Source organism: Triticum urartu, chromosome 3A (assembly GCF_056163025.1).
Source record: "Triticum urartu cultivar PI428250 chromosome 3A, HENAU_Tu73, whole genome shotgun sequence".
NCBI lineage: Eukaryota > Viridiplantae > Streptophyta > Magnoliopsida > Poales > Poaceae > Triticum > Triticum urartu.
The window spans coordinates 683,560,479-683,632,567 of NC_141875.1; the positions used below are offsets into that span (position 1 = coordinate 683,560,479).

Genomic DNA, 72,089 nt, shown 5'->3' on the forward strand with positions numbered 1-72,089 from the left:
CGGTCGGATCGGGAAGACGTACGACTACTTCCTCTACGTTGCGTCAACGCTTCCGCAGTCGGTCTGCGTGGGTACGTAGACAACACTCTCCCCTCCCTGAGTATGCACCGTTGCCAAAGTTCGTCGTGCCCAGACACCACGTGATGATAGGGTGTGATAAGCTCTACGTCCATCAACAACGGGTGCAAGCCAGTTTTTGCACACGCAGAATACTCAGGTTAAACTTGACGAGCCTAGCATATGCAGATATGGCCTCGGAACACGGAGACCGAAAGGTCGAGCGTGAATCATATAGTAGATATGATCAACATAGTGATGTTCACCAATGAAACTACTCCATCTCACGTGATGATCGGACATGGTTTAGTTGATTTGGATCACGTAATCACTTAGAGGATTAGGGGGATGTCTATCTAAGTGGGATTTCTTAAGTAATATGATTAATTGAACTTAAATTTATCATGAACTTAGTCCTTGTAGTATTAGCATATCTATGTTGTAGATCAATAGCTCGCGTTTAGGTCCCCTGTTTTATTTTTTATATGTTTCTAGAGAAAACTAAGTTGAAAAATGTTAGTAGCAATGATGCGGATTGGATCCGTGATCTGAGGATTATCCTCATTATTGCACAGAAGAATTATGTCCTTGATGCACCGCGAGGTGACAGACCTACTGCAGGAGCAGATGCAGACGTTCTGAACGTTTGGCTAGCTCAATATGATGACTACTTGATAGTTTAGTGCACCATGCTTAACGGCTTAGAATCGGGACTTCAAAGACATTTTCAATGTCATGGAACATATGAGATGTTCCAGGAGTTGAAGTTAATATTTCAAGCAAATACCCAAGTTGAGAGATATGAAGTCTCCAACAAGTTCTATAGCTAAAAGATGGAGAAGAATAGCTCAAGCAGTGAGCATGTGCTCAGATTGTCTGGGTACTACAATCGCTTGAATCAAGTGGGAGTTAATCTTCCAGATAAAATAGTGATTGAAAGAATTCTCTAGTCACCATCACCAAGTTAGTAGAACTTCGTGATGAACTATAATATGCAAGGGATAACGGAACCGATTCCCAAGCTCTTCTTGATGCTGAAATCGACGAAGGTAGAAATCAAAAAAAGCATCAAGTGTTGATGGTAAACAAAACCACTAGTTTCAAGTAAAGGGACAAAGGGAAGAAAGGGGAACTTCAAGAAGAACAGCAAGCAAGTTGCTGCTCAAGTGAAAAACCCAAGTCTGGACCTAAGCCTGAAACTGAGTGCTTGTACTGCAAAGGGACTGGTCACTGGAAGCTGAACTACCCCAAGTAATTGGTGGATAAGAAGGATGGCAAAGTGAACAAAGCTATATTTGATATACATGTTATTGATGTGTACATTAGTAGTGTTTATAGCAACCCCTCGGTATTTGATACTGGTTCAGTTGCTAAGAGTAGTAACTCGAAATGGGAGTTGCAAAATAAACAGAGACTAGTTAAGGGTGAAGTGACGATGTGTGTTGGAAGTGGTTCCAAGATTGATATGATCATCATCGCACACTCCCTATACTTTCGGGATTAGTGTTGAACCTAAATAAATGTCATTTGGTGTTTGTGTTGAGCATAAATATGATTGAATCATGTTTATTGCAATACGGCTATTCATGTATATTAAAGAATAATTGTTGTTCTGTTTACATGAATAAAACCTTCTATGGTCATACACCCAATAAAAATGGTTTGTTGGATCTCGATCATGGTGATACACATTTTCATAATATTGAAGCCAAAAGATGCGAAGTTAATAATGATAGTGCAACTTATTTATGGCATTGCCGTTTAGGTCATATTGGTGTAAAGCGCATGAAGAAAATCCATGCTGATGGGCTTTTGGAATCACTTGATTATGAATCAATTGACGCTTACGAACCATGCCTCATGGGCAAGATGACTAAGACTCCGTTCTCTGGAACAATGGAGCGAGCAGCAAACTTGATTGTAAATAATACATACTGATGTATGCAGTCCAATGAGTGTTGAGGCTCACGGCGGGTATCGTTATTTTCTGACCTTCACAGATGATTTGAGCAGATATGGGTATATCTACTTGATGAAACACAAAGTCTGAAACATTTGAAAAGTTCAAAGAATTTCAGATTGAAGTGGAGAATCATCGTAACAAAAATAAAAGTTTCTACGATATGATTGCAGAAATAAAATATTTGAGTTACGAGTTTGGCCTTCAATTAAAACAATGTGAAATAGTTTCACTACTCACGCCACCTGGAACACCACAGTGTAATGGTGTGTCCGAACATCGTAACCGTGCTTTATTAGATATGGTGCGATCTATGATGTATCTTACCAATTACCACTATAGTTTTGAGGTTATGCATTAGAGACAGCTATATTCACGTTAAATAGGGCACCATCTAAATCCGTTGAGACGACACCATATGAACTATGGTTTGGCAAGAAACCTAAGCTGTCATTTCTTAAAGTTTGAGGTTGCAATGCTTATGTGAAAAAGTTTCAACCTAATAAGCTCTAACCCAAATTGGAGAAGTGCGTCTTCATAGGATACCCAAAAGGAATGGGTACACCTTCTATCACAGATCCGAAGGCAATATATTCGTTGCTTTGAATGGATCCTTTCTAGAGAAAGGAGTTTTTCTCGAAAGAAGTGAGTGGGAGGAAAGTAGAACTTGATGAGGTAACTGTACCTGCTCCCTTATTGGAAAGTAGTTCATCACAGAAATCTGTTCCTGTGACTACTACACCGATTAGTGAGGAAGCTAATGATGATGATCATGTAACTTCAGATCAAGTTACTACCGAACCTCATAGGTAAACCAGAGTGAGATCCGCACCAGAGTGGTACGATAATCCTGTTCTGGAGGTCATGTTACTTGACCATGACGAGCCTACGAACTATGAGGAAGCGATGATGAGCCCAGATTCCGCGAAATGGCTTGAGACCATGAAATCTGAGATGAGATCCATGTATGAGAACAAAGTATGGACTTTGATTGACTTGTCCAATGATCGGCAAGCCATTGAGATTAAATGGATCTTCAAGAGGAAGACGGACGCTGATAGTAGTGTTACTATCTACAAAGCTAGAATTGTCGCAAAAAGGTTTTCGACAAGTTCAAGGTGTTGACTACGATGAGAGTTTCTCACTCGTATCTATGCTTAAGTCTGTCCGAATCATGTTAGCAATTGCCGCATTTTATGAAATCTGGCAAATGGATAAACAAAACTGCATTCCTTAATGGATTTATTAAAGAAGAGTTGTATATGATGCAACCAGAAGGTTTTGTCAATCCTAAAGGTACTAACAAAATATGCAAGCTCCAGCGATTCATCTATGGACTGGTGCAAGCATCTTGGAGTTGGAATATACGCTTTGATAAGTTGATCAAAGCATATAGTTTTATACAGACTTGTGGTGAAGCCTGTATTTACAAGAAAGTGAGTGGGAGCACTACAACATTTCTGATAAGTATATGTGAAAGACATATTGTTGATCGGAGATAATGTAGAATTATTCTGCAAAGCATAATGGAATGTTTGAAAGGAGTTTTTCAAAGAAAGACCTCAGTGAAGTTGCTTACATATTGAGCATCAAGATCTATAGAGGTAGATCAAGACGCTTGATAAGTTTTTCAATGAGTACATAACTTGACAAGATTTTGAAGTAGTTCAAAATGGAACAGTCAAAGAACGAGTTCTTGCCTGTGTTACAAAGGTGTGAAGTTGAGTAAGACTCAAAACCCGACCACGGCAGAAGATAGAGAGAGAATGAAAGTCATTCCCTATGCCTCAGCCATAGGTTCTATAAAGTATGCCATGTTGTGTACCAGACCTATTGTATACCCTGCCCTGAGTTTGGCAAGGGAGCACAATAGTGATCTAGGAGTAGATCACTGGACATTGGTCAAAATTATCCTTAGTGGAATAAGGATATGTTTCTCGATTATGGAGGTGACAAAAGGTTCGTCGTAAAGGGTTACGTCGATGCAAGTTTTGACACTGATCCAGATGACTCTAAGTCTCAATCTGGATACATATTGAAAGTGGGAGCAATTAGTTAGAGTAGCTCCATGCAGAGCATTGTTGACATAGAAATTTGCAAAATACTTACAGATCTGAATGTGGCAAACCCGTTGACTAAACTTCTCTCACAAGCAAAACATGATCACACCTCAGTACTCTTTGGGTGTTAATCACATAGCGATGTGAACTAGATTATTGACTCTAGTAAACCCTTTGAGTGTTGGTCACATGTCGATGTGAACTATGGTTGTTAATCACAAGGTGATGTGAACTATTGATGTTAAATCACATGGCGATGTGAACTAGATTATTGACTCTAGTGCAAGTGGGAGACTGAAGGAAATATGCCCTAGAGGCAATAATAAAGTTATTATTTATTTCCTTATATCATGATTAATGTTTATTATTCATGCTAGAATTGTATTAACCGGAAACGTAATACATGTGTGAATACATAGACAAACAGAGTGTCACTAGTATGCCTCTACTTGACTAGCTCGTTGATCAAAGATGGTTATGTTTCCTAACCATAGACATGAGTTGTCATTTGATTAACGGGATCACATCATTAGGAGAATGATGTGATTGACTTGACCCATTCCGTTAGCTTAGCACTTGATCGTTTAGTTTGTTGCTATTGCTTTCTTCATGACTTATACATGTTCCTATGACTAGGAGATTATGCAACTCCCGTTTATCGGAGGAACACTTTGTGTGCCACCAAACGTCACAACGTAACTGGGTGATTATAAAGGTGCTCTATAGGTGTCTCCAAACGTACTTGTTGGGTTGGCGTATTTCGAGATTAGGATTTGTCACTCCGATTGTCGGAGAGGTATCTCTAGGCCCACTCGGTAATGCACATCACTATAAGCCTTGCAAGCATTGCAACTAATGAGTTAGTTGCGGAATGATGTATTACGGAACGAGTAAAGAGACTTGCTGGTAACGAGATTGAACTAGGTATTGAGATACCGACGATCGAATCTCGGGCAAGTAACATACCAATGACAAAGGTGAAGGAAATATGCCCTAGAGGCAATAATAATGTTATCATTTTATTTCCTTATATCATGATAGATGTTTACTATTCATGCTAGAATTGTATTATCCGGAAACATAATACTTGTGTGAATACATAGACAAACTTAGTGTCACTAGTATGCCTCTACTTGACTAGCTCGTTGATCAAAGATGGTTATGTTTCCTAACCATGAACAAAGTGTTTTTATTTGATTAACGAGGTCACATCATTAGTTTAATGATCTGATTGACATGACCCATTCCATTAGCTTAGCACCCAATCGTTTAGTATGTTGCTATTGCTTTCTTCATGACTTATACATGTTCCTATGACTATGAGATTATGCAACTCCCGTTTGCCGGAGGAACACTTTGTGTGCTACCAAACGTCACAACGTAACTGGGTGATTATAAAGGAGCTCTACAGGTGTCTCCAAAGGTACATGTTGGGTTGGCGTATTTCGAGATTAGGATTTGTCACTTCGATTGTCGGAGAGGTATCACTGGGCCCTCTTGGTAATGCACATCACATAAGCCTTGCAAGCATTTCAACTAATGAGTTAGTTGCGAGATAATGTATTACGAAACGAGTAAAGAGACTTGTCGGTGACGAGATTGAACTAGGTATTGAGATACCGATGATCGAATCTCGGGCAAGTAGAATACCGATGACAAAGGAAACAATGTATGTTGTTATGCAGTCTGACCGATAAAGATCTTCGTAGAATATGTAGGAGCCAATATGAGCATCCAGGTTCCGCTATTGGTTATTGACCGGAGACGTGTCTCGGTCATGTCTACATTGTTCTCGAACCAGTAGGGTCCGCATGCTTAAGGTTTCGATGATAGTTATATTATGAGTTTATGAGTTTTGATGTACCGAAGTTAGTTCGGAGTCCCGGATGTGATCACGGACATAATGAGGAGTCTCGAAATGGTCGAGACATAAAGATTGATATATTAGACGGCTATATTCGGACACCGAAAGTGTTCCGGGTGATTTCGGAGAAAACCGGAGAGCCGGAGGGTTACCGGAACCCTACCGGGAGAAGTAATGGGCCATATGGGCCTTAGTGGAGAGAGAGAGGGGCAGCCAGGGTGGGCCGCGCGCCTCCTCCCCCCTGGTCCGAATTGGACTAGGAGAGGGGGGCGGCGCCCCCTTTCCTTCTCCCTCCCCACTTCCTTCCCCCTCCTAGTAGGAGTCCTACTCCTACTAGGAGGAGGACTCCTCCTGGCGCGCCAATAGGGGCTGGCCGGCCTCCTCCCCTTGCTCCTTTATATACGGGGGCAGGGGGCACCCCTAGACACACAAGTTGATCCATGTGATCATATTCTTAGCCGTGTGCGGTGCCCCCTTCCACCATAATCCTCGATAATATTGTAGCGGTGCTTAGGCGAAGCCCTGTGACGGTAGTACATCAAGATCGTCACCACGCCGTCGTGCTGACGGAACTCTACCCCGACACTTTGCTGGATCGGAGTCCAGGGATCGTCATCGAGCTGAACGTGTGCTAAAACTCGGAGGTGCCGTAGTTTCTGTGCTTGATCAGTCGGGCCGTGAAGACGTACGACTACATCAACCGCGTTGTGCTAACGCTTCCGCTGTCGGTCTACAAGGGTACGTAGATCACACTCTCCCCTCTCGTTACTATGCATCACCATGATCTTGCGTGTGCGTAGGAAAATTTTGAAATTACTACGTTCCCCAATAGTGGCATTCGAGCCTAGGTTTTATGTGTTGATGTTATATGCACGAGTAGAACACAAGTGAGTTGTGGGCGATATAAGTCATACTGCTTACCAGCATCTCATACTTTGGTTCAGCGGTATTGTTGGACGAAGCGGCCCGAACCGACAATACGCGTACGCTTACGCGAGACCGGTTCTCCCGACGTGCTTTGCACAAAGGTGGCTAGCGGGTGACAGTTTCTCCAACTTTAGTTGAACCGAGTGTGGCTACGCCCGGTCCTTGCGAAGGTTAAAACAGCACCAACTTGACAAACTATCGTTGTGGTTTTGATGCGTAGGTAAGATTGGTTCTTGCTTAAGCCCGTAGCAGCCACGTAAAACTTGCAACAACAAAGTAGAGGACGTCTAACTTGTTTTTGCAGGGCATGTTGTGATGTGATATGGTCAATACATGATGCTAAATTTTATTGTATGAGATGATCATGTTATGTAACCAAGTTATCGGCAACTGGCAGGAGCCATATGGTTGTCACTTTATTGTATGCAATGCAACTGCACTGTAATGCTTTACTTTATCACTAAACGGTAGCGATAGTCGTGGAAGCATAAGATTGGCGAGACGACAACGATGCTACGATGGTGATCAAGGTGTCGCGCCGGTGACGATGGTGATCACGACGGTGCTTCGAAGATGGAGATTACAAGCACAAGATGATGATGTCCATATCATATCACTTATATTGATTGCATGTGATGTTTATCTTTTATGGATCTTATCTTGCTTTGATTGATGGTAGCATTTTAAGATGATCTCTCACTAATTATCAAGAAGTGTTCTCCCTGAGTATGCACCGTTGCGAAAGTTCTTCGTGGTGAGACACCACGTGATGATCGGGTGTGATAGGCTCTACGTTCAAATACAATGGGTGCAAAACAGTTGCACACGCAGAATACTCAGGTTATACTTGACGAGCCAAGCATATACAGATATGGCCTCGGAACACGGAGACTGAAAGGTCGAGCGTGAATCATATAGTAGATATGATCAACATAGCGATGTTCACCAATGAAACTACTCCATCTCACATGATGATCGGACATGGTTTAGTTGATTTGGATCACGTAATCACTTAGAGGATTAGAGGGATGTCTATCTAAGTGGGAGTTCTTTAGTAATATGATTAATTGAACCTAAATTTATCACGAACTTAGTACCTGATAGTATCTTGCTTGTTTATGTTTGATTGTTGATAGATGGCCCGTGCTGTTGTTCCGTTGAATTTTAATGCGTTCCTTGAGAAAGCAAAGTTGAAAGATGATGGTAGCAATTACACGGACTAGGTCCGTAACTTGAGGATTATCCTCATTGCTGCACAGAAGAATTACGTCCTGGAAGCACCGCTGGGTGCCAGGCCTGCTGCTGGAGCAACACCAGATGTTATGAATGTCTGGCAGAGCAAAGCTGATGACTACTCGATAGTTCAGTGTGCCATGCTTTATGGCTTAGAATCAGGAGTTCAACGACGTTATGAACGTCATGGAGCATATGAGATGTTCCAGGAGTTGAAGTTAATATTTCAAGCAAATGCCCGGATTGAGAGATATGAAGTCTCCAATAAGTTCTATAGCTGCAAGATGTAGGAGAACAGTTCTGTCAGTGAGCATATACTCAAAATGTCTGGGTATAATGGTCACTTGATTCAATTGGGAGTTAATCTTCCAGATGATTGCGTCATTGATAGAATTCTCCAATCACTGCCACCAAGCTACAAGAGCTTCGTGATGAACTATAATATGCAAGGGATGAATAAGACTATTCCCGAGCTCTTCGCAATGCTGAAAGCTGCGGAGGTAGAAATCAAGAAGGAGCATCAAGTGTTGATGGTCAATAAGACCACTAGTTTCAAGAAAAAGGGCAAAGGGAAGAAGAAGGGGAACTTCAAAAAGAACAGCAAGCAAGTTGCTACTCAAGAGAAGAAACCCAAACCTGGACCTAAGCCTGAAACTGAGTGCTTCTACTACAAGCAGACTGGTCACTGAAAGCGGAACTGCCCCAAGTATTTGGCGGATAAGAAGGATGGCAAGGTGAACAAAGGTATATGTGATATACATGTTATTGATGTGTACCTTACTAATGCTCGCAGTATCACCTGGGTATTTGATACTGGTTCTGTTGCTAACATTTGCAACTCGAAACAGGGACTACAGATTAAGCGAAAATTGGCTAAGGACGAGGTGACGATGCGCGTGGGAAATGGTTCCAAAGTCGATGTGATCGCGGTCGGCACGCTACCTCTACATCTACCTTCGGGATTAGTATTAGACCTAAATAATTATTATTTGGTGCCAGCGTTAAGCATGAACATTATATCTGGATCTTGTTTGATGCGAGACGGTTATTCATTTAAATCAGAGAATAATGGTTGTTCTATATATATGAGTAATATCTTTTATAGTCATACACCCTTAAAGAGTGGTCTATTCTTATTAAATCTCAATAGTAGTGACACACATATTCATAATGTTGAAACCAAAAGATGCAGAGTTGATAATGATAGTGCAACTTATTTGTGGCACTGTCGTTTGGGTCATATCGGTGTAAAGCGCATGAAGAAACTCCATACTGATGGGCTTTTGGAACCACTTGATTATGAATCACTAGGTACTTGCGAACCGTGCCTTATGGGTAAGATGACAAAAACACCGTTCTCCGGTACTATGGAGAGAGCAACAGATTTGTTGGAAATCATACATACAGATGTATGTGGTCCGATGAATGTTGAGGCTCGTGGCGGATATCGTTATTTTCTCACCTTCACAGATGACTTAAGCAGATATGGGTATATCTACTTAATGAAACATAAGTTTGAAACATTTGAAAAGTTCAAAGAATTTCAGAGTGAAGTTCAAAATCATCGTAACAAGAAAATAAAATTCCTGCGATCTGATCGTGGAGGAGAATATTTGAGTTACGAGTTTGGTGTACATTTGAAACAATGCGGAATAGTTTCGCAACTCACGCCACCCGGAACACCACAGCGTAATGGTGTGTCCGAACATCGTAATCGTACTTTACTAGATATGGTGCGATCTATGATGTCTCTTACTGATTTACCGCTATCATTTTGGGGTTATGCTCTAGAGACGGCCGCATTCACGTTAAATAGGGCACCATCAAAATCCGTTGAGACGACGCCTTATGAACTATGGTTTGGCGACAAACCAAAGTTGTCGTTTCTGAAAGTTTGGGGTTGCGATGCTTATGTGAAAAAGCTTCAACCTGATAAGCTCGAACCCAAATCGGAGAAATGTGTCTTCATAGGATATCCAAAGGAAACTATTGGATACACCTTCTATCACAGATCCGAACGAAAAACTTTTGTTGCTAAATTCGGGAACTTTCTAGAGAAGGAGTTTCTCTCGAAAGAAGTGAGTGGGAGGAAAGTAGAACTTGATGAGGTAACTGTACCTGCTCCATTATTGGAAAGTAGTACATCACAGAAACCAGTTTCTGTGACACCTACACCAATTAGTGAGGAAGCTAATGATGATGATCATGAAGCTTCAGAACAAGATAGTACTGAACCTCGTAGATCAACCAGAGTAAGATCCGCACCAGAGTGGTACCTGAAGGAAATATGCCCTAGAGGCAATAATAAAGTTATTATTTATTTCCTTATATCATGATAAATGTTTATTATTCATGCTGGAACTGTATTAACCGGAAACATAATACATGTGTGAATACATAGACAAACTTAGTGTCACTAGTATGCCTCTACTTGACTAGCTCGTTGATCAAAGATGGTTATGTTTCCTAACCATGAACAAAGTGTTGTCATTTGATTAATGAGGTCACATCATTAGTTGAATGATCTGATTGACATGACCCATTCCATTAGCTTAGCACCCGATCGTTTAGTATGTTGCTATTGCTTTCTTCATGACTTATACATGTTCCTATGACTATGAGATTATGCAACTCCCGTTTGCCGGAGGAACACTTTGTGTGTTACCAAACGTCACAACGTAACTAGGTGATTATAAAGGAGCTCTACAGGTGTCTCCAATGGTAGATGTTGGGTTGGCGTATTTCGAGAATAGGATTTGTCACTCCGATTGTCGGAGAGGTATCTCTGGGCCCTCTCGGTAATGCACATCACATAAGCCTTGCAAGCATTGCAACTAATGAGTTAGTTGCGGGATGATGTATTACGGAACGAGTAAAGAGACTTGCCGGTAACGAGATTGAACTAGGTATTGGATACCGACGATCGAATCTCGGGTAAGTAACATACCGATGACAAAGGGAACAACGTATGTTGTTATGTGGTCTGACCGATAAAGATCTTCGTAGAATATGTAGGAGCCAATATGGGCATCCAGGTCCCGCTATTGGTTATTGACCGGAGACGTGTCTCGGTCATGTCTACATTGTTCTCGAACCGTAGGGTCCGCACGCCTAACGTTACGATGACAGTTATTATGAGTTTATGCATTTTGATGTACCGAAGATTGTTCGGAGTCCCGGATGTGATCATGGACATGACGAGGAGTCTCGAAATGGTCGAGACATAAAGATTGATATATTGGAAGCCTATGTTTGGATATCGGAAGTGTTCCGGGTGAAATCGGGATTTTACCGGAGTACCGGGAGGTTACCGGAACCCCCCGGGAGCTATATGGGCCTTAGTGGGCTTTAGTGGAAAGGAGAAAGGGGCAGCCCAAGGTGGGCCGCGCGCCTCCACCCTCCCCTAGTCCTATTAGGACAAGGAGAGGTGGCCGGCCCCCTCTCTCTCTTTCCCCCCTCGAGAAATCCTATTCCAACTAGGATTGGGGGGGGGGGGGAATCCTACTCCCAGAGGGAGTAGGACTCCCTTGGCGTGCCCTCCTTGGCCGGCCGCCCCCTCCCCCTTGGCTCCTTTATATATGGAGGCAGGGGGGCACCCTAGGACACACAAGTTGATCCTTGAGATCGTTCCTTAGTCGTGTGCGGTACCCCCTGCCACCATATTCCACCTCGATCATATTGTAGCGGTGCTTAGGCAAAGCCCTGCGACGGTAGAACATCAAGATCGTCACCACGCTGTCGTGCTGACGGAACTCCTCCCCGACGCTTTGCTGGATCGGAGCCCGGGGATTGTCATCGAGCTGTACGTGTGCTAAGAACTAGGAGGTGCCGGAGTAACGGTGCTTGGATCGGTCGGATTGGGAAGACGTACGACTACTTCCTCTATGTTGCGTCAACGCTTCCGCAGTCGGTCTGCGTGGGTACGTAGACAACACTCTCCCCTCTCGTTGCTATGCATCACCATGATCTTGCGTGTGCGTAGGAAATTTTTTGAAATTACTGCGTTCCCCAACAGTGGCATCCGAGCCTAGGTTTTATGTTTTGATGTTATATGCACGAGTAGAACACAAGTGAGTTGTGGGCAATATAAGTCATACTGCCTACCAGCATGTCATACTTTGGTTCGGCGGTATTGTTGGACGAGACGACTCGGACCAACATTACGCGTACGCTTACGCGAGACCGGTTCTCCCGACGTGCTTTGCACATAGGTGGCTTGCGGGCGACTGTCTCTCCAACTTTAGTTGAACCGAGTATGGCTACGCCCGGTCCTTGCGAAGGTTAAAATGGAGTCAAATTGACAAACTATTGTTGTGGTTTTGATGCGTAGGTGAGATTGGTTCTTGCTTAAGCCCGTAGCAGCCACGTAAAACATGCAACAACAAAGTAGAGGACGTCTAACTTGTTTTTGCAGGGCATGTTGTGATGTGATATGGTCAAGGCATGATGATGAATTTTATTGTATGAGATGATCATGTTTTGTAATCGAGTTATCGGCAACTGGCAGGAGCCATATGGTTGTCGCTTTATTGTATGCAATGCAATCGCGATGTAATGCTTTACTTTATCACTAAGCGGTAGCGATAGTCGTGGAAGCATAAGATTGGCGAGATGACAATGATGCTACGATGGAGATCAAGGTGTCGCACCGGTGAGGATGGTGATCATGACGGTGCTTCGGAGATGGAGATCACAAGCACAAGATGATGATGGCCATATCATATCACTTATATTGATTGCATGTGATGTTTATCTTTTTATGCATCTTATCTTGCTTTGATTGATGGTAGCATTATAAGATGATCTCTCACTAAATTATCAAGAAGTGTTCTCCCTGAGTATGCACCGTTGCCAAAGTTCGTCGTGCCCAGACACCACGTGATGATCGGGTGTGATAAGCTCTACGTCCATCTACAACGGGTGCAAGCCAGTTTTTGCACACGCAGAATACTCAGGTTAAACTTGACGAGCCTAGCATATGCAGATATGGCCTCAGAACACGGAGACCTAAAGGTCGAGCGTGAATCATATAGTAGATATGATCAACATAGTGATGTTCACCAATGAAACTACTCCATCTCACGTGATGATCGGACATGGTTTAGTTGATTTGGATCATGTAATCACTTAGAGGATTAGAGGGATGTCTATCTAAGTGGGAGTTCTTAAGTAATATGATTAATTGAACTTAAATTTATCATGAACTTAGTCCTGGTAGTATTTTGCAAACTATGTTGTAGATCAATAGCTCGCGTTGTTGTTTCCCTGTGTTTATTTTGATATGTTCCTAGAGAAAATTGTGTTGAAAGATGTTAGTAGCAATGATGCGGATTGGATCCATGATATGAGGTTTATCCTCATTGCTGCACAGAAGAATTATGTCCTTGATGCACCGCTAGGTGACGGACCTATTGCAGGAGCAGATGCAGACGTTATGAATGTTTGGCTAGCTCAATATGATGACTACTTGATAGTTTAGTGCACCATGCTTAATGGCTTAGAATCGGGACTTCAAAGACGTTTTGAACGTCATGGAGCATATGAGATGTTCCAGGAGTTGAAGTTAATATTTCAAGCAAATACCCGAGTTGGGAGATATGAAGTCTCCAACAAGTTCTATAGCTAAAAGATGGAGGAGAATCGCTCAACTAGTGAGCATATGCTCAGATTGTCTGAGTACTACAATCGCTTGAATCAAGTGGGAGTTAATCTTCCAGATAAGATAGTGATTGACAGAATTCTCTAGTCACCATCACCAAGTTAGTAGAACTTCGTGATGAACTATGATATGCAAGGGATAACGGAAACGAGTCCCAAGCTCTTCGTAATGCGGAAATTGACGAAGGTAGAAATCAATAAAAACATCAAGTGTTGATGGTAGACAAGACCACTAGTTTCAAGAAAAGGGCAGAGGGAAGAAGGGGAACTTCAAGAAGAACAACAAGCAAGTTGCTGCTCAAGTGAAGAAGCCCAAGTCTGGTCCTAAGCCTGATACTAAGTGTTTCTACTGCAAAGGGACTGGTCACTGGAAGCGGAACTACCCCAAGTGATTGGCAGATAAGAAGGATGGCAAAGTGAACATAAGTATATTTGATATACATGTTATTGATGTGTACTTTACTAGTGTTTATAGCAAACCCTCAGTATTTGATACTAGTTCAGTTGCTAAGATTAGTAACTCGAAACGGGAGTTGCAGAATAAACAGAGACTAGTTAAGGGTGAAGTGACGATGTGTGTTGGAAGTGGTTCCAAGATTGATATGATCATCATCACACACTCCCTTTACTTTCGGGATTAGTGTTGAACCTGAATAAGTGTTATTTGGTGTTTGCGTTAAGCATGAATATGATTTGATCATGTTTATTGTAATATGGTTATTCATTTAAGTAAGAGAATAAATTGTTGTTCTGTTTACATGAATAAAACCTTATATTGTTAGACACCCAATGAAAATAGTTCGTTGGATCTCGATCGTAGTGATACACATAATCATAATATTGAAACCAAAAGATGCAAAGTTAATAATGATAGTGCAACTTATTTGTGGCACTACCGTTTAGGTCATATTGGTGTAAAGCGCATGAAGAAACTCCATGCTGATGGGCTTTTGGAATCACTTGATTATGAATCAGTTGATGCTTGCGAACCATGCCTCGTGGGCAAGATGACTAAGACTCTGTTCTTCGGAACAATGGTGCGAGCAACAGATTTGTTGGAAATCATACATACTGATGTATGTGGTCCGATAAATATTGAGGCTCGCGACAAGTATCATTATTTTCTGATCTTCACAGATGATTTGAGCAGATATGAGTATATCTACTTGATGAAACATAAGTCTGGAACATTTGAAAAGTTCAAAGAATTTCAGAGTGAAGTGAAAAATCATCGTAACAAGAAAATAAAGTTTCTACGATCTGATCGTAGAGAAGAGTATTTGAGTTACGAGTTTGGCCTTCAGTTTAAAACAATGTGAAATAGTTTCACTACTCACGCCACCTGGAACACCACAATGTAATGGTGTTTCCGAACGTCATAACCATACTTTATTAGATATGGTGCGATCTATGATGTCTCTTACCGATCTACCACTATCATTTTGGGGTTATGCATTAGAGACAGCTGCATTCACGTTAAAATGGCACCATCTAAATCTGTTGAGACGACACCGTATGAACTATGGTATGGCAAGAAACCAAAGTTGTCGTTTCTTAAAGTTCGGGGTTGCGATGCTTATATGAAAAAGTTTCATCCTGATAAGCTCAAACTCAAATCAGAGAAGTGCGTCTTCATAGGATACCCAAAAGAAAATGTTGGGTACACCTTCTATCATACATCCGAAGGCAAGATATTCGTTGCTTAGAATGGATCCTTTCCAGAGAAGGAGTTTCTCTTGAAAGAAGTGAGTGGGAGGAAAGTAGAACTTGATGAGGTAACTGTACCTGCTCCCTTATTGGAAAGTAGTTCATCACAGAAATCTATTCCTGTGACTACTACACCAATTAGTGAGGAAGCTAATGATGATGATCATGTAACTTCAGATCAAGTTACTACCAAATCTCGTAGGTAAACCAGAGTGAGATCCACACTAGAGTGGTACGGTAATCCTATTCTGGAAGTCATGTTACTAGACCATGACGAACTTGCGAACTATGAGGAAGCGATGATGAGCCCAGATTCCGCGAAATGGTTTGAGGCCATGAAATCTGAGATATGATCCATGTATGAGAACAAAGTTTGGACTTTGATGGATTTGCCCGATGATCGGCAAGCCATAGAAAATAAATGGATCTTCAAGAGGAAGACGGACGCTGATAGTAGTGTTACTATCTACAAAGCTAGAATTGTCGCAAAAGGTTTTCGACAAGTTCAAGGTGTTGACTACGATGAGATTTTCTCACTCGTATCTATGCTTAAGTCTGTCCGAATCATGTTAGCAATTGCCGCATTTTATGAAATCTGGCAAATGGATAAACAAAACTGCATTCCTTAATGGATTTACTAAAGAAGAGTTGTATATGATGCAACTAGAAGGTTTTGTCGATCCTAAAGGTGTTAACTAAATATGCAAGCTCCAGCGATCCATCTATGGACTGGTGCAAGAATCTCGGACTTGGAATATACGCTTTAATAAGTTGATCAAAGCATATAGTTTTATACAGACTTGCGGTGAAGCCTGTATTTACAAGAAAGTGAGTGGGAGCACTACATCATTTCTGATAAGTATATGTGTATGACATATTGTTGATCGGAAATAATGTAGAATTATTCTGCAAAGCATAAAGGAGTGTTTGAAAGGAGTTTTTCAAAGAAAGACCTCGGTAAAGCTGCTTACATATTGAGCATCAAGATCTATAAAGATAGATCAAGACACTTGATAAGTTTTTTCAATGAGTACACACCTTGACAAGATTTTGAAGTAGTTCAAAATGGAACAGTCAAAGAAAGAGTTCTTGCATGTGTTGCAAGGTGTGAAATTGAGTAAGACTCAAAGCCCGACCACGGCAGAAGATAGAAATAGAATAAAAGTCATTACCTATGCCTCAGCCATAGGTTCTATAAAGTATGCCATGTTGTGTACCAGATCTATTGTATACCCTACACTGTGTTAAGCAAGGGAGTACAATAGTGATCTAAGAGTAGATCACTGGACAGCGGTCAAAATTATCCTTAGTGGAATAAGGAAATATTTCTCAATTATGGAGGTGACAAAAAGGTTCGTCGTAAAAAGTTACGTCGATGCAAGCTTTGACACTGATCCAGATGACTCTAAGTCTCAATCTGGATACATATTGAAAGTGGGAGCAATTAGCTAGAAGTAGCTCCATGCAGAGCATTGTTGACATAGAAATTTGCAAAATACATGCGGATCTGAATGTGGCAGACCCATTGACTAAACTTCTCTCACAAGCAAAACATGATCACTTTTTGGGTCTTAATCACATAGCGATGTGAACTAGATTATTGAATCTAGTAAACCCTTTGGGTGTTAGTCACATGGAGATGTGAACCAATCACATAAAGATGTGAACTATTGATGTTAAATAACATGGCGATGTGATCTAGATTATTGACTCTAGTGCAAGTGGGAGACTGAAGGAAATATGCCCTAGAGGCAATAATAAAGTTATTATTTATTTCCTTATATCATGATAAATGTTTATTATTCATGCTAGAATTGTATTAACCGGAAACATAATACATGTGTGAATACATAGACAAACTTAGTGTCACTAGTATGCCTCTACTTGACTAGCTCGTTGATCAAAGATGGTTATGTTTCCTAACCATGAACAAAGTGTTCTTATTTGATTAACGAGGTCACATCATTAGTTGAATGATCTGATTGACATGACCCATTCCATTAGCTTAGCACCCGATCATTTAGTATGTTGCTATTGCTTTCTTCATGACTTATACATGTTCCTATGACTATGAGATTATGCAACTCCCGTTTGCCGGAGGAACACTTTGTGTGCTACCAAACGTCACAACATAACTAGGTGATTATAAAGGAGCTCTACAGGTGTCTCCAATGGTAGATGTTGGGTTGGCTTATTTCGAGAATAGGATTTGTCACTCCGATTGTTGGAGAGGTATCTCTGGGCCCTCTCGGTAATGCACATCACATAAGCCTTGCAAGCATTGCAACTAATGAGTTAGTTGCGGGATGATGTATTACGGAACGAGTAAAGAGACTTGCCGGTAACGAGATTGAACTAGGTATTGGATACCGACGATCGAATCTCGGGTAAGTAACATACCGATGACAAAGGGAACAACGTATGTTGTTATGCGGTCTGACCGATAAAGATCTTCGTAGAATATGTAGGAGCCAATATGGGCATCCAGGTCCCGCTATTGGTCTTGACCGGAGACGTGTCTCGGTCATGTCTACATTGTTCTCGAACCGTAGGGTCCGAACGCTATACGTTACGATGACAGTTATTATGAGTTTATGCATTTTGATGTACCGAAGATTGTTCGGAGTCCCGGATGTGATTATGGACATGACGAGGAGTCTCGAAATGGTCGAGACATAAAGATTGATATATTGGAAGCCTATGTTTGGATATCGGAAGTGTTCCGGGTGAAATCGAGATTTTATCGGAGTACTGGGAGGTTACCGGAACCCCCCGGGAGCTATATGGGCCTTAGTGGGCTTTAGTGGAAAGGAGAAAGGGGCAGCCCAAGGTGGGCCGCGTGCCTCCCCCCTCCCCTAGTCCTATTAGGACAAGGAGAGGTGGCCGGCCCCCTCTCTCTCTTTCCCCCCTCGAGAAATCCTATTCCAACTAGGATTGGGGGGGGGGATCCTACTCCCAGAGGGAGTAGGACTCCCTTGGCGTGCCCTCCTTGGTCGGCCGCCCCCTCCCCCTTGGCTCCTTTATATACGGATGCAGGGGGCACCCTAGGACACACAAGTTGATCCTTGAGATCGTTCCTTAGCCGTGTGCGGTGCCCCCTGCCACCATATTCCACCTCGATCATATTGTAGCGGTGCTTAGGCAAAGCCCTACGACGGTAGAACATCAAGATCGTCACCACGCCATCGTGCTGACGGAACTCCTCCCCGACGCTTTGCTGGATCGGAGCCCGGGGATTGTCATCGAGCTGTACGTGTGCTAAGAACTCGGAGGTGCCGGAGTAACGGTGCTTGGATCGGTCGGATCGGGAAGACGTACGACTACTTCCTCTACGTTGCGTCAACGCTTCCGCAGTCGGTCTGCGTGGGTACGTAGACAACACTCTCCCCTCTCGTTGCTATGCATCACCATGATCTTGCGTGTGCGTAGGATTTTTTTTGAAATTACTGCGTTCCCCAACAGTACGGTAATCCTGTTCTGGAAGTCATGCTACTATGATGAACCTACAAACTATGGAGAAGCGATGGTGAGCCCAGATTCCGCAAAATGGCTTGAAGCCATGAAATCTGAGATGGGATCCATGTATGAGAACAAAGTATGGACTTTGGTTGACTTGCCTAATGATCGGCAAGAAATTGAGAATAAATGGATCTTTAAGAAGAAGACTGACGCTGACGGTAATGTTACTGTCTACAAAGCTCGACTTGTTGCAAAAGGTTTTCGACAAGTTCAAGGGATTGACTACGATGAGAACTTCTCACCCGTAGCGATGCTTAAGTCTGTCCGAATCATGTTAGCAATTGTCGCATTTTATGATTATGAAATTTGGTAGATGGATGTCAAAACTGCATTCCTGAATGGATTTCTGCAAGAAGAGTTGTATATGATGCAACCGGAAGGTTTTTTCGATCCAAAGGGAGCTAACAAAGTGTGCAAGCTCCAGCGATCCATTTATGGACTGGTGCAAGCCTCTCGGAGTTCTGGTATGATCAAAGATTTGGTTTTGTACAGACTTTTGGAGAAGCCTGTATTTACAAGAAAGTGAGTGGGAGCTCTGTAGCATTTCTGATATTATATGTAGATGACATATTACTAATCGGAAATGATATAGAATTTCTGGATAGCATAAAGGGATACTTGAATAAGAGTTTTTTCAATGAAAGACCTCGGTGAAGCTTCTTACATATTGGGCATTAAGATCTATAGAGACTGATCAAGACGCTTAATCGGACTTTCACAAAGCACATACCTTGAAAAAGTTCTGAAAAAGTTCAAAATGGATCAACAAAGAAAGGATTCTTGCCTGTGTTACAAGGTATGAAATTGAGTAAGACTCAATGCCCGACCAATGCAGAAGATATAGAGAAAATGAAAGATGTTCCCTATGCTTCAGCCATAGGCTCTATCATGTATGCAATGCTGTGTACCAGACCTGATGTGTGTCTTGCTATAAGTCTAGCAGGAAGGTACCAAAGTAATCCAGGAGTGGATCACTGGACAGCGGTCAAGAACATCCTGAAATACCTGAAAAGGACTAAGGATATGTTTCTCATATATGGAGGTGACAAAGAGCTCATCGTAAATGGTTACATTGATGCAAGCTTTGACACTGATCCGGACGATTCTAAATCGCAAACCAGATACGTGTTTACATTAAACGGTGGAGCTGTCAGTTGGTGCAGTTCTAAACAAAGCGTTGTGGCGGGATCTACATGTGAAGCGGAGTACATAGCTGCTTCGGAAGCAGCAAACGAAGGAGTCTGGATGAAGGAGTTCATATCCGGTCTAGGAGTCATACCTAGTGCATCGGGTCCAATTAAAATCTTTTGTGACAATACTGGTGCAATTGCCTTGGCAAAGGAATCCAGATTTCACAAGAGAACCAAGCAGATCAAGAGACGCTTCAATTCCATCCGGGATCTAGTCCAGGTGGGAGACATAGAGATTTGCAAGATACATACGGATCTGAATGTAGCAGACCCGTTGACTAAGCCTCTTCCACGAGCAAAACATGATCAGCACCAAAGCTCCATGGGTGTTAGAATCATTACTGTGTAATCTAGATTATTGACTCTAGTGCAAGTGGGAGACTGAAGGAAATATGCCCTAGAGGCAATAATAATGTTATTATTTTATTTCCTTATATCATGATAAATGTTTATTATTCATGCTAGAATTGTATTATCCGGAAACATAATACTTGTGTGAATACATAGACAAACCAAACGTCACTAGTATGCCTCTACTTGACTAGCTCATTAATCAAAGATGGTTATGTTTCCTAACCATAGACATGTGTTGTCATTTGATTAACGGGATCACATTATTAGGAGAATGATGTGATTGACATGACCCATTCCATTAGCTTAGCACCCGATCGTTTAGTATGTTGCTATTGCTTTCTTCATGACTTATACATGTTCCTATGACTATGAGATTATGCAACTCCCGTTTGCCGAAGCAACACTTTGTGTGCTACCAAATGTCACAACGTAACTGGGTGATTATAAAGGAGCTCTACAGGTGTCTCCAAAGGTACATGTTGGGTTGGCGTATTTCGAGATTAGGATTTGTCACTCCGATTGTCGGAGAGGTATCTCTGGGCCCTCTCGGTAATGCACATCACATAAGCCTTGCAAGCATTTCAACTAATGAGTTAGTTGCGAGATGATGTATTACGAAACGAGTAAAGAGACTTGCCGGTAATGAGATTGAACTAGGTATTGAGATACCGACGATTGAATCTCGGGCAAGTAAAATACCGATGACAAAGGGAACAACGTATGTTGTTATGCGGTCTGACCGATAAAGATCTTCGTAGAATATGTAGGAGCCAATATGAGCATCCAGGTTCCGCTATTGGTTATTGACCGGAGATGTGTCTCGGTCATGTCTACATTGTTCTCGAACCCGTAGGGTCCGCACGCTTAAGGTTTCGATGACAGTTATATTATGAGTTTATGAGTTTTGATGTACTGAAGTTAGTTCGGAGTCCCGGATGTGATCACGGACATAACGAGGAGTCTCGAAATGGTCGAGACATAAAGATTGATATATTAGACGGCTATATTCGGACACCGAAAGTGTTCCGGGTGATTTCGGAGAAAACCGGAGAGCCGGAGGGTTACCGGAACCCTACCGGGAGAAGTAATGGGCCATATGGGCCTTAGTGGAGAGAGAGAGGGGCAGCCAGGGTGGGCCGCGCGCCTCCTCCCCCCTGGTCCGAATTGGACTAGGAGAGGGGGGGCGGCGCCCCCCTTTCCTTCTCCCTCCCCACTTCCTTCCCCCTCCTAGTAGGAGTCCTACTCCTACTAGGAGGAGGACTCCTCCTGGCGCGCCAATAGGGGCCGGCCGGCCTCCTCCCCTTGCTCCTTTATATACGGGGGCAGGGGGCACCCCTAGACACACAAGTTGATCCACGTGATCATATTCTTAGCCGTGTGCGGTGCCCCCTTCCACCATAATCCTCGATAATATTGTAGCGGTGCTTAGGCGAAGCCCTGCGATGGTAGTACATCAAGATTGTCACCACGTCGTCGTGCTGACGGAACTCTACCCCAACACTTTGCTGGATCGGAGTCCGGGGATCGTCATCGAGCCGAACGTGTGCTAAAACTCGAAGGTGCCGTAGTTTCGGTGCTTGATCGGTCGGGCCGTGAAGACGTACGACTACATCAACCGCGTTGTGCTAACGCTTCCACTGTCGGTCTACAAGGGTACGTAGATCACACTCCCCTCCCGTTGCTATGCATCACCATGATCTTGCGTGTGCGTAGGAAAATTTTGAAATTACTACGTTCCCCAACAAAAGGGAACAACGTATGTTGTTATGCGGTCTGACCGATAAAGATCTTCGTAGAATATGTAGGAGCCAATATGGGCATCCAGGTCCCACTATTGGTTATTGACCCAAGAGGTGTCTCAGTCATGTCTACATAGTTGTCGAACCCGTAGGGTCCGCACGCTTAACGTTCGTTGACGATATAGTACTATATGAGTTATGTATGTTGATGACCGAATGTTGTTTGGAGTCCGGGATGAGATCACCGACATGACGAGGAACTCCGGAATGGTCCGGAGATAAAGTTTGATATACGGGATAGTAGTGTTTGATCTCCGGAAGGGTTCCAGAATTCACCGGAAGGGGTTCCGGATGTTTCCCGAAATGTTTGGGCACGAGAACACTTTATCTGGGCCAAAGGGGAAAGCCCACGAGGCTTTTGGAAAGTGCAAAAGGAAGTTTTGCGGAGAGCAGAGGCTAGACGCCAGGAACCCTGGCGTCTAGGGGGTAGACGCCGGGAACCCTGGCGTCTAGCCCTGGAGTCAGAGAAGGACTCTTGCCTTTCGGGTAAAACCGACTTTGAGGAGGCTTTTACTCCAAGTTTCGACCCCAGGGCTCAACATATAAATAGAGGGGTAGGGCTAGCACCAAAGACACATAAAGAAACAGCAAGCCGTGTGCCGGCAACCCCGTCCCCTCTAGTTTATTCTCCGTCATAGTTTTCGTAGTGCTTAGGCGAAGCCCTGCGGAGATTGTTCTTCACCAACACCGTCACCACGCCGTCGTGCTGCTGGAACTCATCTACTACTTCGCCCCTCTTGCTGGATCGAGAAGGCGAGGACGTCACCGAGCCGAACGTGTGCAGAACTCGGAGGTGCCATGCTTTCGGTACTTGGATCGGTCGGACGTGAAGACGTATGACTACATCAACCGCGTTGATATAATGCTTTCACGAACGGTCTACGAGGGTACGTAGACAACACTCTCCCCTCTCGTTGCTATGCATCACCATGATCTTGCGTGTGCGTAGGATTTTTTTTGAAATTACTATGTTCCCCAACAACCCTCACCGACTTAGGGGTGTTGTCTTTGAGGCCCTCCTCTAGTGAGGTACCCTCTGGCGAGGAGGAGGAGGAGGAGGAGGTGGTGGAGGAGGAGGAGGGCGAGGAGGAGGAGAGGAGGAGGTTGGGGAGGGGGAGGCAGGCGAGGAGGAGGGTGGTGGCGGGGATGATTATGGTGGCGGGGATGATGGTGGTGGCGGGGAGGGGGTTGGCAACAAGGAGTGGCTGCGTGGTAACGCAAAGCTACCAAAGAAGATTCCTGCTACTGAGGAGCAGAAGTGGATCATTGAGCCCATGGGGAAAGAGTAAGTGGCACTTTATAATAATTTCATTATTTTGCTTGTCACATGTTCATTCTGGTTGTTATTTATTTTGCTTGTCACATCCTAATTGTTCATTCTTTTGCAACAACTGGATATATTCTAAAGGGGTCCATGTTCCCAACGGCCTCATCACCGTCTTGCTGAAGTTACACTGGTCGGGGTTGTACTGCCCGGATCCAGTCAGGCACCCGGGCCATCGGGTTTTGTCCACGAGCTGGGACCACTCGAAAGCGGCCCTCCACGCGGACCATGGGACCCATGCCAATGTCGTGATCACTACTTTCTAGGTGAGTTCTCTTCAAAAGCACAAGTCCATTCTAGTTTCATGAATGATTTAACTCATGGCTTCTTCCATTCTTGTTTCATGCATGATTGTAGAAATTCTATCGAGTTCTTCCGGAGTACAGGGCCAGAGCCAACCAGATCCTGTTGCGCTAATGCAAGACGAAGGCCCGCCAGATGCAGTACGAGGTACGCTATGTGGCCATCTCGACATACTATCACGACACTCTTGGTGTGAAGATGACCAAGGAAGAAGCGCGGAGGATGGGCATTACCTTGGAGGGGCCCGAGTACTTGGCAGTAAGTATAAAAGATTTTTTATTTCGATGTTTGTGGTACATTTCACCGTTCCGTGTTGATATGCCATCATGCTTTCATTATGTAGGTGTGTACAAATTGGTGTTATGGAAAAGACGAGTCTTGGGCGGCATTGGTGGATCTTTGGTGTGATGAGGCTGGAGCCTGGGCGGCTAGGAGAATCAAAAACAAGGCTAATTGAGGGAAGGAGGGAGTACATGCTCAGGGAAACCGAAACCACTTTCTCCACGAGACACTTAATGTATGACTAACCCCATTAAAAATTCTTCTTCTTCTATTTACCGTCACTTTCCTATATATGACTAACCTCTGTTTGGTGGTGCGGGAGGAGAAACTGAAGCAGACGCTCTCATACATGGAGGCGTGGGAGATCGCCCATACGCGGAAGGACTCCAAGCCTGGCGAGCCCAAGTACTACGGCAAGAAGACCACACAGAGGAAGAAGGCCTACTCCGATGGGTATCTAAGGTTACATCCTGACACACCTGACCCCATTGCGGAGGATCTGGATGAGAGGGTGGTGGTGGGCATGGGGCCCAACGAGCATGGTCGGGAGGCGGTTCTCGATGTTGTGATCACTCCTACTATCTCCTACACACAGCTCCGTCGGATTGACCCGAGCCTGAGCCAGCGCACGAGCACGCCAATGACCAGTGCACAATCACAGTCCCTCTTTCAGGAGCGACAATCTGTAAGTATTTTCCATCTTATCTTCATTGCACACTTTATTTTCCGCATTTAGTAGTTTTATGAGTTCCATCATGTCATACCGTAGGCCTACCTGGAGTACACACGACAGGAGACCATGGCGTGGCACGAGAGCCTTTATGCATACCATGAGCAGAGGGATCGCTAGATATAGCACACTTTTCAGGAAATGGCGGCCAGCAGGTGTCCTCAATTGTAACCAGCACAGGGTCCTCCAGCATAACCAAGGCTGCTGACCTTTGAGGAGTTTGTGGCACAGAACGATGGCCCCTCGCCGGTTAGTTCATCCCCAATCTATTCACCCAAAGCATATCATGCCTTTCAACACAGTCATATATCTCGTTAATATGTCTTTTCAACATCTAGGGAACCGGTGGATCAACCATTGGCGGTGGTCTTCGCAGCACTCCCGAGTCACGGAGCCCGACCACTTTGATCCATGAAGGCGGAGGTGGAGGCAGTCTTGGCGGTAGCACTGCCGCTAGCAGTGACAACCTGGGCTTCGGCGGTCTTGGCGGTGACGACCTCCGCGGTGCTCGATGTCCTGGTGCTTAAGCCTTTCGGTTACTTGTGTGCTTATGCTTATGTTTCTTTAGATGACTTTTATGTGGTGATGATGATCCTTTAGATGACTTGTGTGTGGTGATGATGATCCTTTGGGTTACTTTTGATGGTCCTTTGTGACGATGCCGGATGATACCTATGTGTTCTATATGTGCATTTCCATCATATATATCTATTGTATATTTCAATTGAATTGATCTAAAAAGAAACAGAAAAAAGAAAAAAATCAAATGGAAACTATGTCGACGGCTAGGCCGTCGGCATAGAGCTGGCGCGAGAGCCCAGTAGCTGACACATGGCAGCTATGCCGACGGCCCAGCCGTCCGCGTAGTTTCAAACTAGACCGACAGCTAGGCCGTCGGCATAGCTACCACATGTCACCAAGTGGGCACTCCTGGGGCAGGGCTATGCCGACGGCCTAGCGGTCGGCGTAGTTTCAAACTAAGCCGACGGCCGGGCCGTCGGCATAGCCCTGCCCCAGGTGTGCCCATATGCTAACACGTGGTAGGGCTATGCCAACGGCCTTACTGTCGGCGTAGTAGCCCTGCTTCCAGGAGTAACGCCTACTTGCCATGTGGCGCATCTATGCCGACAGTCTGGCCATCGGCATAGTTTCAAACTAAGCCGACGGCCGTGTCGTCGGCATAGTTGCGCCACATGGCGAGCAGGCGTTGGTGAGCACTTGACGGCGGCTGTCGTTAGGCGATAATGTTACCGACGGCCAGGGCCGTCGGCATAGATGTACGGACACCGTCGGGATAGGGCCTATGCCGACAGCCTTTTTATGCCGACGGCCTCCCGGGCTACGCCAACGGATATGTTGCCGACGGCTCTATGCCGACGGGGGCCGTCGGCATAGGCCTGTCCCGACGGCCACTCAGGGCTATGCCGATGGCCAGGGCCGTCGGCACAGGGTGCAATTCCGGTGGTGAGCTGCCGTCCTAGGCAAACAGAGCCGATCCACCTCCACTGCACAAAGAACGACCATTGCTGCCGACCCATGGTGCCCACATCCCGCGCCACCCGCTTCCCCTACAGCCAGATATGGCCGCAACCCGATCTAACTCCACAGTCGTAGATGACACACCCACCAGGAAACATCCACTAGTACAAAAAGGGCCTTTAGTCCCGATTCATAAGGGCCTTTAGTCCCGGTTCTGAAACCGGGACTAAAATGTCGGTACTAATGCCTCTCCCTTTAGTCCCGGTTCAATCCAGAACCGGGACTAAAGGGCGCGGCCACGTGGAGCTCCACCTTTAGTCCCGGTTGGTAACACCAACCGGGACTAAAGGAAATTTTATGATTTTTTTTTGAAAAAAATTTTGAAATTTTTTTATTTTCAAATTTCTGAATTATTTTAACCTCTAGTCTGTAATCACCACCCCTCATCACTTCTCAATTTATCCTCTAATCACCCCTCATCAGTCCAAATCATCTAACTTCCCGAACGGTCACCCATCCTCCCACTCCCCCAGCCTGAGCACGGTTAACTTCCGGGTTCTATTCTCCCTCGTTCCAAGTCTGCACTTGTTGTTTTCCTGACAATACTAAGATGTCAATCCTATTAACCTTCAGGAATTTTGCTTGAGCATGAAGTGACACATTTCATAGTTTTATTTTGAAACTATTGTTTTAAAAAACAATAATTATTTAGTAACACTAATATTTCTTGAATAATTAGTTTGACCATTGTTTGACCATAGTTTGACCACAGTTTGACCAGATTTGACCAAAATTGAAATAATAATTATTTAGTAACACTAATATTCTAGAATAATTAGTTTGACCATTGTTTGACCACAGTTTGCCCACTTTTTGTATTTTTTTCGATTTTTTTCACTCTAGATCTTAAAAGCCCCGTAACTTTTTTTCTATTAGGTTTTGGAGGATTTTGAAAATGTTTCAAGGGGTTCCCATCATCTTATTTTATTTTTTTAAAACTGAAAAGGCAAAACTTGGGTGTAACTTTTCGAGTAGATGATTTTTCATATAAAAAACTTTTTCATCCGAGTTAGTATGCAAAAGTTATGCCCATTTTTACAAATTTCAGAGAGATTTTGCAAATAAAGTCAAAATTCACATTTGCAAATTTTCCCAACAACTAGACCACATATCACATGGGAAACTTATTTTCTTTTATTTTTTTGACATTTCCATCATTTTCTTTTATTTTTTAAAAAACTGAAAAGGCAAAATTTGGATGTAACTTTTCGAGTAGATTATTTTTCATATAAAATTTTTTTCATCCGAGTTAGTATGCAAAAGTTATGCCCATTTTTACAAATTTCAGAGATATTTTGCAAATAAAGTCAAAATTCACATTTGCAAATTTTCCCAACAACTAGACCACATATCACATGGGAAACTTATTTTCTTTTATTTTTTTGACATTTCCATCATTTTCTTTTATTTTTTAAAAAACTGAAAAAGGCAAAATTTGGATGTAACTTTTCGAGTAGATTATTTTTCATATAAATTTTTTTTCATCCGAGTTAGTATGCAAAAGTTATGCCCATTTTTACAAATTTCAGAGAGATTTTGCAAATAAAGTCAAAATTCACATTAGCAAATTTTCCCAACAACTAGACCACATATCACATGGGAAACTTATTTTCTTTTATTTTTTTGACATTTCCATCATTTTCTTTTATTTTTTTTAGAACTGAAAAGTCAAAATTTGGATGTAACTTTTCGAGTAGATGATTTTTCATATAAAAAACTTTTTCATCTGAGTTAGTATGCAAAAGTTATGCCCGTTTTTACAAATTTCAGTGAGATTTTGCAAATAAAGTCAAAATTCACATTTGCAAATTTTCCCAACAACTAGACCACATATCACATGGGAAACTTATTTTCTTTTATTTTTTTGACATTTCCATCATTTTCTTTTATTTTTTTAAAAACTGAAAAGGCAAAATTTGGATGTAACTTTTCGAGTAGATGATTTTCCATATAAAAAACTGTTTCATCCGAGTTAGTATGCAAAAGTTATGCCCATTTTTACAAATTTCAGAGAGATTTTGCAAATAAAGTCAAAATTCACATTTGCAAATTTTCCCAACAACTAGACCACATATCACATGAGAAACTTATTTTCTTTTATTTTTTTGACATTTCCATCATTTTCTTTTATTTTTTTAAAAACTGAAAAGGCAAAATTTGGGTGTAACTTTTAGAGCAGATGATTTTTCATATAAAAAACTTTTTCATCCGAGTTAGTATGCAAAAGTTATGCCCATTTTTACAAATTTCAGAGATATTTTGCAAATAAAGTCAAAATTCACATTTGCAAATTTTCCCAACAACTAGACCACATATCACATGGGAAACTTATTTTCTTTTATTTTTTTTGACATTTCCATCATTTTCTTTTTTTTAATACTGAAAAGGCAAAATTTGGATGTAACTTTTCGAGTAGATGATTTTTCATATAGAAAACTTTTTCATCCGAGTTAGTATGCAAAAGTTATGCCCATTTTTACAAATTTCAGAGAGATTTTGCAAATAAAGTCAAAATTCACATTTGCAAATTTTCCCAACAACTAGACCACATATCACATGGGAAACTTATTTTCTTTTATTTTTTTGACATTTCCATCATTTTCTTTTTTTATTTTAAAACTGAAAAGGCAAAATTTGGATGTAACTTTTCGAGTAGATGATTTTTCATATAAAAAACTTTTTCATCCGAGTTAGTATGCAAAAGTTATGCCCATTTTTACAAATTTCAGAGAGATTTTGCAAATAGAGTCAAAATTCACATTTGCAAATTTTCCCAACAACTAGACCACATATCACATGGGAAACTTATTTTCTTTTATTTTTTTGACATTTCCATCATTTTCTTTTTTTATTTTAAAACTGAAAAGTCAAAATTTGGATGTAACTTTTCGAGTAGATGATTTTTCATATAGAAAACTTTTTCATCCGAGTTAGTATGCAAAAGTTATGCCCATTTTTACAAATTTCAGAGAGATTTTGCAAATAGAGTCAAAATTCACATTTGCAAATTTTCCCAACAACTAGACCACATATCACATGGGAAACTTATTTTCTTTTATTTTTTTGACATTTCCATCATTTTCTTTTTTTATTTTAAAACTGAAAAGTCAAAATTTGGGTGTAACTTTTCGAGCAGATGATTTTTCATATAGAAAACTTTTTCATCCGAGTTAGTATGCAAAAGTTATGCCCATTTTTACAAATTTCACAGAGATTTTGCAAATAAAGTCAAAATTCACATTTGCAAATTTTCCCAACAACTAGACCACATATCACATGGGAAACTTATTTTCTTTTGTTTTTTTGACATTACATCATTTTCTTTTTTTTAATACTGAAAAGGCAAAATTTGGATGTAACTTTTCGAGTAGATGATTTTTCATATAGAAAAACTTTTTCATCCGAGTTAGTATGCAAAAGTTATGCCCATTTTTACAAATTGCAGAGAGATTTTGCAAATAAAGTCAAAATTCACATTTGCAAATTTTCCCAACAACTAGACCACATAGCACATGGGAAACTTATTTTCTTTTATTTTTTGACATTTCCATCATTTTCTTTTATTTATTTTAAAACTGAAAAGTCAAAATTTGGATGTAACTTTTCGAGTAGATGATTTTTCATATAAAAAACTTTTTCATCGGAGTTAGTATGCAAAAGTTATGCCCATTTTTACAAATTTCAGAGAGATTTTGCAAATAAAGTCAAAATTCACATTTGCAAATTTTCCCAACAACTAGACCACATATCACATGGGAAACTTATTTTCTTTTATTGTTTTGACATTTCCATCATTTTCTTTTATTTTTTAAAAAACTGAAAAGGCAAAATTTGGGTGTAACTTTTCGATTAGATGATTTTTCATATAAAAAACTTTTTCATCCGAGTTAGTATGCAAAAGTTATGCCCATTTTTACAAATTTCAGATAGATTTTGCAAATAAAGTCAAAATTCACATTTGCAAATTTTCCCAACAACTAGACCACATATCACATGGGAAACTTATTTTCTTTTATTTTTTTGACATTTCCATCATTTTCTTCTATTTTTTTAAAAACTAAAAAGGCAAAATTTGGATGTAACTTTTCGAGTAGATGATTTTTCATATAAAAAACTTTTTCATCCGAGTTAGTATGCAAAAGTTATGCCCATTTTTACAAATTCCAGAGAGATTTTGCAAATAAAGTCAAAATTCACATTTGCAAATTTCCCAACAACTAGACCACATATCACATGAGAAACTTATTTTCTTTTATTTTTTTGACATTTCCATCATTTTCTTTTATTTATTTTAAAACTGAAAAGGCAAAATTTGGATGTAACTTTTCGAGTAGATGATTTTTCATATAAAAAACTTTTTCATCCGAGTTAGTATGCAAAAGTTATGCCCATTTTTACAAATTTCAGAGAGATTTTGCAAATAAAGTCAAAATTCACATTTGCAAATTTTCCCAACAACTAGACCACATATCACATGGGAAACTTATTTTCTTTTATTTTTTTGACATTTCCATCATTTTCTTTTTTTAATACTAAAAAGGCAAAATTTGGATGTAAATTTTCGAGTAGATGATTTTTCATATAGAAAACTTTTTCATCCGAGTTAGTATGTAAAAGTTATGCCCATTTTTACAAATTTCAGATAGATTTTGCAAATAAAGTCAAAATTCACATTTGCAAATTTTCCCAACAACTAGACCACATATCACATGGGAAACTTATTTTCTTTTATTTTTTTGACATTTCCATCATTTTCTTCTATTTTTTTAAAAACTGAAAAGGCAAAATTAGGATGTAACTTTTCGAGTAGATGATTTTTCATATAAAAAACTTTTTCATCGGAGTTAGTATGCAAAAGTTATGCCCATTTTTACAAATTTCAGAGAGATTTTGCAAATAAAGTCAAAATTCACATTTGCAAATTTTCCCAACAACTAGACCACATATCACATGAGAAACTTATTTTCTTTTATTTTTTTAACATTTCCATCATTTTCTTTTATTTTTTTAAAAACTGAAAAGGCAAAATTTGGGTGTAACTTTTAGAGCAGATGATTTTTCATATAAAAAACTTTTTCAACCGAGTTAGTATGCAAAAGTTATGCCCATTTTTACAAATTTCAGAGATATTTTGCAAATAAAGTCAAAATTCACATTTGCAAATTTTCCCAACAACTAGACCACATATCACATGGGAAACTTATTTTCTTTTATTTTTTTGACATTACATCATTTTCTTTTTTTTAATACTGAAAAGGCAAAATTTGGATGTAACTTTTCGAGTAGATGATTTTTCATATAGAAAACTTTTTCATCCGAGTTAGTATGCAAAAGTTATGCCCATTTTTACAAATTGCAGAGAGATTTTGCAAATAAAGTCAAAATTCACATTTGCAAATTTTCCCAACAACTAGACCACATAGCACATGGGAAACTTATTTTCTTTAATTTTTTGACATTTCCATCATTTTCTTTTATTTTTTTAAAACTGAAACGTCAAAATTTGGATGTAACTTTTCGAGCAGATGATTTTTCATATAAAAAACTTTTTCATCCGAGTTAGTATGCAAAAGTTATGCCCATTTTTACAAATTTTAGAGAGATTTTGCAAATAAAGTCAAAATTCACATTTGCAAATTTTCCCAACAACTAGACCACATATCACATGGGAAACTTATTTTCTTTTATTTTTTTGACATTTCCATCATTTTCTTTTATTTTTTTAAAACTGAAAAGTCAAAATGCACATAGTGTTGTCTTAGCTTCTACTCCTATCACGACTCAGTCTGACTGCTGTCTTAGCTGACCAGACCAACAGTTGTGCCATCCCACCTGGGATAAGAAGAAAGGTCAGAAATCTAAACTAGAGTTGCACCAATACGTGAGCAAAAGAGAGAAAGGGGTTTCCCGCCTGTACAAGCGCAGAGAATGTTGTCGCAATGTCGATGAGTTATGCAGTCTCTGTCTCTATTTCAACGATTTCACTTGCTCTCTCCATAGAAACCAACATACAGCGAAGCGGGTTGTTTCAATCCTGCCAAATGCACATAGTGTTGTAATATCGATGGGTGCTAAGGAAGTTCGTATACTTATAACAGTTAGCACTTAGCAGTTCAGTCCTGCAACCAACCTGCTTTTCAGAAGCAGTGTTCCATTCCATCTTCCCATGTTGAAACTCCATGGCGCGTCCAGCTCCGCCTGTTGCTCACCCTCAGCTGTGCTGCCAAAGAGAGCTCATACTGTGAGAAGAATTATCCATCTTTGCTTTCAAAGCCGAGTAGATACTTAAAGTTCAGCATACAAATTGAAATTAGCCAGAACAATGCAAACTATTTATTGGTTAACAAAGCTCAGTATATAGGAAGGTTCAACAGTTCACTATGTTGCATCTTTTCATAACAAAGTCAGTCAAGTTCAATTGATACTAACAATTTGCATAGAAAAGCGTGGATGTTCTGGAACTTTCTCCCGCAAGGTTCCTTCCTTCCTCATCACAACTTTGCAGGTGCTAATGCCTGCAGAAATTTAACTTGCCTCTCCATGCTCTGCTATTACCGGTTTCACTCTTCAACCGCATCCTACCCTCTCCAACAATGAGTAAAACTTCCTTGCAATGCAGCTGCAGTTGAAGCTGCAGTTCAAGTAATTATTTCCTATTAAACTTTCAATCCTAAATAGTACTCCCTCTAACTTAATATAAGATATTTTTTGACACTGCCAAGGACTCAAAAACGTCCTACAAAAAGTTACAGAGGGAGTAGTACATTTCTGCAGGCTTACATGTGGAAGTTAGCAAATATGGCTAGATTTTCAGAAATATGTGGGCTTGTTCAGGGCTCCTCCACTGGCTGTTGCCACTGGATCAGACCTACATTCCGATCATCAACCAACATAAAAACAATAGAAGAAAAAACAACAGAATAAGCCACCGATGAACAGAGTGGATTCCAAACCCATGCAATATACTCAGAATCCACGGCGGAAAACGTACTTGAGCAAATTACTAAATCGGCAAGGGGGCAGTAGAGGAGCAAATTACTTACAGATGAACTAGAGCTCGTGGTGGTGGATCATGCATCACTTCCGCCCAACTGCCTCCCCATCTCTTTCTCCTCGGCGCAGCCTATCGTCAGCATCATGCATCACGGCCTTTAAATCTTTCATTTTCTCCTCCAAGCCTTCCACTTGGTCCTGGAACCCCCACAGCAGAGCGATCTCCTCATTCACAACCTCGCCAAGCTTGCTAGCCAGTTGTTTCACCCACGGCACTCGCAATCATGCCCAAAAGCTCCGCCATTGCTGGCAGAAAGCTTTTCCTCTCCCTCCGATGTAATGATGCTAGTGTGTTTGTGTGCAGAATGCCTGTGGGTGGACTAGCTAGGGGCTATCTGAGTTTGCAAATATTTATACCACTCTGTTTCAGCCTTTGAGGAAAGGATCAAAGTTGAGCACCCGATAGTTTGTAACATGGTCTTGTAAAGGGAAATTCTGCTGCGTTTTGTTTAGCCTGGACACGAGAGCGCGTACAAGGGTTAAAATGGCAATTTCAAAGTAGAATTACCCCGTGTAAATTAGAGATCATTCGATTTGAAGAGTTGCAGATACATTCCACAAACTCAAACGGGAAACTGAATATACTTCACAGGATAGTCCACATGGCAGAAGGACTAAACTCGCAGCCAATGTGTCAGCTCGAATTGCTTCGAGAAATGCGGGCGTGAATTTGGTTATTAGATCTAGTAGTATCAACTAGGAGCAGCCAATCACAACTGGAAGAAGACCGCGAGGTAGGTTCAGGAGAGTACCTCAGGCGGCGTACGTGCGGTGATTCTCCGCCTCTGCGCCACCTGCTCCGGCACCGCAAGCCCCATGCCGCACTGCCGCAGCGGCGTGCCCAACCATCCCCCCAGGTCCCCCACACCGGCCGCCGCAATCCTCCCAGAGTCCCACTCCCATGGGCGGCGTCGTTCATCCCCGCATACATGGTCGCAGTAGATTTGGGGAGGAAGATGGGCTCACCTGTTTTTTTTCGGAATTAGTAACTGGCTAACGTTCGTTCAGAATAAACTGCCAGCGAAGGCCCTAGCTGCCACACGATTTTGATCCTACCATGTACTAGTTTGGATGGCTTTTTCACACTCGAAACTAAAGGAATATCATGATACTTTTACAAAAAGAACACTCAGGTCCTCCAGATACACTAAAACTGCAAGACAGACGTTCACAAATGTCATCTCTTATGCCGAACGTTCGCTAGATATGGCAACCAAGGCTTTGTTCACCTATTTTTTACCCGTGGAAAATCTTAACTCACACATTACTTCCCAGGTTGATTATTTACCTCGTGAAACAATGACTTGGGGTCTTGGGTCCATCCGCCAGTGAGACAATCCTAAGAAAAACCATAGAACACTTCGAAAAGTGAGACAATCCTAACGAGCGCTGACCATAGGGAGTCCCAGCCGTGTACGAGCAGGAGCCGGCAAGAGTGAGTAAAAAATAATGGGGGTTAGCGCGAGGGGTCGCCTTAGCTGTTCATCAAACCAGAGCTTAGTGGAAGGGCCAGGGCGGCGGCCAGCATAGTAAAGGTGGGAGGTCGAAGGGAGGCCAGATTGGGAAGGCGGCAGTAGCCACCGGCCGTGGGGGTGGAGGCGGGTGATTAGGAATGGGTTGATTGGCGGCTGCGTGGGGAAGAAGAAAATGAAGGTTGAAGATGAAGAGGGTATGATTTGTTTTCGGTCGTACAATAAAGATCTAACGATTAACAAAAGTGACTGATGCAAACAAATTTTTCATGTGGCTGATGTATAGGCGCTCCGGGGCTTCCGGTAAATAATCTAATCCTCTAGCCGGTAGATATCCAGGACATATGATATAGCTCCACTTGTGTTCCATGGTTGGATGAAAAAGATAGCAGGCTACCAGCCTCGTCTTCTTTATGGAGAAATATTTGAGAGAATTCTTTATTTAGCCCTTTGTTAATCTTTGCTTCTCTCTTTGGCCCCAAGAAATATCTTCTTCCCTATTTGACACTAAAAGTAAATTTTGTTCCTTATATGACATTTTCGTCCATTTTACTCACCAACGGTGTTACTTGAGACATGAAAATACAGTTTTGCCCCTCATGTTGAAAAAGGATTAAAAACACTGTTTTGGCCGATATAAATAGAAACAAAGAGAAAATAATACAGGAGAGATTTTGCTCAGGCCTCGACTATCGCTGCTTGTGCAAGTGCTGTATGGCAACCCTGCTGCCCGATGTTTTTGGCTCACATGAGTAAAGACACGAAGCAGCGCACAAGTCTGGGAAATAAGCAGGTGGATGGATTTTTCAATAGGCTGGCATACAACCTTACGTATGTACTCATCAAACTTGCTAATAACCGCCGGCTGGACTGATCGATCTTGAGTAGCAGTACACTAATCATCGCGCTAGATTGATTGATCAAACATATGTGCACGCAAACAGGTGACAGGACACCGATTTGATGGCTGGACAGGACACCGATTTGATGGCTGGACACGAAGCAGCGAGGACATCGGCGGCTTCTCGCCGGACCGGGACACGTGCGCGCACATCCCCGAGGACACGCAGTTATTGTCTTGGTGCTAGCTTACTGTGTTTTTTTGGCATAGTCCTCTCGCTTAGAGGCTAAACAATCCATGTACAGTAGGCTCAGGCCTAAACTAATTTGTTAAGATAATCCTCAACAAATTTAAACGACACACTTGGTGCTGACTCATATACTTTGACTTCAGACCCAACATTTATTGTTAGTGCTAACCACCTTCACTACTAAATCATGATACATCAGCCTAAATAAATATTATAAATACATCAGACAACTGCACGTATACATGAGCCATCTTCATGAGGGCCAAAAGAGTCTTTTTATGTTTCATTTGACATTGTTAGTGGGCAAAACGGACAGAAGTGTCAAATAGGGAACAAACTGAAGATGTAGTGTCGTAAAGGGAAGAAAAACTTTTTTAGGGCCAAAGAAGGAAGCAGATTTTAAGAAAGGGCCAAATAAGGAATCTCTCGAGATATTTAGGTCAATTCAGCTTCAGTAGATATTTTTGTTTCATCGTCTTGTCTCGCTAATTATTTTGTATAGTTCAATTTCCAATACAACATCTATGTGGCTTGCAATGACCAAAATGTAAGAGCATCTAGAAGCTAATTTGACCCCTATACATCCGCGGACGCGTTCAAACATTGTCCGGACGTGTATGCCAAGGTTTCATTTATCCGTGCATGTAGCCATGCTCTTCACTTTTTCTCCTATATATCTAGTCACATGCATATGATTGATGGGTATGTTTAGAAAAACAAAAAAAAAACTGACAAAAAGAGAAGTGGTAACAGATAGGACAAATCAAACTTGATGGACTTCCCAAACACACCCGAACGCCCTCATATCCTCCCTACCTATGGGTTGGATATGAGGGTTCATATGGACAACTCAGACATATTTAAATGACTTGAGGGGTCCGGATGATGATTGTTTTCTTCTTCTTTCTTCTGTCTGGACATTGTGTGAGTTGTCCACCCGGAAGTACAAAGGAAATGCAGCGGTCAGGTTGCAGATGCTCTAAGTATGCTTTGTATGACATTTTGTACAAGGTTCAAGTCAACTAGAGTCTTTACTGATGCAACATGTTTTTTTTCCATATATAGATCTCGGAAGAGGACTATCATCTCAATTGATGAAAGAGAAAATGAAAATAATGTTTTTTCTCCAGTAATGAAAAGAATGGTTAGTCGACCTTTTTATGTTCTCTAGCAAGGGAACTTGCCTTTGCTTTAGATCAGAAAGTTCTATTTCGGTTACACCAAAAGGAAAGTGAAAGACACGAAATGCATTGGTATGGCTGGGCTTCCACCTGCCCCCCACAGATACCGACCCCTTCGGCACAAATTGTTTTTGATGAAAAATCACGTGCCTAATTTGCACTAAAAAGGTCGAGATTTGTATCCAAGTCAAAATTAGATCATCACATCCACATTCGGGGCTACCAATCCAGCCAGAAAAAGAATGCGGAAGAGTTTCGAACGAATACCTCCGGTGGTGTGCAAGCGGCCGCCATAGCTTCATTCACCGCATCCGTGCAGTAATCTTGTCATGCATCGCTGAACAAAGGCCTATATTCGGGGCTAGCAATGCAGAGCCTACCGGCCGGCGATATGGCGCTAGGTCCCGCAATCGCCCACTCCCTTCGTCCTCCATTCAAGACCATTGAAAAATAGAGTAAATGCTAGTCCACAACACATTTGGATAGATGCGGATTTTTTATTTAAAAATAGTTTATTTCATTTTTTACCCCACGCTTCACACTCGTGACAGAATTGATCTCAATTTAAGAAAATCCTCAAAATATACCCCAATTAAGCAAAATTGCGTCGCATTTACCCCCTTCGAACTTTTTCCTCAATTTGATGCTTAGTTGGCATACCACCTCAATGTTATTTTTCCTGGTTTTGATTATGTTTTTATTTTCAAAAGTGAACTGGTCAAGCACACCGAACCTGTTCCGATTTGCTCTTGTGGTGGACCCCACGTCTCAGCACAGGAGAATGATATATGTGAAACATAAATCGTTGCGAAGGTATTAAGACACATGCCCTTCTGTATATAGGTCGCTCGCATGCGCCATTTGCGCTAGTGTCAAATGATAGATAGAAACCCTACTATCTTACAGGGGTGTCCCTCGTTGGCTGCCCACGTCTCAGCACAGGAGGCTGTATATATATAGTGATGCACTTAGTCATCTTGTACAGCACCTGGCCGTAGTAGAACTCAACCACCATGCAGGAGTGGAACCAAATGTGGGTGGCACGAGATGCGTGTTTCTTCAGAACACAACCCGCAGTGAAGTTCAGGTTGGCGTGGCTCATCATACACAAGTGAAGAACATCAAAACTCCTGCACGGTTGGTCCGCCGTCCATTTTGTTGCATCTCCTGGATTCCATATCGGGCCATCTCCACCTTCGCTCTCCGTCAAGATCGACGCTTGTGATCAAGTACACCTGAAATAAGAACATCGCTCGGAAGATGTATATATATTGGAGGTGTAGCAAAACACGAGGGAAAGAGAGAAGAGGTGGTTACCGTTTGGAGAATGTTGTTGCAGCCTCACACTTTGGTCTGGCACTAACAGTCCGATCCAACTGAAGATGCAATCCCCGTACAGTACAAAGCAACTCATATGTGTTTCCCATATGTCGAAGCTCGTGCATCCAGCTCGTTCTGTTGCCCTGCTTCGGTTGTGGAAGCATCTTGTGAGAGGAGTCGTCCATGTTAGCTTTGGAATTAAGTTTAGGAAATAAGATAAGGTTCAGGACTCAGGACAGAGATCAAGATTGGCCAGAATATAAAGCAAACAGTATACGTATTTGGTTAACAAGACACATGACTCGCACACACACACCTGAGCTTGTACAACTCGGTCTCCTCGATTAGGATCTCAGATTGGTTTTGCAGTGGAGTAGAGACAACACCTGAACCTATCTGTTTGAAGTGCTATAACCTCTTGAGAGCCTCATATTCTGCTTCCCAGCCATTCTGCTTTGTAGCATTCCAACGTCTCCTCTGCACAATACCTGAATGCACAGAAACAGGGTTGCTTAAAATTTAGATTAATATACAGAATTACAAATACATACCCGCATACTACGGAATAGTCAACCTACTAGTCTATTTAACAAAACAACATCTTTTGCCAACAGTACTCCGAATTCCCTGCAAAAAAAAAGGAAAACAAGTACTCTGAAAATGTGTTTCGGGCTTTCGACACAGCTTCAGTGACACTGGGGTCAAGACCATCAACGAATATACTGCTGCATCCTTCATTTTTTTATCTGATGTACAACATGCTCTGTTATTCATGGAAAATTAAGATGCTTTTGAATTTTCTGAATGCTGGCAATCACATTTGGTGTTACTGCGATGGCCTCAAAGTTACCGAGAGTTGTCAGGTCAGCAATGCTATCCGGCAAGGCATTGAGAGATACTGCAGAAGAGATGTCCAATGATTGAAGCTTAAGGTCACCGAACGAGGATGGGAGCTTATCAAGCCTCATAAAATAAGACAGATTGAGATACCTCAACTTAGACAACTTGCAGAATGACTCGGGCAGTACTTGCAGCTTGCAACAACTTGCTAGGTTCAAGGTTCAAAGAGTCAAGCTCAAAAAGGTTACCAAAACATTCAGGAAGTTCCATGAGCTCATGCCAGTCTGAAACATCTAAGGATTTCAAATGAACAAGTTGGCAAAATGATTCTGGCAGCAATGAAACCTTGTAGCAATCGGACAGGCTCAAGAACCAAAGCCTTTGAAGGTTGCCAAAATCTTGGCAGGTTTTCTAGCTCATGGCAATATGATAGGTTCATATGCTCGCAAGATTTAAGTTTAAGATTGTAAGGTAGTTTGGTTATCTTGGAACAACCTGAAAAGTTCAGGAATATGAGTGCTGGAAGGCTACCGAATTTATCTCGGAGATTTTGAATGCCACAGCACTCAGACATATTTAGGTGTTGTATAAACATGTCAGCTGGCAGATGGATTCAGGGAACACTTGGAGCACGAAACACCCTGATAAGTTTAGGAATACGAGCTTTGAAAGTCTACCAAATTTATCTGGGATTTTGAATAGAACGACGCTGATATGTCTAGACGTTCTAAACATGCCAGCTCACAGATGGATTCATGCAACACTTGGAGGAAGAAACACCTGTTGGCCCAGTCCCGAGTCCTGACGCCTAGTACTTTCCGGCGACAACGACACACGATATCTGACAACGAAGCCAAGCGCTGGATTCCTGATTGGTTGAAGCTAGAAGGAATAGCGACGTAGGCAAGCGTGTCACGGACTCGTATAACTATCTCATCGATCTTTGCTTTGATCGAATCAGTACTACTATAAATAACGCACGGGAAAACTTTTGTTATTGCCACTGGCTCATCTACGGGCCTGTTATTGCTTTATTGCTTCTCACGATCTGGACGGGTTTACAGGTGGTATTACAACGTTTATATATATAGCACCTACGCCAGGCTAGTACTAATCCTATATCCTTCTAATCAGACTGGACATTGGGTTACTTCCAACACCGACAAGTTGAGGAAGGAGAGTTTAGAGAGCTTACCCAATGAGGTAGGTAGCTTATCAGGGCATCTGTTACCGGGTAGGTCCAGATAACAAAGTTTGTGCAAGCTACAGAATTGTCAGGCTAGGTTTCATGTGAGCAATTGGACATAATCAGAGTTTCCATATTCTTAGAAAGTGACGGCATTGGCAATCCCGTGGCATCAAGATACCTAAAGTAGCTTCAGTATTTTTATGGAACATGGCAGCATGATTTTGCTTGACATAGATTAAGACAGTTTTGATCAAGATACCGAAGTGCACATGCGTGTACTTGGATCCAGAAAATGCCTCTTTAGGAAGTTGTCATTCCTGCTAATCTCTAATGTGGAGGGATTTAAGTTTTTGGCAGACAATCGAAAACATTGGACTGATTCTGGTACTGTATCAACTCTGCATGTCGGCAATGAATTGCGTTTTTCCAACTCCTTGGCCCAGTAACATGAGCATCAAAGAACAAGAAATTCACCAGCAGCAATTAATGAAGCAAGATCATGTACCAAATCATGCATGATACGCTTCTGAAAAGCCTTGGCATGCACTTGACTTAGAATATCCCGCAGAAGTAACTAATATCAAACGTGTCGTACAATAAAGGCAAAACTCATTGGATAGATTACGTATGTATAGAAGTCATATGTTCATTAGAATATCCCGCAGAAGTAACTATAGCTACCAAGTGATTAATCTGTATGCAACAATCACTCAGTCATATGTTCATTCCAATAAAGTACCTACGATCATGTGCAAACGAGTATGTAAACGTTTTCAATATTGACGCAGTTTTCCAGACAACACTTTATCTACTTTTCGAATTAAAATGTATAGCAAGATAAAATGGGGCAAAACAGTCACAACTAGAGGCTAGAAAGATGAAGAAACTCTTTTTTTAGATCATAATATAATGCCTCTTTTATTTTCATTTTCAGGATCAAGAGTGGAAAGCAGCTTCAGCAGGAGCCCATACTGAGTGCAAACACTCAGTTACAAATTAGGAGTGGAAAGCAGCTTCAGCAGGAGCCCATACTGAGTGCAAACACTCAGTCATGAAGGGATTGCAGTGAGAAGGAAAATTTACAGCAAATTTTCAAGATGAAGGGGCAACCTAATGAAGACGCGTGACTCCAGGGATTTTTATTGCCGGGGGAAGAATGGGGAAATAACCCGGGGGACTGGACAGAGCATATGTAGGCGGAGCAGCCAAGTTGTAACTGACCTCCACTCCATTAATGGCCTGTAGGATTAGGAACGGCTGGTCTACTCCTTGCGTTAAACAACGGCGGGTGAATTCCAATCACGCACAACATAGAAACTGACAATTCAACTCCATTAACTGGTCTCAATGGCCAGTTAATTTATCAATCAATCTTTGGTGATAGAACTTCGGTCCCTCTCCGCGCCTTGCAACCGATCGGTCCGATCGCCCGCATCGCCCGTATCACCTACATCGCCTGGATCTGATCCCCGCGTCGCCCGCGTCTCTCCGTCTCGCCTTCACTTTTTTCAGGTAGGCATGAACGAGGGTTAGTGACCGGAGAAGTACCGATCGGGCGGCGTCTGGCACAGAGTCAGCTAAATGAGCCGAGTGGAAGGCCCGCGCAACCACATGCCTCAAATTTTTCTCCTGGAGTAGCAGCCCTTTAAGACAGCCCGGCCAGGAAAAAAACAGGTGGTGGAGACAGTAGATCTAACAGCCAACATTGATCCTAGCACGAGATCTGACGGCTCAAATAGCTGAGGGCGTGAGAGGGCTCGTTTTAGCTCGGTTTTACTGTCCTAAATAAATACACCAATTCTTGGTCATATGTTCCTTCAGGGCAGATTTTAAAAAATGCATCATAGTACTGAACATGTGCAACTTCCAAATAACATGTCGCGTACTGCTCTACGATTGATTCAACTGGGTCCTTATAATTTGTTACATCAGAGTCGATAACCTTCTCAAAGCAAAAGCAATGGATATTCTTTATAGCTTTTTTTAGGTTGCCAAGCATTTTAATTTTCAGCAGTTAAGTTGAATTCAGATCCATCCTGTAAAAGCCAAATAAACCTAATCATTAGTACTTTCTACTCCCATGTCTTCCTTACACATTAGTTTGTGCATACATAACCCATGTGCAAAATATCAATTGCGTATGTACTTGCATGATATTTTAAATAACAAAAGTGTCTTGTGTAAACATATTATCCAAGATCTTTGAGCATACTTCTTTTATATGAACCTAATCTTTGTGTTTTTTCCATTGCAGATTTGCCAGGAAATATCCATCTATAAGTAATTTGTTGCATTTTGAGAAATCTAGAGAAGAGAGGAACTCACCCTTCAAACCACAACGATATAGTCGCATCCGAGGGTGTCGCACGGTCGTCGTACTTCGGTGATCCTTGGCCACCGTCCATTGATCCGCCCTGACTGTGCAAGGCTAAGACCGGCGCAAGGCCGTGGCCCTTCAGCATAAATCCTTTGCCCTCTTCGATAGAGCCTGGCAGAACGCCGCCTCACCCATTGTCCACTGGTCCTTGGCTGCCATCCGCCTCCCCACCATGCGTGCCCGAGGCCAAGACTGGTGCAGCTCCGTGGCCCCCCTCTACCGTGCCTTCCACCCTGCCATCTGTAGCAGTGTTGCCCACACCCTCCTCCATGCCGCTCTCCTAGCCTCGCACGGCCGTTGTTGTGTACCTCACGCCGCGCAAGGTAGGGTTAGGGCTTGCGGTGAATGTGGGAGAGGAATCGGGAAAGAAGTGGAATTGGGAGAGAATGTGGGACTGTTCGGCTAAACAAGAGTTTTCTATGTTTCTGTACTACGTGCTAAAGCAGAGGTAAGTAGGATTTTCCAAGTCGCACTTGACGGTATTAATAGCAAAAAAATGATATAAGTGTCAAGGAAGGAAGAAAATGAAGTTATGATATTAAAGAAGGAAAATGATAATTTTAGGGCCAAAAAAGGCAATTATATTTTAAGAAAGGGTCAGATAAGGAATTCTCTCTTAGAAGAACACGCGCAAATCCAACGCATCACCCAACAACAGATCCAATGAGTTAAATGACGAAGTCGGCGACGCACCGGAGAAAACTATCGCTGTTGGCCACCATCATGGCCTCCTCCTCCTCCCCCACCTCGCCCCCAAATCCCGTAGCAACAACCTCATCACCCTACTTCCTACCCGAGCTCATCCCCCAAATCGCGAGTTGCCTGACCACCCTCCAGGATTTCTTCGCCGTCCGCGCAACCTACCGGGATCTCCTCCCTCCGTCGTCATCCAACCTCGCCTCCCAAGCCCCCCACCTCCTCCTTGTCCCCGGATCTCGAGCCATGTTCCACCTCCCCCTCCGTCGTCGCCTGCGCTTCCGCCTCCCCCTCCATGATTTTGATCCTAACCCTGCCGCCTTCTACTCTTTTGGCTGTCGCATTGCCATCGCCAGCCCCAGCCACCATGAGCTCAGCTTCGTCCACCTTCTCACAGGCGAGCGATTTCGCCTCCCCTATCCACCGGCACCCTTCTGTCGCCTCCTCCTATCTGGCGATCTCGTCCTTGCCTTCGTTCCGACGGTCGGCCGTGCCGTCCAGTACTGTCGCCTTGGGGATGTTGAGTGGCGTGTGGCGTCATGCACTGAACCCTATGTCCTGGAGGATTTGATCTTTCTCAAGGGCAACCTACACGCGCTGGTCAGATCTGAAGATGTTGGCGGCCTATGTTACCGTCTCGCCGTGGCCAATCTGTCAGACAAGAATACAGTGGAATTAATGTTTTTTGGAGATAATTTGGATACACAGGCTGCACATGGGAGTTCGTATTTCTGTCTCGCAGAGTGTCTCGATGAGTTGTTGCTTATTAGCGCTGTTGGGGACTGCCCAGAAGAGTTTCATGTTTTTCGGTGGCAGTTAATGGAGGGGAAGTGGACAAGGACTACTAGCCTTGGTGACTGCACATTGTTCTTGACATATTTTTACTTTGTAGGCTGTGTTGTTCCGACGAAAGGAATGACATGCTTTTCAGGTTATTACTTTGCAAGTTCCCTTGGTCCAGATCATCCAGGAGTTCGAAGGGACTGCTTATACTTCACAGATGCCAAAAGGAAGTGGATCGAGAATTCCTTGGCCGATGGATCTTGTGATGAATTTGTTGCTGAGAACTTAGAGGGAGCTGCAAGGCCTGATTCCGATTTTAGGGCACCTGTTTGGGTCTTTCCGAGCATGTGTTGATGCTCTCCTATGGATCACAGAGCTATGTGAAAGTTAGTACAAAGGTACAATTGCTCTCTAGTGACTTGTATTTCTTATTTGGTTTTGATATGTTATTCTTGTGTATAAAGAAGTTTATGTGTCTATCTCTTTAGTAGCATCTGTTACATATTGGGCATATTGTTTGAAGCTGCTAAGCTGATCCCTGAAAATGTTGACACTAATAATTTGCATGTCTCAGGAATCAGTACTAGCTAGATCATCTTTTGCTTCTTTCTCTGCAGAGTTGCTCAGCAACTTGTAAGTAAGTGTACATGTATGCCCGCACCAGCTCGCAAGTTAGTGTATTCAAATTACTGAATCAACTCGTAATTCAGTGTGCAATCACTGGCATCGTCAGTTTCATTGCCGTTCTCTTTTCAATTATGGTATGAGAATTGAATGTTTCATCCTCAATTAATATGGCATCTTATAGAAAGTCGTTTGTCTCTGATGCCAGTGACCCAGAAGCAGAAGACGATGGTACCTACCACCAGGAGGGGAGCATCTCCAACTCGGATGAGTGGTTATCAGGGTAATCGTTCACGCTGAAACCTACTCTCCAATAAAAGACATATATATATTCTACTGTACATATACAAAGCATTTTATCCGCATCTATTTCAGCATGAGCAGAGTACCGTGGCCTCTGAACATGGGTATGTAATGTAAGCAGCTTTGCGAATCTTTTCGACAAGCATAATACTGTTTCCCGGATGATTTGTAGTACCAGTATTTCATATCATTCCAGCTTAGAGAAATAATGTTGGTTTACCGAGGCCATATCGGGCATATCATGTGCAAAACCTTAGGTGTCAATCTTTCAGGCTCACGGAGTTTCCCTTCTTCAGTATGTGAGAGATGCTTCATTTTTTTAGGGTGGGAGATGCGACCAGTTGTATTACATCATCATGCAGGCGACCCATGTTGCGACCTAATGAATTTAAGCGATAAAGTTGAGAATAGCGGAATATGGTAAATGGCGATCAAACTGCACCCTAGTTGCAAAATCTGACAAATGCAAAGTAAGGTAATATCAAGTGAAGAACATGTAGCATTTATTAGATATGCAAACAAGCCAAGTAATTATTAGCTATCTTATGAGCACACACACAGCGATTCTGAGTGCACCACAGATAATGTACATTGGTCCGATGCCATCTCTAGCTGGCACTCAGAAATACAATAGCAAAAACAATGTGTATCATACTCCCATCACGATTATTCATTCTGTCATTCATTGTTCCATCCGACAGAGAACTCTGACCTTCGCCTTCTACTCCTATCACGACTCAGTCTGACTGCTGTCTTAGCTGACCAGACCAACAGTTGTGCCATCCCACCTGGGATAAGAAGAAAGGTCAGAAATCTAAACTAGAGTTGCACCAATACGTGAGCAAAAGAGAGAAAGGGGTTTCCCGCCTCTACAAGCACAGAGAATGTTGTCGCAACGTCGATGAGTTATGCAGTCTCTGTCTCTATTTCAACGATTTCACTTGCTATCTCCATAGAAACCAACATACAGCGAAGCGGGTTGTTTCAATCCTGCCAAATGCACATAGTGTTGTAATATCGATGGGTGCTAAGGAAGTTCGTATACTTATAACAGTTAGCACTTAGCAGTTCAGTCCTGCAACCAACCTGCTTTTCAGAAGCAGTGTTCCATTCCATCTTCCCATGTTGAAACTCCATGGTGCATCCAGCTCCGCCTGTTGCTCACCGTCAGCTGTGCTGCCAAAGAGAGCTCATACTGTGAGAAGAATTATCCATCTTTGCTTTCAAAGCCGAGTAGATACTTAAAGTTCAGCATATAGATTGAAATTAGCCAGAACAATGCAAACTATTTATTGGTTAACAAAGCTCAGTATATAGGAAGGTTCAACAGTTCACTATGTTGCATGTTTTCATAACAAAGTCAGTCAAGTTCAATTGATACTAACAATTTGTAGAGAAAAGCATGGATGTTCTGGAACTTTCTCCCGCAAGGTTCCTTCCTTCCTCATCACAACTTTGCAGATGCTAATGCCTGCAGAAATTTAACTTGCCTCTCCATGCTCTGCTATTACCGGTTTCACTCTTCAACCGCATCCTACCCTCTCCAACAATGAGTAAAACTTCCTTGCAATGCAGCTGCAGTTGAAGCTGCAGTTCAAGTAATTATTTCCTATTAAACCTTCAATCCTAAATAGTACTCCCTCTAACTTAATATAAGATATTTTTTGACACTGCCATGGACTAAAAAATGTCCTATAAAAAGTTACAGAGGGAGTAGTACATTTCTGCAGGCTTACATGTGTAAGTTAGCAAATATGACTAGATTTTCAGAAATATGTGGGCTTGTTCAGGGCTCCTCCACTGGCTGTTGCCACTGGATCAGACCTACATTCCGATCATCAACCAACATAAAAACAATAGAAGAAAAAACAACAGAATAAGCCACCGATGAACAGAGTGGATTCCAAACCCATGCAATATACTCAGAATCCACGGCGGAAAACGTACTTGAGCAAATTACTAAATCGGCAAGGGGGCAGTAGAGGAGCAAATTACTTACAGATGAACTAGAGCTCGTGGTGGTGGATCATGCATCACTTCCGCCCAAGTGCCTCCCCATCTCTTTCTCCTCGGCGCAGCCTATCGTCAGCATCATGCATCACGGCCTCTAAATCTTTCATTTTCTCCTCCAAGCCTTCCACTTCGTCCTAGAACCCCCACAGCAGAGCGATCTCCTCATTCACAACCTCACCAAGCTTGCTAGCCAGTTGTTTCACCCGCGGCACTCGCAATCATGCCCAAAAGCTCCGCCATTGCTGGCAGAAAGCTTTTGTTGCTCCCTCCGATGTAATGATGCTATTGTGTTTGTGTGCGGAATGCCTGTGGGTGGACTAGCTAGGGGCTATCTGAGTTTGCAAATATTTATACCACTCTGTTTCAGCCTTTGAGGAAAGGATCAAAGTTGAGCACCCGATAGCTTGTATCATGGTCTTGTAAAGGGAAATTCTGCTGCGTTTTGTTTAGCCTGGACACGAGAGCGCGTACAAGGGTTAAAATGGCAATTTCAAAGTAGAATTAGCCCGTGTAAATTAGAGATCATTCGATTTGAAGAGTTGCAGATACATTCCACAAACTCAAACGGGAAACTGAATATACTTCACAGGATAATCCACATGGCAGAAGGACTAAACTCGCAGCCAATGTGTCAGCTCGAATTGCTTCGAGAAATGCGGGCGTGAATTTGGTTATTAGATCTAGTAGTATCAACTAGGAGCAGCCAATCACAACTGGAAGAAGACCGCGAGGTAGGTTCAGGAGAGTACCTCAGGCGGCGTACGTGCGGCGATTCTCCGCCTCTGCACCGCCTGCTCCGGCACCGCAAGCCCCACGCCGCGCTGGCGCAGCGGCGTGCCCAACCATCCCCCCAGGTCCCCCACACCGGCCGCCGCAATCCTCCCAGAGTCCCACTCCCACGGGCGGCGCCGTTCATCCCCGCATACATGGTCGCGGTAGATTTGGGGAGGAAGATGGGCTCACCTGTTTTTTTCGGAATTAGTAACTGGCTAACGTTCGTTCAGAATAAACTGCCAGCGAACGCCCTAGCTGCCACACGATTTTGATCCTACCATGTACTAGTTTGGATGGCTTTTTCACACTCGAAACTAAAGGAATATCATGATACTTTTACAAAAAGACCACTCAGGTCCTCCAGATACACTAAAACTGCGAGACAGACGTTCACAAATGTCATCTCTTATGCCGAACGTTCTCTAGATATGGCAACCAAGGCTTTGTTCACCTATTTTTTACCTGTGGAAAATCTTAACTCACACATTACTTTCCAAGTTGATTATTTACCTCGTGAACAATGACTTGGGGTCTTGGGTCCATCCGCCAGTGAGACAATCCTAAGAAAAACCATAGAACACTTCGAAAAGTGTGACAAATAACGATTCTTCTAATTAACAGGTACCTGAAAAAAGTGTCAGCCACATCCGCTTCACACGAGGCTGAAGGCAGCGGTGACGTGAGGAGCGGTAGCGACGAGCGCTGACCACAGGGAGTCCCAGCCATGTACGAGCAGGAGCCGGCAAGAGTGAGTAAAAAATAATGGGGGTTAGCGCGAGGGGTCGCCTTAGCTGTTCATCAAACAAGAGCTTAGTGGAGTGGCCAGGGCGGCGGCCAGCATAGTAAAGGGGGGAGGTCGAAGGGAGGCCAGGGCGGGAAGGCGGCAGTAGCCACCGGCCGTGGGGGTGGAGGTGGGTGATTAGGAATGGGTTGATTGGCGGCAGTAGCCACCGGCCGTGGGGGTGGAGGTGGGTGATTAGGAATGGGTTGATTGGCGGCTGCGTGGGGAAGAAGAAAATGAAGGTTGAAGATGAAGAGGGTATGATTTGTTTTCGGTCGTACAATAAAGATCTAACGATTAACAAAAGTGACTGATGCAAACAAATTTTTCATGTGGCTGATGTATAGGCGCTCCAGGGCTTCCGGCAAATAATCTAATCCTCTAGCCGGTAGATATCCAGGACATATGACATAGCTCCACTTGTGTTCCATGGTTGGATGAAAAAGATGGCAGGCTACCAGCCTCGTCTTCTTTATGGAGAAATATTTGAGAGAATTCTTTATTTAGCCCTTTGTTAAACTTTGCTTCTCTATTTGGCCTCAAGAAATATCTTCTTCCCTATTTGACACTAAAAGTAAATTTTGTTCCTTATATGACATTTTCGTCCATTTTACTCACCAACGGTGTTACTTGAGACATGAAAATACAGTTTTGCCCCTCATGTTGAAAAAGGATTAAAAACACTGTTTTGGCCGATATAAATAGAAACAAAGAGAAAATAATACAGGAGAGATTTTGCTTAGGTCTCGACTATCGCTGCTTGTGCAAGTGCTGTATGGCAACCCTGCTGACCGATGTTTTTGGCTGACATGAGTAAAGACACGAAGCAGCGCACAAGTCTGGGAAGTAAGCAGGTGGATGGATTTTTCAATGGGCTGCCATACAACCTTACGTATGTACTCATCAAACTTGCTAATAACCGCCGGCTGGACTGATCGATCTTGAGTAGCAGTACACTAATCATCGCGCTAGATTGATTGATTAAACATATGTGCACGCAAACAGGTGACAGGACGGTCGGCCGGCACCCTTCTGTCGCCTCCTCCTATCTGGCGATCTCGTCCTTGCCTTCGTTCCGACGGTCGGCCGTGCCGTCCAGTACTGTCGCCTTGGGGATGTTGAGTGGCGTGTGGCGTCATGCACTGAACCCTATGTCCTGGAGGATTTGATCTTTCTCAAGGGCAACCTACACGCGCTGGTCAGATCTGAAGATGTTGGCGGCCTATGTTACCGTCTCGCCGTGGCCAATCTGTCAGACAAGAATACAGTGGAATTAATGTTTTTTGGAGATAATTTGGATACACAGGCTGCACATGGGAGTTCGTATTTCTGTCTCGCAGAGTGTCTCGATGAGTTGTTGCTTATTAGCGCTGTTGGGGACTGCCCAGAAGAGTTTCATGTTTTCGGTGGCAGTTAATGGAGGGGAAGTGGACAAGGACTACTAGCCTTGGTGACTGCACATTGTTCTTGACATATTTTTACTTTGTAGGCTGTGTTGTTCCGACGAAAGGAATGACATGCTTTTCAGGTTATTACTTTGCAAGTTCCCTTGGTCCAGATCATCCAGGAGTTCGAAGGGACTGCTTATACTTCACAGATGCCAAAAGGAAGTGGATCGAGTATTCCTTGGCCGATGGATCTTGTGATGAATTTGTTGCTGAGAACTTAGAGGGAGCTGCAAGGCCTGATTCCGATTTTAGGGCACCTGTTTGGGTCTTTCCGAGCATGTGTTGATGCTCTCCTATGGATCACAGAGCTATGTGAAAGTTAGTACAAAGGTACAATTGCTCTCTAGTGACTTGTATTTCTTATTTGGTTTTGATATGTTATTCTTGTGTATAAAGAAGTTTATGTGTCTATCTCTTTAGTAGCATCTGTTACATATTGGGCATATTGTTTGAAGCTGCTAAGCTGATCCCTGAAAATGTTGACACTAATAATTTGCATGTCTCAGGAATCAGTACTAGCTAGATCATCTTTTGCTTCTTTCTCTGCAGAGTTGCTCAGCAACTTGTAAGTAAGTGTACATGTATGCCCGCACCAGCTCGCAAGTTAGTGTATTCAAATTACTGAATCAACTCGTAATTCAGTGTGCAATCACTGGCATCGTCAGTTTCATTGCCGTTCTCTTTTCAATTATGGTATGAGAATTGAATGTTTCATCCTCAATTAATATGGCATCTTATAGAAAGTCGTTTGTCTATGATGCCAGTGACCCAGAAGCAGAAGACGATGGTACCTACCACCAGGAGGGGAGCATCTCCAACTCGGATGAGTGGTTATCAGGGTAATCGTTCACGCTGAAACCTACTCTCCAATAAAAGACATATATATATTCTACTGTACATATACAAAGCATTTTATCCGCATCTATTTCAGCATGAGCAGAGTACCGTGGCCTCTGAACATGGGTATGTAATGTAAGCAGCTTTGCGAATCTTTTCGACAAGCATAATACTGTTTCCCGGATGATTTGTAGTACCAGTATTTCATATCATTCCAGCTTAGAGAAATAATGTTGGTTTACCGAGGCCATATCGGGCATATCATGTGCAAAACCTTAGGTGTCAATCTTTCAGGCTCACGGAGTTTCCCTTCTTCAGTATGTGAGAGATGCTTCATTTTTTTAGGGTGGGAGATGCGACCAGTTGTATTACATCATCATGCAGGCGACCCATGTTGCGACCTAATGAATTTAAGCGATAAACTTGAGAATAGCGGAATATGGTAAATGGCGATCAAACTGCACCCTAGTTGCAAAATCTGACAAATGCAAAGTAAGGTAATATCAAGTGAAGAACATGTAGCATTTATTAGATATGCAAACAAGCCAAGTAATTATTAGCTATCTTATGAGCACACACACAGCGATTCTGAGTGCACCATGAAAACAAGCATGTACATCACAAATAATGTACATTGGTCCGATGCCATCTCTAGCTGGCACTCAGAAATACAATAGCAAAAACAATGTGTATCATACTCCCATCACGATTATTCATTCTGTCATTCATTGTTCCATCCGACAGAGAACTCTGACCTTCGCCTTCTACTCCTATCACGACTCAGTCTGACTGCTGTCTTAGCTGACCAGACCAACAGTTGTGCCATCCCACCTGGGATAAGAAGAAATGTCAGAAATCTAAACTAGAGTTGCACCAATACGTGAGCAAAAGAGAGAAAGGGGTTTCCCGCCTCTACAAGCGCAGAGAATGTTGTCGCAACGTCGATGAGTTATGCAGTCTCTGTCTCTATTTCAACGATTTCACTTGCTATCTCCATAGAAACCAACATACAGCGAAGCGGGTTGTTTCAATCCTGCCAAATGCACATAGTGTTGTAATATCGATGGGTGCTAAGGAAGTTCGTATACTTATAACAGTTAGCACTTAGCAGTTCAGTCCTGCAACCAACCTGCTTTTCAGAAGCAGTGTTCCATTCCATCTTCCCATGTTGAAACTCCATGGTGCATCCAGCTCCGCCTGTTGCTCACCGTCAGCTGTGCTGCCAAAGAGAGCTCATACTGTGAGAAGAATTATCCATCTTTGCTTTCAAAGCCGAGTAGATACTTAAAGTTCAGCATATAGATTGAAATTAGCCAGAACAATGCAAACTATTTATTGGTTAACAAAGCTCAGTATATAGGAAGGTTCAACAGTTCACTATGTTGCATGTTTTCATAACAAAGTCAGTCAAGTTCAATTGATACTAACAATTTGTAGAGAAAAGCATGGATGTTCTGGAACTTTCTCCCGCAAGGTTCCTTCCTTCCTCATCACAACTTTGCAGATGCTAATGCCTGCAGAAATTTAACTTGCCTCTCCATGCTCTGCTATTACCGGTTTCACTCTTCAACCGCATCCTACCCTCTCCAACAATGAGTAAAACTTCCTTGCAATGCAGCTGCAGTTGAAGCTGCAGTTCAAGTAATTATTTCCTATTAAACCTTCAATCCTAAATAGTACTCCCTCTAACTTAATATAAGATATTTTTTGACACTGCCATGGACTAAAAAATGTCCTATAAAAAGTTACAGAGGGAGTAGTACATTTCTGCAGGCTTACATGTGTAAGTTAGCAAATATGACTAGATTTTCAGAAATATGTGGGCTTGTTCAGGGCTCCTCCACTGGCTGTTGCCACTGGATCAGACCTACATTCCGATCATCAACCAACATAAAAACAATAGAAGAAAAAACAACAGAATAAGCCACCGATGAACAGAGTGGATTCCAAACCCATGCAATATACTCAGAATCCACGGCGGAAAACGTACTTGAGCAAATTACTAAATCGGCAAGGGGGCAGTAGAGGAGCAAATTACTTACAGATGAACTAGAGCTCGTGGTGGTGGATCATGCATCACTTCCGCCCAAGTGCCTCCCCATCTCTTTCTCCTCGGCGCAGCCTATCGTCAGCATCATGCATCACGGCCTCTAAATCTTTCATTTTCTCCTCCAAGCCTTCCACTTCGTCCTAGAACCCCCACAGCAGAGCGATCTCCTCATTCACAACCTCACCAAGCTTGCTAGCCAGTTGTTTCACCCGCGGCACTCGCAATCATGCCCAAAAGCTCCGCCATTGCTGGCAGAAAGCTTCTGTTGCTCCCTCCGATGTAATGATGCTATTGTGTTTGTGTGCGGAATGCCTGTGGGTGGACTAGCTAGGGGCTATCTGAGTTTGCAAATATTTATACCACTCTGTTTCAGCCTTTGAGGAAAGGATCAAAGTTGAGCACCCGATAGCTTGTATCATGGTCTTGTAAAGGGAAATTCTGCTGCGTTTTGTTTAGCCTGGACACGAGAGCGCGTACAAGGGTTAAAATGGCAATTTCAAAGTAGAATTAGCCCGTGTAAATTAGAGATCATTCGATTTGAAGAGTTGCAGATACATTCCACAAACTCAAACGGGAAACTGAATATACTTCACAGGATAATCCACATGGCAGAAGGACTAAACTCGCAGCCAATGTGTCAGCTCGAATTGCTTCGAGAAATGCGGGCGTGAATTTGGTTATTAGATCTAGTAGTATCAACTAGGAGCAGCCAATCACAACTGGAAGAAGACCGCGAGGTAGGTTCAGGAGAGTACCTCAGGCGGCGTACGTGCGGCGATTCTCCGCCTCTGCACCGCCTGCTCCGGCACCGCAAGCCCCACGCCGCGCTGGCGCAGCGGCGTGCCCAACCATCCCCCCAGGTCCCCCACACCGGCCGCCGCAATCCTCCCAGAGTCGCACTCCCACGGGCGGCGCCGTTCATCCCCGCATACATGGTCGCGGTAGATTTGGGGAGGAAGATGGGCTCACCTGTTTTTTTCGGAATTAGTAACTGGCTAACGTTCGTTCAGAATAAACTGCCAGCGAACGCCCTAGCTGCCACACGATTTTGATCCTACCATGTACTAGTTTGGATGGCTTTTTCACACTCGAAACTAAAGGAATATCATGATACTTTTACAAAAAGACCACTCAGGTCCTCCAGATACACTAAAACTGCGAGACAGACGTTCACAAATGTCATCTCTTATGCCGAACGTTCTCTAGATATGGCAACCAAGGCTTTGTTCACCTATTTTTTACCTGTGGAAAATCTTAACTCACACATTACTTTCCAAGTTGATTATTTACCTCGTGAACAATGACTTGGGGTCTTGGGTCCATCCGCCAGTGAGACAATCCTAAGAAAAACCATAGAACACTTCGAAAAGTGTGACAAATAACGATTCTTCTAATTAACAGGTACCTGAAAAAAGTGTCAGCCACATCCGCTTCACACGAGGCTGAAGGCAGCGGTGACGTGAGGAGCGGTAGCGACGAGCGCTGACCACAGGGAGTCCCAGCCATGTACGAGCAGGAGCCGGCAAGAGTGAGTAAAAAATAATGGGGGTTAGCGCGAGGGGTCGCCTTAGCTGTTCATCAAACAAGAGCTTAGTGGAATGGCCAGGGCGGCGGCCAGCATAGTAAAGGGGGGAGGTCGAAGGGAGGCCAGGGCGGGAAGGCGGCAGTAGCCACCGGCCGTGGGGGTGGAGGTGGGTGATTAGGAATGGGTTGATTGGCGGCAGTAGCCACCGGCCGTGAGGGTGGAGGTGGGTGATTAGGAATGGGTTGATTGGCGGCTGCGTGGGGAAGAAGAAAATGAAGGTTGAAGATGAAGAGGGTATGATTTGTTTTCGGTCGTACAATAAAGATCTAACGATTAACAAAAGTGACTGATGCAAACAAATTTTTCATGTGGCTGATGTATAGGCGCTCCAGGGCTTCCGGCAAATAATCTAATCCTCTAGCCGGTAGATATCCAGGACATATGACATAGCTCCACTTGTGTTCCATGGTTGGATGAAAAAGATGGCAGGCTACCAGCCTCGTCTTCTTTATGGAGAAATATTTGAGAGAATTCTTTATTTAGCCCTTTGTTAAACTTTGCTTCTCTATTTGGCCTCAAGAAATATCTTCTTCCCTATTTGACACTAAAAGTAAATTTTGTTCCTTATATGACATTTTCGTCCATTTTACTCACCAACGGTGTTACTTGAGACATGAAAATACAGTTTTGCCCCTCATGTTGAAAAAGGATTAAAAACACTGTTTTGGCCGATATAAATAGAAACAAAGAGAAAATAATACAGGAGAGATTTTGCTTAGGTCTCGACTATCGCTGCTTGTGCAAGTGCTGTATGGCAACCCTGCTGACCGATGTTTTTGGCTGACATGAGTAAAGACACGAAGCAGCGCACAAGTCTGGGAAGTAAGCAGGTGGATGGATTTTTCAATGGGCTGCCATACAACCTTACGTATGTACTCATCAAACTTGCTAATAACCGCCGGCTGGACTGATCGATCTTGAGTAGCAGTACACTAATCATCGCGCTAGATTGATTGATTAAACATATGTGCACGCAAACAGGTGACAGGACACGGATTTGATGGCTGGACACGAAGCAGCGAGGACATCGGCGGCTTCTCGCCGGACCGGGACACGTGCGCGCACATCCCCGAGGACACGCAGTTATTGTCTTGGTGCTAGCTTACTGTGTTTTTTTGGCATAGTCCTCTCGCTTAGAGACTAAACAATCCATGTACAGTAGGCTCAGGCCTAAACTAATTTGTTAAGATAATCCTCAACAGATTTAAACGGCACACTTGGTGCTGACTCATATACTTTGACTTCAGACCGAACATTTATTGTTAGTGCTAACCACCTTCACTACTAAATCATGATACATCAGCCTAAATAAATATTATAAATACATCAGACAACTGCACGTATACATGAGCCATCTTCATGAGGGCCAAAAGAGTCTTTTTATGTTTCATTTGACATTGTTAGTGGGCAAAACGGACAGAAGTGTCATATAGGGAACAAACTGAAGATGTAGTGTCGTAAAGGGAAGAAAAACTTTTTTAGGGCCAAAGAAGGAAGCAGATTTTAAGAAAGGGCCAAATAAGGAATCTCTCGAGATATTTAGGTCAATTCAGCTTCAGTAGATATTTTTGTTTCATCGTCTTGTCTCGCTAATTATTTTGTATAGTTCAATTTCCAATACAACATCTATGTGGCTTGCAATGACCAAAATGTAAGAGCATCTAGAAGCTAATTTGACCCCTATACATCCGCGGACGCGTTCAAACATTGTCCGGACGTGTATGCCAAGGTTTCATTTATCCGTGCATGTAGCCATGCTCATCACTTTTTCTCCTATATATCTAGTCACATGCATATGATTGATGGGTATGTTTAGAAAAACAAAAAAAAAACTGACAAAAAGAGAAGTGGTAACAGATAGGACAAATCAAACTTGATGGACTTCCCAAACACACCCGAACGCCCTCATATCCTCCCTACCTATGGGTTGGATATGAGGGTTCATATGGACAACTCAGACATATTTAAATGACTTGAGGGGTCCGGATGATGATTGTTTTCTTCTTCTTTCTTCTGTCTGGACATTGTGTGAGTTGTCCACCCGGAAGTACAAAGGAAATGCAGCGGTCAGGTTGCAGATGCTCTAAGTATGCTTTGTATGACATTTTGTACAAGGTTCAAGTCAACTAGAGTCTTTACTGATGCAACATGTTTTTTTTCCATATATAGATCTCGGAAGAGGACTATCATCTCAATTGATGAAAGAGAAAATGAAAATAATGTTTTTTCTCCAGTAATGAAAAGAATGGTTAGTCGACCTTTTTATGTTCTCTAGCAAGGGAACTTGCCTTTGCTTTAGATCAGAAAGTTCTATTTCGGTTACACCAAAAGGAAAGTGAAAGACACGAAATGCATTGGTATGGCTGGGCTTCCACCTGCCCCCCACAGATACCGACCCCTTCGGCACAAATTGTTTTTGATGAAAAATCACGTGCCTAATTTGCACTAAAAAGGTCGAGATTTGTATCCAAGTCAAAATTAGATCATCACATCCACATTCGGGGCTACCAATCCAGCCAGAAAAAGAATGCGGAAGAGTTTCGAACGAATACCTCCGGTGGTGTGCAAGCGGCCGCCATAGCTTCATTCACCGCATCCGTGCAGTAATCTTGTCATGCATCGCTGAACAAAGGCCTATATTCGGGGCTAGGAATGCAGAGCCTACCGGCCGGCGATATGGCGCTAGGTCCCGCAATCGCCCACTCCCTTCGTCCTCCATTCAAGACCATTGAAAAATAGAGTAAATGCTAGTCCACAACACATTTGGATAGATGCGGATTTTTTATTTAAAAATAGTTTATTTCATTTTTTACCCCACGCTTCACACTCGTGACAGAATTGATCTCAATTTAAGAAAATCCTCAAAATATACCCCAATTAAGCAAAATTGCGTCGCATTTACCCCCTTCGAACTTTTTCCTCAATTTGATGCTTAGTTGGCATACCACCTCAATGTTATTTTTCCTGGTTTTGATTATGTTTTTATTTTCAAAAGTGAACTGGTCAAGCACACCGAACCTGTTCCGATTTGCTCTTGTGGTGGACCCCACGTCTCAGCACAGGAGAATGATATATGTGAAACATAAATCGTTGCGAAGGTATTAAGACACATGCCCTTCTGTATATAGGTCGCTCGCATGCGCCATTTGCGCTAGTGTCAAATGATAGATAGAAACCCTACTATCTTACAGGGGTGTCCCTCGTTGGCTGCCCACGTCTCAGCACAGGAGGCTGTATATATATAGTGATGCACTTAGTCATCTTGTACAGCACCTGGCCGTAGTAGAACTCAACCACCATGCAGGAGTGGAACCAAATGTGGGTGGCACGAGATGCGTGTTTCTTCAGAACACAACCCGCAGTGAAGTTCAGGTTGGCGTGGCTCATCATACACAAGTGAAGAACATCAAAACTCCTGCACGGTTGGTCCGCCGTCCATTTTGTTGCATCTCCTGGATTCCATATCGGGCCATCTCCACCTTCGCTCTCCGTCAAGATCGACGCTTGTGATCAAGTACACCTGAAATAAGAACATCGCTCGGAAGATGTATATATATTGGAGGTGTAGCAAAACACGAGGGAAAGAGAGAAGAGGTGGTTACCGTTTGGAGAATGTTGTTGCAGCCTCACACTTTGGTCTGGCACTAACAGTCCGATCCAACTGAAGATGCAATCCCCGTACAGTACAAAGCAACTCATATGTGTTTCCCATATGTCGAAGCTCGTGCATCCAGCTCGTTCTGTTGCCCTGCTTCGGTTGTGGAAGCATCTTGTGAGAGGAGTCGTCCATGTTAGCTTTGGAATTAAGTTTAGGAAATAAGATAAGGTTCAGGACTCAGGACAGAGATCAAGATTGGCCAGAATATAAAGCAAACAGTATACGTATTTGGTTAACAAGACACATGACTCGCACACACACACCTGAGCTTGTACAACTCGGTCTCCTCGATTAGGATCTCAGATTGGTTTTGCAGTGGAGTAGAGACAACACCTGAACCTATCTGTTTGAAGTGCTATAACCTCTTGAGAGCCTCATATTCTGCTTCCCAGCCATTCTGCTTTGTAGCATTCCAACGTCTCCTCTGCACAATACCTGAATGCACAGAAACAGGGTTGCTTAAAATTTAGATTAATATACAGAATTACAAATACATACCCGCATACTACGGAATAGTCAACCTACTAGTCTATTTAACAAAACAACATCTTTTGCCAACAGTACTCCGAATTCCCTGCAAAAAAAAAGGAAAACAAGTACTCTGAAAATGTGTTTCGGGCTTTCGACACAGCTTCAGTGACACTGGGGTCAAGACCATCAACGAATATACTGCTGCATCCTTCATTTTTTTATCTGATGTACAACATGCTCTGTTATTCATGGAAAATTAAGATGCTTTTGAATTTTCTGAATGCTGGCAATCACATTTGGTGTTACTGCGATGGCCTCAAAGTTACCGAGAGTTGTCAGGTCAGCAATGCTATCCGGCAAGGCATTGAGAGATACTGCAGAAGAGATGTCCAATGATTGAAGCTTAAGGTCACCGAACGAGGATGGGAGCTTATCAAGCCTCATAAAATAAGACAGATTGAGATACCTCAACTTAGACAACTTGCAGAATGACTCGGGCAGTACTTGCAGCTTGCAACAACTTGCTAGGTTCAAGGTTCAAAGAGTCAAGCTCAAAAAGGTTACCAAAACATTCAGGAAGTTCCATGAGCTCATGCCAGTCTGAAACATCTAAGGATTTCAAATGAACAAGTTGGCAAAATGATTCTGGCAGCAATGAAACCTTGTAGCAATCGGACAGGCTCAAGAACCAAAGCCTTTGAAGGTTGCCAAAATCTTGGCAGGTTTTCTAGCTCATGGCAATATGATAGGTTCATATGCTCGCAAGATTTAAGTTTAAGATTGTAAGGTAGTTTGGTTATCTTGGAACAACCTGAAAAGTTCAGGAATATGAGTGCTGGAAGGCTACCGAATTTATCTCGGAGATTTTGAATGCCACAGCACTCAGACATATTTAGGTGTTGTATAAACATGTCAGCTGGCAGATGGATTCAGGGAACACTTGGAGCACGAAACACCCTGATAAGTTTAGGAATACGAGCTTTGAAAGTCTACCAAATTTATCTGGGATTTTGAATAGAACGACGCTGATATGTCTAGACGTTCTAAACATGCCAGCTCACAGATGGATTCATGCAACACTTGGAGGAAGAAACACCTGTTGGCCCAGTCCCGAGTCCTGACGCCTAGTACTTTCCGGCGACAACGACACACGATATCTGACAACGAAGCCAAGCGCTGGATTCCTGATTGGTTGAAGCTAGAAGGAATAGCGACGTAGGCAAGCGTGTCACGGACTCGTATAACTATCTCATCGATCTTTGCTTTGATCGAATCAGTACTACTATAAATAACGCACGGGAAAACTTTTGTTATTGCCACTGGCTCATCTACGGGCCTGTTATTGCTTTATTGCTTCTCACGATCTGGACGGGTTTACAGGTGGTATTACAACGTTTATATATATAGCACCTACGCCAGGCTAGTACTAATCCTATATCCTTCTAATCAGACTGGACATTGGGTTACTTCCAACACCGACAAGTTGAGGAAGGAGAGTTTAGAGAGCTTACCCAATGAGGTAGGTAGCTTATCAGGGCATCTGTTACCGGGTAGGTCCAGATAACAAAGTTTGTGCAAGCTACAGAATTGTCAGGCTAGGTTTCATGTGAGCAATTGGACATAATCAGAGTTTCCATATTCTTAGAAAGTGACGGCATTGGCAATCCCGTGGCATCAAGATACCTAAAGTAGCTTCAGTATTTTTATGGAACATGGCAGCATGATTTTGCTTGACATAGATTAAGACAGTTTTGATCAAGATACCGAAGTGCACATGCGTGTACTTGGATCCAGAAAATGCCTCTTTAGGAAGTTGTCATTCCTGCTAATCTCTAATGTGGAGGGATTTAAGTTTTTGGCAGACAATCGAAAACATTGGACTGATTCTGGTACTGTATCAACTCTGCATGTCGGCAATGAATTGCGTTTTTCCAACTCCTTGGCCCAGTAACATGAGCATCAAAGAACAAGAAATTCACCAGCAGCAATTAATGAAGCAAGATCATGTACCAAATCATGCATGATACGCTTCTGAAAAGCCTTGGCATGCACTTGACTTAGAATATCCCGCAGAAGTAACTAATATCAAACGTGTCGTACAATAAAGGCAAAACTCATTGGATAGATTACGTATGTATAGAAGTCATATGTTCATTAGAATATCCCGCAGAAGTAACTATAGCTACCAAGTGATTAATCTGTATGCAACAATCACTCAGTCATATGTTCATTCCAATAAAGTACCTACGATCATGTGCAAACGAGTATGTAAACGTTTTCAATATTGACGCAGTTTTCCAGACAACACTTTATCTACTTTTCGAATTAAAATGTATAGCAAGATAAAATGGGGCAAAACAGTCACAACTAGAGGCTAGAAAGATGAAGAAACTCTTTTTTTAGATCATAATATAATGCCTCTTTTATTTTCATTTTCAGGATCAAGAGTGGAAAGCAGCTTCAGCAGGAGCCCATACTGAGTGCAAACACTCAGTTACAAATTAGGAGTGGAAAGCAGCTTCAGCAGGAGCCCATACTGAGTGCAAACACTCAGTCATGAAGGGATTGCAGTGAGAAGGAAAATTTACAGCAAATTTTCAAGATGAAGGGGCAACCTAATGAAGACGCGTGACTCCAGGGATTTTTATTGCCGGGGGAAGAATGGGGAAATAACCCGGGGGACTGGACAGAGCATATGTAGGCGGAGCAGCCAAGTTGTAACTGACCTCCACTCCATTAATGGCCTGTAGGATTAGGAACGGCTGGTCTACTCCTTGCGTTAAACAACGGCGGGTGAATTCCAATCACGCACAACATAGAAACTGACAATTCAACTCCATTAACTGGTCTCAATGGCCAGTTAATTTATCAATCAATCTTTGGTGATAGAACTTCGGTCCCTCTCCGCGCCTTGCAACCGATCGGTCCGATCGCCCGCATCGCCCGTATCACCTACATTGCCTGGATCTGATCCCCGCGTCGCCCGCGTCTCTCCGTCTCACCTTCACTTTTTTCAGGTAGGCATGAACGAGGGTTAGTGACCGGAGAAGTACCGATCGGGCGGCGTCTGGCACAGAGTCAGCTAAATGAGCCGAGTGGAAGGCCCGCGCAACCACATGCCTCAAATTTTTCTCCTGGAGTAGCAGCCCTTTAAGACAGCCCGGCCAGGAAAAAAACAGGTGGTGGAGACAGTAGATCTAACAGCCAACATTGATCCTAGCACGAGATCTGACGGCTCAAATAGCTGAGGGCGTGAGAGGGCTCGTTTTAGCTCGGTTTTACTGTCCTAAATAAATACACCAATTCTTGGTCATATGTTCCTTCAGGGCAGATTTTAAAAAATGCATCATAGTACTGAACATGTGCAACTTCCAAATAACATGTCGCGTACTGCTCTACGATTGATTCAACTGGGTCCTTATAATTTGTTACATCAGAGTCGATAACCTTCTCAAAGCAAAAGCAATGGATATTCTTTATAGCTTTTTTTAGGTTGCCAAGCATTTTAATTTTCAGCAGTTAAGTTGAATTCAGATCCATCCTGTAAAAGCCAAATAAACCTAATCATTAGTACTTTCTACTCCCATGTCTTCCTTACACATTAGTTTGTGCATACATAACCCATGTGCAAAATATCAATTGCGTATGTACTTGCATGATATTTTAAATAACAAAAGTGTCTTGTGTAAACATATTATCCAAGATCTTTGAGCATACTTGTTTTATATGAACCTAATCTTTGTGTTTTTTCCATTGCAGATTTGCCAGGAAATATCCATCTATAAGTAATTTGTTGCATTTTGAGAAATCTAGAGAAGAGAGGAACTCACCCTTCAAACCACAACGATATAGTCGCATCCGAGGGTGTCGCACGGTCGTCGTACTTCGGTGATCCTTGGCCACCGTCCATTGATCCGCCCTGACCGTGCATGGCTAAGACCGCCGCAAGGCCGTGGCCCTTCAGCATAAATCCTTTGCCCTCTTCCATAGAGCCTGGCAGAACGCCGCCTCACCCATTGTCCATTGGTCCTTGGCTGCCATCCGCCTCCCCACCCTGCGTGCCTGAGGCCAAGACTGGTGCAGCTCCGTGGCCCCCCTCTACGGTGCCTTCCACCCTGCCATCTGTAGCAGTGTTGCCCACACCCTCCTCCATGCCGCTCTCCTAGCCTCGCACGGCCGTTGTTGTGTACCTCACGCCGCGCAAGGTAGGGTTAGGGCTTGCGGTGAATGTGGGAGAGGAATCGGGAAAGAAGTGGAATTGGGAGAGAATGTGGGACTGTTCGGCTAAACAAGAGTTTTCTATGTTTCTGTACTACGTGCTAAAGCAGAGGTAAGTAGGATTTTCCAAGTCGCACTTGACGGTATTAATAGCAAAAAAATGATATAAGTGTCAAGGAAGGAAGAAAATGAAGTTATGATATTAAAGAAGGAAAATGATAATTTTAGGGCCAAAAAAGGCAATTATATTTTAAGAAAGGGTCAGGTAAGGAATTCTCTCTTAGAAGAACACGCGCAAATCCAACGCATCACCCAACAGCAGATCCAATGAGTTAAATGACGAAGTCGGCGACGCACCGGAGAAAACCATCGCTGTCGGCCACCATCATGGCCTCCTCCTCCTCCCCCACCTCGCCCCCAAATCCCGTAGCAACAACCTCATCACCCTACTTCCTACCCGAGCTCATCCCCCAAATCGCGAGTTGCCTGACCACCCTCCAGGATTTCTTCGCCGTCCGCGCAACCTACCGGGATCTCCTCCCTCCGTCGTCATCCAACCTCGCCTCCCAAGCCCCACACCTCCTCCTTGTCCCCGGATCTCGAGCCATGTTCCACCTCCCCCTCCGTCGTCGCCTGCGCTTCCGCCTCCCCCTCCATGATTTTGATCCTAACCCTTCCGCCTTCTACTCTTTTGGCTGTCGCATCGCCATCGCCAGCCCCAGCCACCATGAGCTCAGCTTCGTCCACCTTCTCACAGGCGAGCGATTTCGCCTCCCCTATCCACCGACACCCTTCTGTCGCCTCCTCCTATCTGGCGATCTCGTCCTTGCCTTCGTTCCGACGGTCGGCCGTGCCGTCCAGTACTGTCGCCTTGGGGATGTTGAGTGGCGTGTGGCGTCATGCACTGAACCCTATGTCCTGGAGGATTTGATCTTTCTCAAGGGCAACCTACACGCGCTGGTCAGATCTGAAGATGTTGGCGGCCTATGTTACCGTCTCGCCGTGGCCAATCTGTCAGACAAGAATACAGTGGAATTAATGTTTTTTGGAGATAATTTGGATACACAGGCCGCACATGGGAGTTCATATTTCTGTCTCGCAGAGTGTCTCCATGAGTTGTTGCTTATTAGCGCTGTTGAGGACTGCCCAGACGAGTTTCATGTTTTTCGGTGGCAGTCAATGGAGGGGAAGTGGACAAGGACTAGTAGCCTTGGTGACTGCACATTGTTCTTGACATATTTTTACTTTGTAGGCTGTGTTGTTCCGACGAAAGGAATGACATGCTTTTCAGGTTATTACTTTGCAAGTTCCCTTGGTCCAGATCATCCAGGAGTTCGAAGGGACTGCTTATACTTCACAGATGCCAAAAGGAAGTGGATCGAGTATTCCTTGGCCGATGGATCTTGTGATGAATTTGTTGCTGAGAACTTAGAGGGAGCTGGAAGGCCTGATTCCGATTTTAGGGCACCTGTTTGGGTCTTTCCGAGCATGTGTTGTTGCTCTCCTATGGATCACAGAGCTATGTGAAAGTTAGTACAAAGGTACAATTGCTCTCTAGTGACTTGTATTTCTTATTTGGTTTTGATATGTTATTCTTGTGTATAAAGAAGTTTATGTGTCTATCTCTTTAGCAGCATGTGTTACATATTGGGCATATCGTTTGAAGCTGCTAAGCTGATCCCTGAAAATGTTGACACTAATAATTTGCATGTCTCAGGAATCAGTACTAGCTAGATCATCTTTTGCTTCTTTCTCTGCAGAGTTGCTCAGCAACTTGTAAGTAAGTGTACATGTATGCCCGCACCAGCTCGCAAGTTAGTGTATTCAAATTACTGAATCAACTCGTAATTCAGTGTGCAATCACTGGCATCGTCAGTTTAGTTGCTGTTCTCTTTTCAATTATGGTATGAGAATTGAATGTTTCATCCTCAATTAATATGGCATCTTATAGAAATTCGTTTGTCTATGATGCCAGTGACCCAGAAGCACAAGACGATGCTACCTACCACCAGGAGGGGAGCATCTCCAACTCGGATGAGTGGTTATCAGGGTAATCGTTCACTTTGAAACCTACTCTCCAATAAAAGACATATATATTCTACTGTACATATACAAAGCATTTTATCCGCATCTATTTCAGCATGAGCAGAGTACCGTGGCCTCTGAACATGGGTATGTAATGTACGCAGCTTTGCGAATCTTTTCGACAAGCATAATACTGTTTCCCGGATGATTTGTAGTACCAGTATTTCATATCATTCCAGCTTAGAGAAATAATGTTGGTTTACCGAGGCCATATTGGGCATATCATGTACAAAACCTTAGGTGTCAATATTTCAGGCTCACGGAGTTTCCCTTCTTCAGTATGTGAGAGATGCTTCATTTTTTAAGGGTGGGAGATGCGACCAGTTGTAATACATCATCATGCAGGCGACCCATGTTGCGACCTAATGAATTTAAGCGATAAACTTGAGAATAGCGGAATATGGTAAATGGCGATCAAACTGCACCCTAGTCGCAAAATCTGACAAATGCAAAGTAAGGTAATATCAAGTGAAGAACATGTAGCATTTATTAGATATGCAAACAAGCCAAGTAATTATTAGCTATCTTATGAGCACACACACAGCGATTCTGAGTGCACCATGAAAACAAGCATGTACATCACAAATAATGTACATTGGTCCGATGCCATCTCTAGCTGGCACTCAGAAAAACAATAGCGAAAACAATGTGTATCATACTCCCATCACGATTATTCATTCTGTCATTCATTGTTCCATCCGACAGAGAACTCTGACCTTCGCCTTCTACTCCCATCACGACTCAGTCTGACTGCTGTCTTAGCTGACCAGACCAACAGTTGTGTCATCCAACCTGGGATAAGAAGAAAGGTCAGAAATCTAAACTAGAGTTGCACCAATACGTGAGCAAAAGAGAGAAAGGGGTTTCCCGCCTGTACAAGCGCAGAGAATGTTGTCGCAACGCCGATGAGTTATGCAGTCTCTGTCTCTATTTCAACGATTTCACTTGCTCTCTCCATAGAAACCAACATACAGCGAAGCGGGTTGTTTCAATCCTGCCAAATGCACATAGTTGTTGTAATATCGATGGGTGCTAAGGAAGTTCGTATACTTATAACAGTTAGCACTTAGCAGTTCAGTCCTACAACCAACCCGCTTTTCAGAAGCAGTGTTCCATTCCATCTTCCCATGTTGAAACTCCATGGCGCGTCCAGCTCCGCCTGTTGCTCACCCTCAGCTGTGCTGCCAAAGAGAGCTCATACCGTGAGAAGAATTATCCATCTTTGCTTTCAAAGCCGAGTAGATACTTAAAGTTCAGCATACAGATTGAAATTAGCCAGAACAATGCAAACTATTTATTGGTTAACAAAGCTCAGTATATAGGAAGGTTCAACAGTTCACTATGTTGCATCTTTTCATAACAAAGTCAGTCAAGTTCAATTGATACTAACAATTTGCAGAGAAAAGCATGGATGTTCTGGAACTTTCTCCCGCAAGGTTCCTTCCTTCCTCATCACAACTTTGCTGGTGCTAATCCCTGCAGAAATTTAACTTGCCTCTCCATGCTCTGCTATTACCGGTTTCACTCTTCAACCGCATCCTACCCTCTCCAACAATGAGTAAAACTTCCTTGCAATGCAGCTGCAGTTGAAGCTGCAGTTCAAGTAATTATTTCCTATTAAACCTTCAATCCTAAATAGTACTCCCTCTAACTTAATATAAGATATTTTTTGACACTGCCATGGACTAAAAAAGTCCTATAAAAAGTTACAGAGGGAGTAGTACATTTTTGCAGGCTTACATGTGGAAGTTAGCAAATATGACTAGATTTTCAGAAATATGTGGGCTTGTTCAGGGCTCCTCCACTGGCTGTTGCCACTGGATCAGACCTACATTCCGATCATCAACCAACATAAAAACAATAGAAGAAAAAACAATAGAATAAGCCACCGATGAACAGAGTGGATTCCAAACCCATGCAATATACTCAGAATCCACGGCGGAAAACGTACTTGAGCAAATTACTAAATCAGCAAGGGGGCAGTAGAGGAGCAAATTACTTACATATGAACTAGAGCTCGTGGTGGTGGATCATGCATCACTTCCGCCCAACTGCCTCCCCATCTCTTTCTCCTCGGCGCAGCCTATCGTCAGCATCATGCATCACGGCCTCTAAATCTTTCATTTTCTCCTCCAAGCCTTCCACTTCGTCCTGGAACCCCCACAGCAGAGCGATCTCCTCATTCACAACCTTGCCAAGCTTGCTAGCTAGTTGTTTCACCCGCCACACGATTTTGATATTACCATGTACTAGTTTGGATGGCTTTTTCACACTCGAAACTAAAGGAATATCATGATACTTTTACAAAAAGACCACTCAGGTCCTCCAGATACACTAAAACTGCGAGACAGACGTTCACAAATGTCATCTCTTATGCCGAACGTTCGCTAGATATGGCAACCAAGGCTTTGTTCACCTATTTTTTACCCGTGGAAAATCTTAACTCACACATTACTTCCCAGGTTGATTATTTACCTCGTGAAACAATGACTTGGGGTCTTGGGTCCATCCGCCAGTGAGACAATCCTAAGAAAAACCATAGAACACTTCGAGAAGTGTGACAAATAACGATTCTTCTAATTAACAGGTACCTGAAAAAAGTGTCAGCCACATCCGCTTCACACGAGGCTGAAGGCAGCGGTGACGTGAGGAGCGGTAGCGACGAGCGCTGACCACAGGGAGTCCCAGCCGTGTATGAGCAGGAGCCGGCAAGAGTGAGTAAAAAGTAATGGGGGTTAGCGCGAGGGGTCGCCTTAGCTGTTCATCAAACCAGAGCTTAGTGGAATGGCCAGGGCGGCGGCCAGCATAGTAAAGGGGGGAGGTCGAAGGGAGGCCAGGGTGGGAAGGCGGCAGTAGCCACCGGCCGTGGGGGTGGAGGCGGGTGATTAGGAATGGGTTGATTGGCGGCTGCGTGGGGAAGAAGAAAATGAAGGTTGAAGACGAAGAGGGTATGATTTGTTTTCGGTCGTACAATAAAGATCTAATGATTAACAAAAGTGACTCATGCAAACAAATTTTTCATGTGGCTGATGTATAGGCGCTCCGGGGCTTCCGGCAAATAATCTAATCCTCTAGCCGGTAGATATCCAGGACATATGACTTAGCTCCACTTGTGTTCCATGGTTGGATGAAAAAGATGGCAGGCTACCAGCCTCGTCTTCTTTATGGAGAAATATTTGTGAGAATTCTTTATTTAGCCCTTTGTTAAACTTTGCTTCTCTATTTGGCCCCAAGAAATATCTTCTTCCCTATTTGACACTAAAAGTAAATTTTGTTCCTTATATGACATTTTCGTCCATTTTACTCACCAACGGTGTTACTTGAGACATGAAAATACAGTTTTGCCCCTCATGTTGAAAAAGGATTAAAAACACTGTTTTGGCCGATATAAATAGAAACAAAGAGAAAATAATACAGGAGAGATTTTGCTTAGGTCTCGACTATCGCTGCTTGTGCAAGTGCTGTATGGCAACCCTGCTGACCGATGTTTTTGCCTCACATGAGTAAAGACACGAAGCAGCGCACAAGTCTGGGAAGTAAGCAGGTGGATGGATTTTTCAATAGGCTGGCATACAACCTTACGTATGTACTCATCAAACTTGCTAATAACCGCCGGCTGGACTGATCGATCTTGAGTAGCAGTACACTAATCATCACGCTAGATTGGTTGATCAAACATATGTGCACGCAAACAGGTGACAGGACACCGATTTGATGGCTGGACAGGACACCGATTTGATGGCTGGACACGAAGCAGCGAGGACATCGGCGGCTTCTCGCCGGACCGGGACAAGTGCGCGCACATCCCCGAGGACACGCAGTTATTGTCTTGGTGCTAGCTTACTGTGTTTTTTTGGCATAGTCCTCTCGCTTAGAGGCTAAACAATCCATGTACAGTAGGCTCAGGCCTAAACTAATTTGTTAAGATAATCCTCAACAAATTTAAACGGCACACTTGATGCTAACTCATATACTTTGACTTCAGACCGAACATTTATTGTTAGTGCTAACCACCTTCACTACTAAATCATGATACATCAGCCTAAATAAATATTATAAATACATCAGACAACTGCACGTATACATGAGCCATCTTCGTGAGGGCCAAAAGAGTCTTTTTATGTTTCATTTGACACTGTTAGTGGGCAGAATGGACAGAAGTGTCAAATAGGAAACAAACTGAAGATGTAGTGTCGTAAAGGGAAGAAAAACTTTTTTAGGGCCAAACAAGGAAGCGAATTTTAAGAAAGGGCCAAATAAGGAATCTCTCGAGATATTTAGGTCAATTCAGCTTCAGTAGATATTTTTGTTTCATCGTCTTGTCTCGCTAATTATTTTGTATAGTAAAATTTCCAATACAACATCTATGTGGCTTGCAATGACCAAAATGTAAGAGCATCTAGAAGCTAATTTGACCCCTATACGTCTGCGGATGCGTTCAAACGTTGTCCGGACGTGTATGCCAAGGTCTCATTTATCCGTGCATGTAGCCATGCTCTTCACTTTTTCTCCTATATATCTAGTCACATGCATATGATTGATGGGTATGTTTAGAGAAACAAAAAAAACTGACAAAAAGAGAAGTGGTAACAGATAGGACAAATCAAACTTGATGGACTTCCCAAACACACCCGAACGCCCTCATATCCTCCCTACCTATGGGTTGGATATGAGGGTTCATATGGACAACTCGGACATATTTAAATGACTTGAGGGGTGCGGATGATGAATGTTTTCTTCTTCTTTCTTCTGTTTGGACATTGTCCGAGTTGTCCACCCGGAAGTACAAAGGAAATGCAGCAGTTAGGTTGCAGATGCTCTAAGTATGCTTTGTATGACATTTTGTACAAGCTTCAAGTCAACTAGAGTCTTTACTGATGCAACATGTTTTTTCCATATATAGATCTCAGAAGAGGACTATCATCTCAATTGATGAAAGAGAAAATGAAAATAATGTTTTTTCTCCAGTAATGAAAAGAATGGTTAGTCGACCTTTTTATGTTCTCTAGCAAGGGAACTTGCCTTTGCTTTAGATCAGAAAGTTCTATTTCGGTTACACCAAAAGGAAAGTGAAAGACACAAAATGCATTGGTATGGCTGGGCTTCCACCTGCCCCCCACAGATACCGACCCCTTCGGCACAAATTGTTTTTGATGAAAAATCACGTGCCTAATTTGCACTAAAAAGGTCGAGATTTGTATCCAAGTCAAAATTAGATCATCACATCCACATTCGGGGCTACCAATCCAGCCAGAAAAAGAATGCGGAAGAGTTTCGAACGAATACCTCCGGTGGTGTGCAAGCGGCCGCCATAGCTTCATTCACCGCATCCGTGCAGTAATCTTGTCATGCATCGCTGAACAAAGGCCTATATTCGGGGCTAGGAATGCAGAGCCTACCGGCCGGCGATATGGCGCTAGGTCCCGCAATCGCCCACTCCCTTCGTCCTCCATTCAAGACCATTGAAAAATAGAGTAAATGCTAGTCCACAACACATTTGGATAGATGCGGATTTTTTATTTAAAAATAGTTTATTTCATTTTTTACCCCACGCTTCACACTCGTGACAGAATTGATCTCAATTTAAGAAAATCCTCAAAATATACCCCAATTAAGCAAAATTGCGTCGCATTTACCCCCTTCGAACTTTTTCCTCAATTTGATGCTTAGTTGGCATACCACCTCAATGTTATTTTTCCTGGTTTTGATTATGTTTTTATTTTCAAAAGTGAACTGGTCAAGCACACCGAACCTGTTCCGATTTGCTCTTGTGGTGGACCCCACGTCTCAGCACAGGAGAATGATATATGTGAAACATAAATCGTTGCGAAGGTATTAAGACACATGCCCTTCTGTATATAGGTCGCTCGCATGCGCCATTTGCGCTAGTGTCAAATGATAGATAGAAACCCTACTATCTTACAGGGGTGTCCCTCGTTGGCTGCCCACGTCTCAGCACAGGAGGCTGTATATATATAGTGATGCACTTAGTCATCTTGTACAGCACCTGGCCGTAGTAGAACTCAACCACCATGCAGGAGTGGAACCAAATGTGGGTGGCACGAGATGCGTGTTTCTTCAGAACACAACCTGCAGTGAAGTTCAGGTTGGCGTGGCTCATCATACACAAGTGAAGAACATCAAAACTCCTGCACGGTTGGTCCGCCGTCCATTTTGTTGCATCTCCTGGATTCCATATCGGGCCATCTCCACCTTCGCTCTCCGTCAAGATCGACGCTTGTGATCAAGTACACCTGAAATAAGAACATCGCTCGGAAGATGTATATATATTGGAGGTGTAGCAAAACACGAGGGAAAGAGAGAAGAGGTGGTTACCGTTTGGAGAATGTTGTTGCAGCCTCACACTTTGGTCTGGCACTAACAGTCCGATCCAACTGAAGATGCAATCCCCGTACAGTACAAAGCAACTCATATGTGTTTCCCATATGTCGAAGCTCGTGCATCCAGCTCGTTCTGTTGCCCTGCTTCGGTTGTGGAAGCATCTTGTGAGAGGAGTCGTCCATGTTAGCTTTGGAATTAAGTTTAGGAAATAAGATAAGGTTCAGGACTCAGGACAGAGATCAAGATTGGCCAGAATATAAAGCAAACAGTATACGTATTTGGTTAACAAGACACATGACTCGCACACACACACCTGAGCTTGTACAACTCGGTCTCCTCGATTAGGATCTCAGATTGGTTTTGCAGTGGAGTAGAGACAACACCTGAACCTA

The 72,089-nt window shown here is 43.0% G+C and overlaps 2 protein-coding genes and 1 pseudogene across 2 annotated transcripts; all 3 read left to right on the top strand.

Moving 5' to 3' along the window:
• Positions 1 to 43,684: 43,684 nt before the first annotated feature.
• LOC125549159 (uncharacterized) lies at positions 43,685 to 45,968 on the top strand. Its single transcript, XM_048712633.2, has 2 exons — positions 43,685 to 44,906; positions 45,341 to 45,968. Exon 1 carries the CDS (start codon positions 43,702 to 43,704, stop codon positions 44,860 to 44,862), a length of 1,161 nt encoding a protein of 386 aa, XP_048568590.2. The 5' UTR covers positions 43,685 to 43,701; the 3' UTR covers positions 44,863 to 44,906; positions 45,341 to 45,968.
• Positions 45,969 to 49,812: 3,844 nt separating this feature from the next.
• LOC147981565 (uncharacterized) lies at positions 49,813 to 51,652 on the top strand (annotated as a pseudogene).
• Positions 51,653 to 63,619: 11,967 nt separating this feature from the next.
• Positions 63,620 to 65,633, top strand: LOC147981566 (uncharacterized). Its single transcript, XM_087517160.1, has 2 exons — positions 63,620 to 64,811; positions 65,246 to 65,633. The coding sequence occupies exon 1, from the start codon at positions 63,658 to 63,660 to the stop codon at positions 64,795 to 64,797; it is 1,140 nt and encodes a 379-aa protein (XP_087373286.1). The 5' UTR covers positions 63,620 to 63,657; the 3' UTR covers positions 64,798 to 64,811; positions 65,246 to 65,633.
• The last annotated feature ends 6,456 nt before the right edge of the window (positions 65,634 to 72,089 follow it).

What these genes read in the sequence shown, in the direction of transcription:
- LOC125549159 (XM_048712633.2), top strand. Translation starts at nt 43,702, where the DNA reads ATGACGAAGTCGGCGACGCACCGGAGAAAACTATCGCTGTTGGCCACC.
- LOC147981566 (XM_087517160.1), top strand. Translation starts at nt 63,658, where the DNA reads ATGGCCTCCTCCTCCTCCCCCACCTCGCCCCCAAATCCCGTAGCAACA.